The sequence below is a fragment of the Pinus tabuliformis genome, chromosome 5_2 (genome assembly GCF_031772625.1).
Source record: "Pinus tabuliformis cultivar Carrire ecotype Pingquan chromosome 5_2, CPIR1, whole genome shotgun sequence".
NCBI lineage: Eukaryota > Viridiplantae > Streptophyta > Pinopsida > Pinales > Pinaceae > Pinus > Pinus tabuliformis.
This window is the reverse complement of record NC_142306.1, coordinates 802,291-874,379: the sequence shown is the minus strand read 5'-3', so window position 1 is coordinate 874,379 and position 72,089 is coordinate 802,291. Positions and strand designations below refer to the sequence as shown.

Here is a 72,089-nt window from a genome sequence, read left to right as displayed (position 1 = left end):
AAAGAAATCAGGCATGATAATGCAATTGGACATTGCCAAAGCTTATGATAAAGTAAGTTGGACATATATCAAGAAAGTACTTGGTGCGTTTGGATTTGACCATAATTGGATCAGATGGGTCATGGCCTTGGTGACTTCCTTCGGCTTTTCAATTTTAATTAATGGATCTCCCTCTGAACTTTTTATGCCTTCTCGAGGCCTCAGATAGGGAGACCCACTCACGACTTTTCTCTTCATCCTCATGATGGAAGGGCTGGGGCAGTCCATCAAAAATGCTAGAGCCACCGGAAAAATTCAAGGACTACAACTTTCAGAGAAGGGAGAAGCACTGACGCATCAACAATTTGTAGATGACACCATGTTACAAGGGATTCCCACGGTCAAAGAAGCACTAGCTTACAAACAAATTTTGAAAGACTTTGCTTTGGCTTCAGGTATGGAAGTTAATCTTTCGAAATCATTTTTTTTTTCTTTAATACACATATAGCCATCCAGAGAAATGTCTCTTGAATCCTTGGATTTCAAAGAGACTCTCTTCCCTCTAAGTATTTGGGAGTTCCTCTAACAGTTAAACCTATGCTCAAAAGCATATGGGAACCGTTAATCATAAAGATGCAAGACAAGGTCAGTAAATGGGCAAACAGGTCCCTAAATCTGGCGGGTAGACTGGTTCTCACAAAGGCAGTGCTACAAGCTATCCCTGTCTTCATGTTATCAGCTCTCCCAACGCCAAAAGGAGTTTTAGAGGAATTTAGAAACATCCAAAGATATTTTCTCTAGGGCAAAGAGGAAACAAGGAAAAAATGGGCTTTAGTCTCATGGGATAAGATTTGTAAACCCAAGAAACAAGGCAACCTCGGATTGGATGATATAGAGATTCTAAGTAGGGTTCTAGGGGCCAAACTTTGGTGGCGATGGGTTAAGGATCCTAAGGCTCAATGGCCAAGCATCTGGAAGGAAAAATATGCTAGTGCCTGCCTTTCTCATGATATCATAAGAATGTCTCGACATATAAAGGGCTCACCCATATGGAATAAGGCCTAGGAGAACAGAGAGGTTGTCCAAAAAAATTGTTTCTGGGAAATCAGAGATGGAGATCTGGCACTATTTTGGGAGGAGAAATGGCAACAAGAACCAGCTCTTTTGATAGAATATTTTACGGGCCTAAAACAAGAGACAGAAAACCAAAGATTAAGGAAAGTTAAGGACTTTTGGGAGCATTCTCACAACACAGAAAATTGGAGAACATGGAAGGAAATAGAAGTTAGAGATAATAGGACCCTGAACAGTAAAGCAGAGACCCTTAAGAGGTTGTTGGATCAGAGGATGATACTAGTTACTGAAGGGCAGGATCAACTAAGATGGGGCATTAACAATGAAGGCAACTTTAACATTAAGGAAGCAAAAGGGATTCTCCTTGGGATGGAATCCCAAGCTACGGACAGAACTTGGCAGAAGCTATGGAGGCACAAGGGTTGGATGAAGATCAAACTCTTTATGTGGCTGGTTCACCATAGAAAAATCTTAACCTGGGATAATATCAGGAAGAAAGGTATTCTGGGACCCTCTAGATGCCAGCTCTGTGAAGTCCAAGAGGAGACCTTCGAACATCTTCTCAATAGCTGCATTTTCACCTCCACGTTATGGGATTTATTTGCCACCATCTTCATGCAGTCGGATAGAGAAAAAGACAGCCTCACTAATACCTTGACCAATTGCAGGAATAATTTCTTTGATTATGAAGTTCTTAACTCTGCTTGGGCTCTGTTACCAAGTTTCATCATATGGGATGTGTGGAAAGAGCGAAACAGAAGAATATTCAAAGAAGAGAAGAGGTCCGCTCTTCGAGTGTTGGAGAAAATATCAAAATAGCTTAAGGAGACAGTGAGCACTACAGTTAGGGATCTCCCTAAAAATCCTCCCTCAGATGTAGAGTTTTCAATTCTGAGGTAGTTAGGCATGAGGGGCTGAGTCTGCAAGGTATAAACAGGAAAGTAAACATGAGGGAACTAGGTAAGGAGTTCTGGAATCCTCCCCGGGAAGGCTTTTTAAAGTATAATATTGACGGTGATTCAAAGGGAAACCCGGGCATAGCACGCTTTGGAGGGGCTCTTAGGGATGAAAACGGAAGCATTATCTCCCTCTTCTATGGGCATCTAGGAAAAGCCACCAACAACATGGCTGAATTAATGGCATTGGAACAAGGCCTGGAATTTCTGAAATAGAACAATTTCCAAAATGTAATAATAGAAGCGGATTCAGTATTAGTCATCAAAGCAGCCAAAAGAATTAGTCATGGAATAGGGCCGAAGAAAGTTTCAAAACATTGGAGGCTAATATAAGTTCTCCAGAGAATTCAGAGACATCTTCAGGGACTGTGCACTCTTAGATTCATCCATGTGCATCGAAATTCCAACAAGTTGGCTCATATTCTGGCCAGCCAAGGTGTGAGGTGTAAGGATAGCAGAGTATGGATGGATTGGCTTGCAATGCCGCCAACCAACCTAAAAGAGCTCTGCCATAACCAGGAGGAAGAGGAAAAAGAGGTGTATAGGAACAAAACTCAGGAAGCTAATTTGCTATGATCCATTTTTGGTACGCTTCTCTTTCCGGGTCTGACAAGCCAATGGAGGAAGATTGGTTAGGGTCGGCCTCTGCTACTGGGGGAATCTCTTCCCTGCACAGTCCCGTGGTCAGGTGCAGGGTTATCTATTTTAGCAGGGAGGTAGATTGGAACAATAGTTGGCGGGAAACTTTTCACAAGTTTTAGTGGCGGGTCACAAAACTGCTTCCAAAGCGGTTTAGGTGTGATCACACCGCTTATGCTAGGGAGGCAGTTTTGAACTTCGAGCAGCGATTCCATACAACTCTCGATGCGTGGATGAGGACAGGGCCTGAAAACCACCATCATTGCACGCTAAAGAGCGATCACTTCGGCTGTATCGTTGAGCCATCCGATGGGATCAAGCACATCAATGGTTGGAATTAATCGAAAGGTTTTGTGAGGTCCGAGGGTTATCCTTTGGGTTTCTTCTTGATGTGATGTGTATGTGAGGGGTTTTATCTCATGAGAAGTTTAGATGGTGGAGATTTCAAGGTAGGATTAGGTTGTTCATGTCGTGGATCCTAAGGTAGGGTCCGCGGAACCTGTGGGTCCCATGGTTTATTTTTGTGAGTTCCCATTGGAGGGGAAGGTATTTTTGGGGGGTATGACGTCCTAGGTTCTGTCGAGTCCAATCCTTGCAAGGCCTTTACCACTATGTTCGGTGGCTTGGTGTAAATTTTGCAAATTATACTTGTTGTAATGAAATAGAAGGCACTACTCTTGCTTAAGTACAAAAAAAACAATGTTGACCATCATAAATACCAAAAATGTGTTTGATTATTAAAGTGATTTGTGGTAAAAATATTTCACTTTTAGTCTCATCCATAAATAAAATATTTGGATGTCCATGTAAAATAACATAATTACGCCCATATTCATGTCTATTTTTGAAAATTGCTTTCAAATATTTAATTTAATTATTAATAATTATTCGCTAGATGTTATAAAAATATTTCACTTTCAGTGTCATCTATAAATTAAATATTTGGATGTCTATGTAAAATAACTATTTTGGGATATGTTTTCTAGAAATTTAATTTAAGTATTAGTAATGATTAGGTGGACTATAGGGATTTCACCTCCATTTTAGTAGTACTCAAAAATGAGAAGAGGGGATTCATCACAAAAGTAGTTATGATATTTTTGACATTTTAACTAAATTGGTTAATTGAAAATAAAAATATCATACGAGTGTGTTATATGAACATCATTTATGGGTTTTTTGACATGTAGTATTAGTAATATTTGGTATTGCAATAATTTTATTTGAAGGTTAAGAATTTCCATGGTAAGGTTGGGGTGAAGGCCTGTCTAATTTGGAACAAAACTTCCAAACTTTTAGTTTAATCTTTGCTTTTGCAATAAATCTTATTTGCAGGTTAAAAATTTCCATGGTAACGGTAATGTTGGGGGTGAAGGTCTATCTATTTTGGAATAGGACTTCCAAAATTTAAGTTTAATTATCAATAACTAGTGCAACCATCTAAATTAATCCATGATATGAAGAGTATGATATCAGAGTAACTAGAATAAAAAAAATCATAAAAATTAACTAAATTACACTACTACATAAAGGAAGGTCTAATGACAATGTTTGAGAAAAGTTTTGGGTAAATTGTCTTATCTAAAGGCAACAAAAACTAGTGTATTGTCTTAAATATAGTCTTTAAGTGGGTGTCTAAAAAATTATTGTCTTAAAAATTATTGTCTTAAACATTATTGTCTTAAAGAATATTATCATAAAGATTATTGTCTAAAAAAATATTGTCATTATAAAGACAATATATAACACAAGCATTATTGTCTCTTAGCACACATTTTCATTTTTGTATTTCTAGATGTTATAGACATTTTTGTGCCTTACAACATTGAGCATGAAATGTCCATAATATAAGCGATCCAAAGTCCCTAAACATGTTGTTCCTACCCCTAGAGGAACAAGGCTAACTAACCACAACAATTCACAGAAGTTCTCCACCTGAAACCACTCAAAAACAAGTCAATTCAGGATCATGTCAACTGCTCCACTGAGCATCTGCGCTGAACGTCAACTGCTACACTGGCTACCTGCGTTGAATGTCAACTCCAACACTAGCTACCTACGCTGAGTGAGTTTGGACAAGTGGCAGGCTCATTCCTCAATGTGTCAATGCTCAGGAAGCTTCCAAAATGACACTTGCCTCAAGGAATTCGACTGGTGATGAGTAAGAGGTTCCAAATCTCCAAGTGGAAGCAAGAACCTCCAAGTGGACTCAAGAACTGAGAGAGGGAGAGGACACTAGTCAGATCTTAAGCTAACTCATCCTCTCTCCAAAATAACTATATATAGATCTCTCCTCCATGAGATCTAGAGGCTGGAATTTTGTTATTGCAAAGAATTGTTGTTGGTTTGAGACTGGAAACATTGGGTGCTTAATGCTTTGAAGGGAGCTAAAGAAGGAATTCCATTCTGCTGGGAAGGAGATGCTGGATTGGAACCCTCTGGGTTGTATCTCTTCCTGAACCTTGTTATCAATCAATAAAGCTATCTTGGTTTTCTCCTATATACTGGTGTATTTGTATGATTGCATTAGTGTATTTGATTTACTTCTAATCCTGAATCATTTGTGAATATGAATATCTACCTTTGTGTTGTGTTCTTCTCTTGTCGCAAGTAGCTGTTCTCTTGTCACAGGTAGCTTTTCTCTTGTGATCTCGTGGGAATCAAGTAGCTGTTCTCTTGAGCAAGCGAGGAGGCAAGTAGCTGTGAACACCCAAAGAGAAGAGGATCTAGATCGGGGGACAAACGGAAGACAACGGTAAGTCTATCGATCTCCCCTCTTTCACATTTCATAAAGGAAGAAACCAGAATAGCTGTATCTGTTTGCTGTTAAGGCACTGTTATAGAGCTATAACTAGGGTCTCTCGCACAGCTAATTATCCTACATTAATAAGTCAATCCGGGAACGTTTTGTTATTGCAAGGAGTAACTCAATCCGAGGCTGTTTGTCCGAGTAATGCTCAGTAGTATAATGTCCTAATGGTCTGAAAGGAAACAGATGCTAAGCTGTAACGAAACTAACCCAAAAGATAAAATCACGCAAGGCAGTTAATCAGTCAAGGGTATGGAAACAATAACCTATCCCTTTAGAAACTGATAAAGAAAGGAAATCAGAGCATGGACTTATAGGTCTGGGGCTAAGCAGCGTCTTGCTGAGGCTCACGATAGCCTTAGGCCTGCTCTCACACTAAAACAACAAAGGTAGGTAAATCAAGCAGCGAAAAGTAAAATGGAACAGCAATCTAGAAATGGAACAACAGTAAAGAAAATGGAACAGCAAGAATAAATGGAACAGCAATAATAAATGGAACAGCAATAATGGAACAACAATAATGGAACAACACTAATGGAATAGCAATAATGGAACAGCACTAATGGAACAGCAATAATGGAACAGCAATAATGGAACAACAATCCTCAACCATATGTACACGTTCTCTACTACTACAGCAATCTGAGAATAATGGATGATACGACTATGTTCCTGAACAAGATAATATTGCTTTCGAGTCTTGCAAATACTATTTCACATGGATCTGATAACAATAATATTCATTCCAACATTCCGCTACAGAAATAGCTGAAAGATGTAATTCGAATAGATCCACTTATACAATGCAGAGACATGAGATAAAAGAACTCATTCAGATGTCAGTTATACCGAAACATAGCATATGATATAGAAGATGTATCAGATTACTGAAATAATGGAAATAAACAAACCACACAGTATAATAGTACAAAAGCAAGTGTCCGTCGGAGCTGGGCCCTTGGCTACCAATGGAACACCGCCTGAAGTTACTCCAGATGCAGAGACGAAATGAACACCAAGTCTTTTATATTAATTGCATCAACAAAAGTATAACAAATTCAGGTCTCAGAGAGACTCAATAATTACAGTTGGTTCTGGAATTGAAAATTACCAAGACAGTCCTCCCCCGTTCAATGGCGTGATGCCTTTATATAACAGAAATGACGGAGGTATCTAGATAATCAAAAGATAACTTAAAGCAGCGATCCCTCAGGATCAAAGATCCTGAGGGATTCGCTAATCGTTCGATTCTTCTCTTTCCCTTCTTGCGTTCTCCGTCTTAGTATCCCGCCTTCTTTCTTTGGGCTATTCGGCTCTAATTTTACTTGATCTTGTCCGCATCCGGTTCCCTGTTGGCGGGACAGTAGTTATTTTCCCTTTGCTTCTTGCTTTCAATCGCCGATCCTTTGTTTTCGCGTCTTCCTGCATGGAAAACGTCAATCATTAGCACTTAAGCTTCCTTTATCGATTGTTGCACATTTTATCAAAACCCTTTATCTTCTTTGAACTCATAATGCAGAAAAGGTTACAACTATTATTGAAAAACCACTATATTGCTAGTCAAAAGCATACCTTCCAGGTGCTCCACACACCCCCGTGCTTACCCTGTTTCATGGCCTCATGAAAACATTGTATTTGAGGTGCAAGGCGGTGAGAGAATAGGCCGGAGAAGGGATCTCGTGAGGAGGCCGGCAATCGTGATGAGCAACTAGATGGTCAAAGAACTGGTCTATTTGATCTGCAGGCATCTCTTATAAGGCCTGATATCCGGGTGCAGGGTGCCAAATAATTGGACTGCGACATCGATACCCTAACCAGGATGGTCCTGCTTGCAGAATCCGTTCCCCATAAAGGTTCAACCGGCTGGCAGCCAGCTCAAAATTCTCATATTTGAATGGTTCCCTGAGCTGGATGCTTGGACTAGAAGTCCGGTATCGAAATTTTGCAGCATCGAGGGCAAGATCTTTAATAGTCAGGAAATATTCCAGACCATTTCGGATCAAGTCTTCATGCATGGGCCCTATTATCTCAATGACTCCTGGGGTCCTTATGAGACTCCTATGCTTTCTCCATAGCGTCACTGGGTCTCTAGGTTCAGCTCGTATCCACAAGTCTAGGCTATTTTCTTGTCTCTGAAAGGTGTTATAAGCTCTGAGCCATTTCACCTGATTAACCCCAAATGAGATGAATGCTTGGAATTGTACATCACCAACAAAAGGGCCAGGATTTAAATCAGTTTCCTGGTCTAGCACAAGATTGTGCAGGTAAAACTCGCATAATAACCTCTGAACTCTAACTCCATAGTGCTTGCAACAATCTATAAAATCGTTAACAGTGTTGATGTGGATAGGTGCTCCTGCCCTAACGGCTTTTATTTTTAATCTCAGGTATCGTTCAAGCAAAAATAAAGCATAATTTTTAGCAGGGGCCCTACAAGTCAAAACATCATTATATAAGGAACACACAGTGTCCATCTGCTTAACAACACTATCTAATCGACGAGTTACCTTAGCAACCTTTTCCTGCTCCTTCTGCCATCCTTCAAAGGCCTGGCTCTTGGACTGACTGATGTCTCGAAGTTGCTGTTGGAGATCTTCGTATCTTTCCTTGGGGACTGTCTGTTCTCGCAATTGCTTCGGCTTCCTGCTGGGCTTCCTTCATCATTTTATGCAAGGTTCTGGTTTTTGGGTCCTTCTTCCACACAGCCGTAGAAGCTGGGAGTTTAACCTGGACCTTCTTATTATGTTGCTTTGAGTTTCGGACCCGAATTACGCCCGAGGGTGGTGCTTCTGTTTGGACTTCTTTGTTTTTGTTTCCTTCTTAATGCGAACAAAGGGTTGCTGTGGTTTTTCTGCCATCAGAGCCTCTTGCTGTTCCATTGGAACATCCATTCGTTCTTCAAGGCCAGATGGAACAGCAGTCTATCCCTCCCCACTATTTGGAACAGCAATTTGTTCCTCCATATCATTTGGAACAACACCCTGTTCCTCATTATTATTTGGAACAGCAGACTGTTCCTCGGTAGTAGGTCTCCTGATGGGGTTTCGTCCATCAAAGCGAATTCTTGTCCTTGGGGTTCTTGCTACCGTGGTCCTCTTCCTTTTCCCTGCAGTCTTTTGTATCCTCAGACTGGCTTTTAGCATTCGAATCTGCTGCTGGAGTCTGGCTATAGTGCCCAGCAACCTCTGCTGCTTCTTTCTTAATTTCACAATTTCCCTTGTTTTGGCAGAGGGTTTGGTTCTGAGGCTTGCATCTTCTGTGATATCTTCCGGCATCCTGGGGACAGATTGTCCCATACTATTATCTTCCATTTCATTATCATGGCCAGGCAGGTTTTCTGCCCCTGCCTCTTCTGCATGCATTTCCTCGGGTAATTCTCTTTCTGTGGGACCGTCAGGGACACCTCCTGTGTTGGAGTCCTGGCCATATTCTCCCATATTGGCCAGAAATGCTGCCAATTCCTCCTCACTTGGAGGGTCTTGCAACGGGCTACCCCCTGGCTGTGCAATTTCTTCTTCCCGATTGCCCTATTTAGTGGCCTCTTCTTCCTCCGAGGGTTCATGTCCTTTTTCAATTTCTCCTTCCGGCTGGTCAGTCTCGGCCTCCGATTGCTCAGCATTTCCTTCGGAGGGTCTTCCCTCTGATTCTGGAGGTTCATCCGCAATTTCAATTGGCTGGGCCGTTGTTCCTTGAATTCTTTCCAACCTTCCTCGTATCTGGGCCAGCCGAGCTGACTTCCTTGGCCTCTCAAGTTGGTCGGGAGTATCAGTAGGTTCTGCAGGTTTCTCTGGTTGCTCTGGCGTATCGGGAGGTTGCTTCCGTTTTGAAGCGACATGTCTCTCTGCTGCTGACTTCTTGCATTTCTCTAATCATTCCGGCGTGCCAGAGGATTGTTCAGGATTTGGGGGTGGTACAGCCGATCCCCCTTCGACTATTGCGACCAATTCCTCCCAAGTGCTCTGCTGTTGAGTGAGATCATGGCTCACTATCAACCGAATCAGCCGATGGTGGCTAACGACTGTGTCTATGCGCTGGGCCTTTTTCAGGCTTTGGGACGCTCCATGCAGTAACGAATTTAAAAGCGCCGGAAGATTTACAGAACATTTTCCTTTTAAAACAGCTAAGAGTTTCAGGTGACGAGGTCTTACCACGTCTTTTCTCCCTTCGCAGGTGATATAGCTTTGTATTGTCTTTGTTATCTCGGTCCAGGGTTCCCCTAATGCTGCCGGCAGAACTCCTTTCCCTTTGACTGTCAAGCTTTGGCCTTCGTCCTGGAAAGTTTCCATAGATTTTTGTAATCTCTCCTTCTTTGGCCCCCATTTGGGTCCAACAGCTGGTAATCCTGAGACTTCCGCGATGATATCCTCTGTAACCTCTATCCACTTTCCTCCTACTACGGAGTAGTTTTCCTGCAAATTCTGCAGAAATTCCAATGCTACTGCTTCGTTTGATTCTTGCAGGCGGTTGAAGTAATTCAACCATCCTGCATTTTCCAGGATTTTGCGAGCAGCATCGGAGACTGTCAGCTTGTGAGGTTCGCTCCGGACCGTCCTTCCGCCCATGATTCAACTCAGAAATGGACTCAGAAATGGAACAACAACTGTTTGCGGTATTTACGACGCAAAAAGGATGATCGATGCCAATTTAGGAAAGGGCTTCACAGGGCATGCAACAAAAAGAAGAGATCGTGGACGGCAGTCTCCGTGAGATGGAAGCATCATACCGTTAAATCATGCCATTTCCTTGTACATTATTTTGCCCGAATGGTATGCAGCCACGTAATCCATGGAGTAATGAGGTTACTTCCCCCCCCCCCCCCCCCCGCGATCTGATAGGCTGCCCACAGCCGTCAAAGAGAGGAGCAGCAGCCAGTCGGGAGCGCAATCATCAAGTACATCATATGAAAGTATGCCATGTTGTAAAAGAACAATGGAATGCCGAAACCAAGGCAAAAAGGTGGATCGCGTTTTATATAAGCCTGCGTGATATAATGAGGAACCGGGGGATTGGACGTCTGTAAACTGTACGAAGTCTCCAGTAGTCATTGTCAGTTCCGTTGCCATGATTGGTGGTAATGTTCATGCGATAAATATATCGGGGTGTGACATATGATACATGCGAAGGACATAAGAGACAGAAAGGTTTTAATATCATACCTGTTGGTGTAAATATTACGACTTCGATGCCATTAACAGAGCTCTGCTGCCAACAGGTGTTCATAACCTTGGCAGAGTTGTTTATCTCACCCTCCGGAACCATGATCCTTTGTGTATATTTTGAAGAGTGCTTTGTCAAAATGCAGGCCATTATGCTGGCTTGGTGACCAGATAGTCATAATGCCATTCACAAGGTAGGTGCGAAACGTGGTCAGGCCGGCTCACGATGAGACCTCCTGTTCCAAGATTTGCTTGTTAATTTATTTTTGGACCATATCCCTGGTGTGGTGGCCATTATGGGAATGCCACTTCGCTTCCACCCTTATGATCATGATAGGCCGGCTCTGAATGAGACCTCCTATCCTGCATTTGACAATTTTCATATTTTGTTTTTGTTTTCTTTTGCAGAGCATCTCTCTTGTTTATTTTCACATCAGGGTGGTTCCGCACTCCTTAAGAGCGGGGAATGGTGGAAGAAGTCTTACGATCCCAACAGATAGATATAAATCATTCGTTCTTACTCCCAAGTAGTGATCAAAAAAAGATTTTAGGGAAATAAAGATCACCAATAACAATGGTACCGGTAAATGACAATGACAATGAAGATTAAAAGTTCACGTCCCTCCTCCTGTTCTTTTATACATACTGGCCTCATAGTGATAACGATTTATGATGTGCTGATTTCGGTATCTCATGGTTTATGTTCACGGCATAAGTTCATTGCTGTATCTAAAAGATTGAGGAAACCATGGTCACAAAGCATCCTCCATAAGGACGAAAACATGACAATGGCATTCATAGGATACCATTTCTTTTGGGAGGAGGCACTGAAAATCGCAAATGCTGTTCCTTTTGAGAAAGGAATAGCAAAGTCACTCAAATGTTGTTCCTTTTGACAAGGAACAACAGACACGCTCAAGTGCTGTTCCTTTTCGCAAAGGAATAGCAAAACATCCAAGTGCTGTTCCTTTTCGCAAAGGAACAGCAAAACACACAGGTGTTGTTCCTTTTTGCAAAGGAACAGCAAGACACACAAGTGTTGTTCCTTTTCGCAAAGGAACAACAAGACACACAAATGTTGTTCCTTTTCGCAAAGGAACAACAAAACACACAAGTGTTGTTCCTTTTCGCAAAGGAACAGCAAAACACACAAGTGCTGTTCCTTTTCGCAAAGGAACAGCAAAACACGCAAGTGTTGTTCCTTTTCGCAAAGGAACAACAAGACACACAAGTGCTGTTCCTTTTCGCAAATGAACAACAAGACACACAAGTGCTGTTCCTTTTCGCAAAGGAACAACAAAACACGCAAGTGCTGTTCCTTTTCACAACTGTTCCTTTTCGCAAATGAACAACAAGACACACAAGTGCTATTCCTTTTCGCAAAGGAACAACAAAACACGCAAGTGCTGTTCCTTTTCGCAAAGGAACAACAAAACACGCAAATGTTGTTCCTTTTCGCAAAGGAACAACAAAACACACCAATGCTGTTCCTTTTCGCAAAGGAACAGCAAAACACGCAAGTGTTGTTCCTTTTCGCAAAGGAACAACAAAAACACACCAGTGCTGTTCCTTTTCGCAAAGGAACAGCAAAAACACACCAGTGCCGTTCCTTTTCGCAAAGGAACAACAAAAACACACCAGTGTTGTTCCTTTTCTCAAAGGAACAGCAAAAACACACCAGTTCTGTTCCTTTTCGCAAAGGAATAGCAAAAACACACCAGTGCTGTTCCTTTTCGTAAAGGAACAGCAAAAACACACCAGTGCTATTCCTTTTCGTAAAGGAACAGCAAAAAACACACCGGTGCTGTTCCTTTTCGCAAAGGAACAGCAAGAACACTTGGAAACAAAAAATCAAGGAAACATATATACAAGATGCTATGTACAAGTTATAAAATGAATTTCTTAAGCTATAGGTGAGGAAGATTGCACTTCCTCTCCTAAAATTTTCATATCAGTATCTTGTCGCAGCTGTTGACAGAAGGATTCCCGAGTGAGTGGCTTTCGATAAAGGCGAACATGGTGGCCATTTACTTTGAATGCATATCCAGAACCGTCAGTTGTGACCAAGGTAAGGGTCCCATTCTCGTGTACCTTCTGGATTTCGTATGGTCCTAGCCATCGAGTCTAGAGTTTCCCCGGGAAATCCTGAAACCGAGAGTCGTATAACAAAGCCCAGTCTCCTTCATGAAAGACTTTATTCTTGATCAGTGCATCGTGCCATTTAGCCCGCTGCTGTTGAATCAATGCTGTATTTTGTAATGCAGAGAGCCTGATCTCGTCTAATTCATTAATCTGCTGTAATCGATTGATTTGTGCCTCACTCAGATCTAGGCCGACTTCCTGTGCAGTTCGTAGCGTTCGGATTTCGAATTCTATGGGGAAAATTGGCTGCTTTCCAAACACTAATTGATAGGGTGAATAGCCTGTAGTGCTTCTCCATGTGGTTCTGTAGGCCCACAGCGCCTCAGGTAGTCGAGCGGCCCAATCTCGCCGATGCGATGCAATGGTTTTTGTTAAAATTGATTCTATTACCTTATTACTACTTTCTACTTGCCCATTTGCCTGCGGATGGTATGGGGTAGTAATCTTATGTTGGACATGGTAATTGTTGAGTGTTGCAGCTAATTTATTTCCAACAAATTGTGGTCCACCATCGGTGATTACGTCTCTCGGAAGTCCATAACGTACAAACAAATGGAACAAGAATTGTATCACAGAGTCTTCTGTAGCCCTAGGTAACGATTCGGCCTCGACCCATTTAGTAACATAGTCTGTCGCCACCAGAATGTATGTCCTATGATTTGATGATGGATTGATGGGCCCAACGAAGTCCAAAGCCCATCGTTTGAATGGTTCAATGACCAATTGTGGTTTCAGAGGCATTTCATCGGCTTGGCCAGGTTTTCCTGCTCGCTGGCAGCTGTCACAGGCTTGTGCAAACTTTTTCGCATCCTTGAAGATTGTAGGCCAATAGTATCCAGTCTGCAATACTTTATGTGCTGTTCTTTTTTCAGCAAAATGTCCCCCGCATGGCCCGTCATGGCAAGCTTTTAGAATGTCGAAGATTTCGTCTTCTCGAATACACCTTCTGATTTGCATGTCTGCCCCTGTATGGAACAAATGGCCTCCAATCCATGAAAAGCGAGTGCTTTTCTGAACAATCTGCTTGCGTTCCTGAGGGGTTAAGTGTTTTGGTAACTTACCGACTACGAGGTAATTGGCGACATCGGCATACCAGGGTGTTCGAACAGCAACAGCAAAAAGGTGCTCGTCAGGGAATTGATCGTCTACTGCTGCTGTTTCGACTGCTTTCGGCATCCGTGAGAGGAAATCAGCTACAGGGTTCTCTTTGCGAGGTCGATCCTTAATTGTTATGTCGAACTCTTGCAATAAGATCAACCACCTGGTTATTCTAGCATTCGTAACAGGTTTATTTGCCAAATATTTGATAGCAGAATGATCTGTATATAACACAACATGATAGCCTGTAATATAATGTCTAAATTTGTTAACAACATGTATTACAGCCAGGAATTCCTTTTCAGTAACAGTATAATTAAGTTCGGCAGAGGATAAATTTTTGCTGATATAGTAAATAGCATATGGCTTCTTATCCTCTTCTTGTCCCAGGACTGCACCGATTGCTGTGTCTGAGGCATCAGTTGAGATTTGAAATGGCAAATTCCAGTTGGGTCCTTGAAGGACTGGAGCTGTTGATAACAGGTTCTTCAATTCCTTAAAAGCCTGGTCGCATTTTTCTGTCCACAAGAAATCAACATTTCCAGTTAAAGCATATAGAGGTGCAACAATACGTGAGTAATGTTCTATAAATCGTCTGTAATACCCAGAAAATCCAAGGAAACTGCGTACCTCTGTTTGAGTAGTGGGAGTAGGGATGAGTAAAAGAATCTGAATTTTAGCCGGGTCTACCTGGATGCCAGCTGCTGAGATGTAGTGCCCTAGAATGAGCCCTTCTGTCATCATCATGTAACACTTTTCGTGGCTCAGGCAAAGTCTGGTAGCGATACAACGTTGTAGGACTTTCTCCAGGGTATCGAGAGCTGGGTCAAAATCATCTCCATACGGTGTAAAGTCATCCATATACACCTCAAGTTCGTCATTTATTAGGTCTGCAAAGATGCTGAGAACAGCCCTTTGGAATGTAGCAGGGGCATTGCATAGGCCGAAGGGTAGTACTCGACACGAAAACGTTCCCCAAGGGCAAGTAAAGGTAGTTTTATCCTGATCTTCAGGGGCGATTTGGATTTGGTTATATCCGCTGAAGCCATCCAGGAAAGAGAAAAATTTCTTCCCTGCTAAAGTGTCCAGTACTTGATCTATAAATGGGAGGGGAAAGTGATCCTTCTGTGTGGCCTTATTTCACTCCCTGTAATCCACGCAAATCCTCCATTTCCCGTTTTTCTTGGGTACCACCACTAGGGGAGAGACCCACTTACTGTTGGAGATGGGGTAAATAAAATTAACATCTAAAAGTTTCTGAAGTTCTGCTTTTACTATTTCTTTTAGATGGGGGTTGAGTCTTCTTTGTGGCTGGCGAACAGGTCTTGCATCCTTCTCTATATAGATGTGGTGGGTGCATAATTGAGGATCAATCCCCTTCATGTCAGGGTAATCCCACGCAAATGCTCCCTTATATTTTTGTAACAGACTAACAAGCTTCATTTCTTGATCTGGTGTCAGGTTGACGTTAATATTTAGAGTCTTACCAGGTTCGATTTCCACTACTTTACTATTGGCAACAACAGTTACTGGTATTGTTTGGTCATGCAGATTTTTTAAGGGGTCTTCTTCTAGCTCACTATCAAATGCTGCCTCTATCATAAAACACTGTGTGTGAGAGCTAGATTCGGTTTGACTGATGAAGTTATTGATAGCATCATCTTCTATCTGATCTTTAAAATCTAAAGCCTTCTGTACAGTTAATGGGGCTCTGATATTGTTAGTAAGGTATGACACAGGATACTGATTGGTTTTGATCATTGGCAGGCTTGGCTGTGCTGGAGGATATAGAACGAGATTTTTAACATCTGGTCCTTTAGTTATAGTCATGTTTCCCTGCCGGCAACCAATGTAGGCATCGACAGTAGCAAGCCAAGGTCTTCCTAATATTAGCGGATGTCCATCTAGTCGGGCTTTTGGATTAATTACCAGGAAATCGGTTGGATACTCCCAGGAATCTACGGAAACCATGACATCATATAGAGTACCTTCGGGTCGAACTACAGATCGATCTGCCAATTCTAACAAGGTAGAAGTAGGTTCTACCGATGTGATGCCAAGCTTTTGGCAGGTGGAAGTTGTCAAAATATTGATTGCAGCTCCCAAGTCGACTAAAGCATTAGGCAGGGTTTTACCATAGATTTGGACAGTTACAATTGGGTTCCCGGGATCTTCGTATTTGATAGGTGTCTCTTTTCCTGATAACAGGTAGGATAAAGTTCCAACTATTTGGACTCTAGGGTTAGTAGTTATATTCCTCCTTGATTTTTTTATGCACAGTTCTTTTATAGTCTTTGCGTATATGGGAATATCTTGAATGGCCTGGAGGAATGGAATTTTTATATACAAATTTTGTAACTCTCCCAGAATGTCAAAGTCTGGATGTTGCAGTGGTCGCGGTATGACTAATCGTTCCGGGAAAGGAGGAGAGGATGTATTTATTTGTTGAGGGGTCTGTTCCTTATTTACATCCTTTTGTTGTAGCAGTTGTTCTATTGGTAACTGATCTTCAATGTGACCTATTTTGTCTCCCTCTGTTTCTATGATACGTCTAGATCGTAACTAAAGGTCATTACACTCCCTTAAGTCAAGTCCAGTTTCTGATGTGTCTATGATTTGGATGGATTGGACTGGTCGATTATTAGGATTAGGGTTGGGTTGGGCTGGGAGTTGTGGCCTTAAATTAGACTGGGGGATTTGTTGTAAGGCTGGCAGAGTTAGTTGAGGGAGTGGAATAGTTCCTGTTGACTGATATGTCGATCTTGGCCAATTGGTCTGCCAGGGTGAACCTTGTGATGTGGGGGGAATCCATTGCGGAGGGTATGAATTGTTCTGCCAATATGGTGGGGTGTAGGGAAAATTTGGCCATCCGAATTGGTTTGTCTGATTCATCCATGGATTTGGAGAAGGAAATGGCTGTGATGACCAATTCGGGACTGGGGGTGTAGGTTGATTTTGCCACATACCATATTGCTGAGCATTGTATTGTGGAGGTTGAAAAGAAGAAGCTGGATCTGAAAACATACCTAATTGCCTCGGTTGCCATTGGCGACGTTGGTTAACAAAGTATTCTGGTTTTGATTCTTCTTCTGCTTCTTTGTATACAGCCTTCAATCCAGGAAGTGAGGGGCAGCTTTCAGTAAGGTGGTCTTTCGTACAGATAGCACAGCCTTGAACTGTATCTAGCGGACATTCTTTGTGGCTGTGTTTCTTTCTGCATCGGGGGCAAAAAATTGCCAGATTTTGCTCTGCCTCCATTTGCTTTTGTTTAGCCTGCACAATATCAAGCTGAGTAGTTAATGTCCCTAGAATATCAGTTTTAAAATTTTCTAGTAAATTCCCAAGTTCTACCCGTGTTACCCCTTCTGTTGATATTTTGTTATCTCTAACAAACCTATCATATTCTGTTGGTTTTATCCTTGTGCTACCCCTTGAACTCCTAATACATAAATTAATGATATCGGGAAAATTCTCTTGGTAAATATCTACTTTTCCCATGATATTCAACGTTTCGATCCACTGTTCTTTCATACCTCTAATTAATGCAGTTTTCAACACATTGTGAGGCAGAGGTAATGATGCATAAGGGGATCTCTGTAATTTATACTCGAAGCGTTCTACATATTCCTCTAGAGTTTCATTTGGTCTGGCCGTCATTTGGAAGATTTCATCTTTCAGTTCCCTTGACCTACAGTAATCCTGATATTTCTTGAGAAAGGACTCTTTCATTTGCTCCCAATTGTTTATGACTCCACCGCCTAGACCCATAAACCATCTCAGAGCTGCTCCCTTCAAGGTAGAGGGAAACAACTTTAATTTCTGAGGATCAGTGGTGTAATCATACCCTCTACATAACACATCGAATTCAAATAAGAACGCATCAGGGTCCTCTGATGTCAGTCCATGAAACATTGGGATGTGTTGAAGAGGAATTGCCTTCATGGGGGCATTCGCAGAAGAATCTACTATCGGATATTGCAATGTGGAAGTTTGGGTATTTGGCTGATTCTGCGCCATGGGATCGAAGATGTGCCAGTAACCTTCCAGGATTTCTATGAGGGTGTTCCTAGGTTGAGAAGGGGCGGCCTTGGCAGGGGCTGTCTTGATGACACTTCCCTTATCAGGGATTTCTATCTGAAGGAATGGGGTGCTTTCAGTATTAATTCTGGCTGCGCTTCCCTTATCTGGGCTATTTAATAGCTGGATTATCCTGAAGGGATATTTCGGTTCCTCTATTTCCCCTGTTTCCCCCTCTCCTTCACAAAGGTTGCTTAAGTTCCCTTCTTGCAGCCGTTCAGACACAGGATTTTCAATTTCTTGGAAGTCCTGTTCAACAGTCTGACTCTGCACCTCAGCGTAGGCTCCAAATGGTGATGTTGTAGCCTGAAGGGAATTGGTAGGCTGCTTAGAATAAGTCTTTCTGAGGCCTACTGACGGCTAAGATTCAGTTTTCTTGTAGATTTCGTCTATAAAGGTCATTCGGCCAAGGGTCACCGGTCCTTTGGCTTTCTCAGGTTTGGCTGGGGTTTTGGTATTATTTTCTAACTTTTTCTGCTTAGTCATGCACTCTAAGAACTACTAAATCCTATCAACCAACAATTCTACTAAGAGAACGGACGGTGGAGCAGGGCTTTTACGTGCTCCGTACGCAGGTTCTTACCTTCCATTTTTAAAATCCAACTCCCTCCTAGCAGATTTGCGCACTACTCTGTAAAGGGCAAATGGCTATTACTCCTCCCCGGCAACGGCGCCAAAATGTAGAGATGTAACTAGGGTCTCTCACACCGCTAATTATCCTACATTAATAAGTCAATCCGGGAACGTTTTGTTATTGCAAGGAGTAACTCAATCCGAGGCTGTTTGTCCGAGTAATGCTCAGTAGTATAGTGTCCTAATGGTCTGAAAGGAAACAGATGCTAAGCTGTAACGAAACTAACCCAAAAGATAAAATCACGCAAGGCAGTTAATCAGTCAAGGGTATGGACACAATAACCTATCCCTTTAGAAACTGATAAAGAAAGGAAATCGGAGCATGGACTTATAGGTCTGGGGCTAAGCAGCGTCTTGCTGAGGCTCACGACAGCCTTAGGCCTGCTCTCACACTAAAACAACAAACGCAGGTAAATCAAGCAGCGAAAAGTAAAATGGAACAGCAATCTGGAAATGGAACAGCAGTAAAGAAAATGGAACAACAAGAATAAATGGAACAACAATAATAAATGGAACAGCAATAATGGAACAACAATAATGGAACAGCACTAATGGAACATCAATAATGGAACAGCACTAATGGAACAACAATAATGGAACAGCAATAATGGAACAACAATCCTCAACCATATGTACACGTTCTCTACTACTACAGCAATCTGAGAATAATGGATGATACGACTATGTTCCTGAACAAGATAATATTGCTTTCGAGTCTTGCAAATACTATTTCACATGGATCTGATAACAATAATATTCATACCAACATTTCGCTACAGAAATAGCTGAAAGATGTAATTCAAATAGATCCACTTATACAATGCAGAGACATGAGATAAAAGAACTCATTCAGATGTCAGTTATACCGAAACATAGCATATGATATAGAAGATGTATCAGATTACTGAAATAATGGAAATAAACAAACCACACAGTATAATAGTACAAAAGCAAGTGTCCGTCGGAGCTGGGCCCTTGGCTACCAATGGAACACCGCCTGAAGTTACTCCAGATGCAGAGACGAAATGAACACCAAGTCTTTTATATTAATTGCATCAACAAAAGTATAACAAAGTTAGGTCTCAGAGAGACTCAATAATTACAGTTGGTTCTGGAATTGAAAATTACCAAGACAGTCCTCCCCGGTTCAATGGCGTGATGCCTTTATATAACAGAAATGACGGAGGTATCTAGATAATCAAAATATAACTTAAAGCAGCGATCCCTCACGATCAAAGATCCTGAGGGATTCGCTAATCGTTCGATTCTTCTCTTTCCCTTCTTGCGTTCTCTGTCTCAGTATCCCACCTTCTTTCTTTGGGCTATTCGGCTCTAATTTTACTTGATCTTGTCTGCATCCGGTTCCCTGTTGGCGGGACAGTAGTTATTTTCCCTTTGCTTCTTGCTTTCAATCGCCGATCCTTTGTTTTCGCGTCTTCGTGCATGGAAAACGTCAATCATTAGCACTTAAGCTTCCTTTATCGATTGTTGCACATTTTATCAAAACCCTTTATCTTCTTTGAACTCATAATGCAGAAAAGGTTACAACTATTATTGAAAAACCACTAGATTGCTAGTCAAAAGCATACCTTCCAGGTGCTCCACAACTGTCACACCTTAGGTGGATAGGATCGTCCTGCATAGGCATTTTTCCCCACAACACTAGAGACAATTTCATTTTTGTCTCTCTAGAGACAATATGTCTTTAATACTAGCTATTGTCTCTTTAGAGACAATATAAAACAATGAATCCATAAATATCTCACCATTGAAACAAATAGATATAAAAAACATTTAATTAAAAATAAACTACAAAATAGTTGATTAATTTATGTTAGGGCACAGTGGAATGGAACCACCAATCACATGCAGACTCTCTTCCATTGAGCTAGCATACCTTAAAGAATTATATGAAGAGTTATGACAATCCTTAAAATTACATTTATAGCCATTGATTTAAAAAAAAAAGCAGCTACACCATGAGTTTCAAACAAAAGAAATTTCATATTTCAATAGAGTTGATGTTGTTACACCCAGCCTCAAGGGTTAAATTTGATGGGTCCCCTTGCCCATCATGCAATTTTTTTATGATAGTTTTATTTTAAAATTGCCCTTCATATGAATTTTAAAATGATCTAACATGTGCAAATTATATTTATAATTGCTCTTTCGTGAAAATTTTGAATATAAATATTGTTTCTGATTCATAAATTATTGCTCCAAATTTATTACATTGCACGTAGTGGCATTAATACTTTCACTAAGCTTTAGAAGGCATGGACACAAATTTCTCTAACCTAAAAACATATATAGCCACATGCTTGGGAAAATCAAACACAATATAAATTTAACTATGTTAATATTCCAGCATGTAAAAGATAATAACAGAGCATGTTCTCAATTATTTTTTAAAATAGAAAAGCCATAACTGATATTGATGAATTGCAACTATAATATATGATCATTTCCACAAAATCGAAACAAATTATACTTGTCACTACATTAACTATATTCGCTGAATAATAATCATATCATGCAATTCCAATGGTATTTGCGGAAAGCTCTATTATATCATAGTGATATCATGAAATGGTAGTGGTATTCAAGTAAAACGCTATCATATAAAAACATATCATCCACAAAGCACTGTAAGACCATCTCAGATGAGTGAAATAATGAACAACGGGCTAGTATGCAATTTTGTCTCATCCGGACACAAATTGACAACGGGCTAGTATTGCAATTTTGTCTCATCACCAATTCCAAATCAGACGGGTACTTCGAAATTGGACGGGTGATAGAATAAACAAGAAGAACAGGCAACATGTTGAGTATCTTATCAAATTAAGATATCATCACACCAATAGAGGATTGGCACTGGAATAAATGACACAAAATATCTTCATAAACGGCTACTCTATAGGGTTCGTCAACAAAGGGATTTGCTATTCATAAGGATGCAGTGCTTATTCAAACACTCGATGGCCATTGAGCCTATCATAAAATATCAGAGAAACTGGAAAATATTATAGGGTGTATGCTGGAATGTTCAAATGGAACCTTTATTTATTTGTGTGGGGACAATATAAAATAATTTTATTCAACCTGCCCTGAACATATTCTAATCAGTTATGTTGTAAGAAATCTAAATGTAATTGGTTTTGTAAATATTGAAAGGACAAGGAATAATATATTGAAAGGAACTAAACTGAGGGTTACATTAGGAATATTTTTTCATAACAACGACATTCACTCTGTCCTTTGCACTACACACTATATTCTACCAAAGACCCTTGAACTTACGAGAGGCCACCCTTTGGACCTGACAAGAGTTGGGACCTGCTACTCTCTTAGCCCTCGGGTGTTTTAAAAAACTGAAACACAGTTATGAGTGAGTTAGGACTCGCAACATTTGAATTTTCAAATAAATTGAGGGCTAGGTAGCGTACATATTGAGCCTTGCAAAAGCCCTCGAGGAAAAAATTGACATATAAAAAAAAAATATGAGAAAATCCGTGTAAGTTGAGTGATATCAGTTTTAACATAAAGTGAGAAGCTGACACAAAAAATGAAAAGTCAAATCTCCAAGGCACATTGCTTTTGTTGAAATCTGTAATGTATTATGTTTAGATTCTTCTATACGTTTACATAAACAAGGGAATATTTTGTTAAATACAAGCATGACCATACTTTTCCAAAGTAAGATCTACCTAGCCCCCAAATGATTTCTAAGAGACCATACTTCTACAAAGTATTTGAATGCTTCAACTTAACTTTTTACGAAGAGTTCTTTGTTATTTTTTTTAAGAGGTTTCACCCACTTGTAATTCATTTGAAAGGTGTAAAAGCTAGACTTACTTCGCTTTATAACTCATAATGAGTAACTAAGCCATAATAAAATTATTCTTTGTTCCTAAAGACTCAATCATATGATATGGAAAAAATGGTTAGACACACTTAATTTATGACTCAGCTACGATAAAACACGTAAACTTCCTCTATCATAATCATATGTTCCAAAAGATCCATTCAATAATGTGATATGAAATAAAATCTAGAGTAAAGAATGGTTGTGGCTTACAAAGATAATCCAAAGTTAAACAATGATATTTGTATGTAACCATGAGTTCAAAGTTTTCATTGATGATAGAACGTGGAAGAAGGCACGCTTAGGAAATGGGAACATGCCATGTTCTTCCCATATTTAGCATTCAACAAAACACAAGCTTGCCTAATGCCAACATTACATGGAAAATACAAATTTATTAATATTTTATTATCCTTTAAATTATTCTCTAACAAAGGTTGGTATTAATATTCTAAGAAAGTCCCTCAAAATAGTAACAGATTTTTTTGAAATATGAAAGGTGTATGCCTGAAATCCTAAATTTTTTAAGATGTGGCCGATCTTAATTATTACAAACTTTCAATTTCTATCTTGTACAACATTATGATAAAATTTATGTCCTATACTTCAGAATTTTCCAAAAAACTTTAAACACAACAGTTAGGGTAGTATAGGTGAGAACTTGAATACTTCCACTTCTCCCAAAAAAATCTATTATGTGAAATTTTGAGGACCAAAGGTAATGTCAAGTTTGTCTATATAATCATCGTGCGAGGAAAATCATTTGAAAGGCTGTATGTATGTCAACAAAGGTTTTCTCGGTATAAAGTTTTCTTCCTAGTTGTTTCAGAGGGCTGAGGCAGAAAAAACTGCTAGGCAACTAGTTACCCACCACAAAAAATGTTTTGGACTATGCATTGACATGTGCTTCATATAAGGAGAAAATGATCATGCACAGCCATGATACAGAGTCCCTTCTATCTTTCCTGCCTTTCCCTTGGGGTTAGAATATGACACCCGAAAGTTTGCAATATAGGTGAGTCCTCGACAATTAGAAGGCGAGGTCCCATGATCATCAGATTCCATGATAATATATGGAGCTAGCTTCCTTTACATTATGAAGGAAGAAGCCATTTCTCTGATGAACTGAATCATCGGTCTTGGAGTTCTTGCCTTCTTTATATCTTTGTGGCACTGAGTGCTCCGGTGAATTGTTCTTAAATATGTTCAAAATTTTGGTCTCGTGCTTGCATAAAATATCAGAGTTCAAAAGATAATTGGGTTCTGGCTTGACAATAATATGACATAATTATTCTAGCAGGGAACTATTAAATTATGTTGTATGGGTCTAGGGAGTCGAAGACTGGAACATTGGATTATGGGACTATTGCCATTTTTTACTGGCTCGTGGCGTATTGAATCCAGTGTAATGAAGATCTACTTAGTGGTACTGAAGATCTCCTCAGGGTACCCGTAGCACTGAGGACCTCGTCAATTTATCCCGCAAATACATATACATATATATATATGTCCCATTGCCATTATATATATATATATATATATATGTCCCATTGCCATATATATATATATATATATATATATATATGTCCCATTGCCATTTTTTTTTTTACTGAAGATCTACTTAGTGGTACTGAAGATCTCCTCACGGTACCCGTAGCAGTGAGGACCTCGTCAATTTGTCCCGCAAATAAATATATATATATATATATATATATATATATATATATTTATTGAAAACTTGTAATTTTTTGATAGCCCACTCGTTATGACAGTTTTTTAAATTATTAACAAGTCAATCCTGATGTGTTTATTTTGAAATAACCTGTATTTAACGACTAAAAACAATGAAAATATTTAAACCGGAGTCAATTTTAAAACTTTCCCCTCCTAATGAATTTTGATAAGTAGAAGTGGCCATTGAAAAGAGTCAATTCCCAATGCACCATTTTGGGAATGGGATCTAAATGTCTCTTTTTTACTTGCCAAAATTTGAAACCCTCGCCCTAATTACCAACAACATAAAGCTCAACTGATGCACCATCTGATAAAGACTTCTTTTTGGTATCTGCTAGACTGTTCTATTTCTAAGAAGAAAATTTGACTGTGTTGTTTTAGTTCTCATGTCATTAGAGTACATAATAACAAGCAACCAATTCACGATATCATGTGAGGCATAATGACATAAAAACAATACTCACAGTAAAATAAAAAGTTTCACTCAAGTTCAGAAATCTTATTCCAAATTATGAAATCCCTCCCCATGCAATTCAAAAAAGGAATCTCAGGCAATACAATTTGCCCTAATGATCTCTTAAAACTATAAACTTTTCATTGCCTAAACCTATCGAATAACCAAAAAGATGTAGGACATGAGCTCAAGGTGGAGTTGCTGCTATGGGTACTGCTTTTGATTGAACATTGGGACCTTTGGGAGGTGAAACATTGATTTATGTCTTAGTGGCTGATAATCTTCATATCGAAGGTAATAATTTACTTGCAAGTTTGGGAGGTAACAAGGTACATATGGACCACACCTAGTATATACCCTAGTCCTCAGAATGGAGTCCCCATCTAGGACATGTTCCAAAGGCTTAGGTACACATACCAATTTTACATTGGTCTTTCCTATTCTAATATGGGGATTTTCTTAGAGACTTTGATTTATTTTCTCTTCTCAACCCACATTCATGCCACCACAAGGGAAACAAGAAACCTTTAATCAATTACATTTCATAGTTGTCGATAACCTAACTTAAAATTCTATTTTGGCAACCAATAACTCTTTTAATAGATTTTTCTTTGGAATAGTAGGGGATTTGTGAAGCTATAAATAGATTGCCTGATGCACAATGAAATTCTCCATATATATATGTCCACAAGAAATATAAGTAAGATGTACAAGAATGAATTAAATGAAAAACAACGACTTAAATGACACCATAGGTTGACGTAGATAAGATTCAATAACAATAATATTAAAAATAAAAAGGGGTGTGTTGCGATTTTCTCTTGAACAATATGCTCGAAACATCCTCTTGCATTCAATAATGAGCCTAAACCCTCTCTATCTTGTTTCAATAATCCTCTAACAAACTAGGTCCTCAAATGTCAAAACTCTAAAAAATCGTGGACTTGATGACTTTATCCAAAAGGTCCATCTTGGGAAAAATGTCCAAAAAATGGTGTTGAAAGCAATAATGCTCAAAAAGGGAAAGGGAAGCATAGCCCTTATTGATCCAAGGATAGAGAACCAATCTCAATCCAAATTGAGAGGTTGAAAAATCAAACACCTAGGTTCGTATAAGCTATGGTGATCTCAATCTCCACCTATGAGAAATGGCATCCAAGGCAGATGCCAAGAGGACCACAACATCAATAAGAGGAGAATGGAGACCAAGACATGTTGAAAGAAGCAAGGATTGAATATGTTCCTACAAAAATAAATCTTGCTCATTGATATATATCGCAAACAACGTGGGTGAGAGAGGATGCTCGTGCTTCATCCAAATGGTATTCTTGATAAAACTAGACAATCAAGTCATTATTTGGAGGCACCCAAGAAAAAACTAATAGACATATAATAGCATTAAAAAAAATCTTTGAAATTCCAATTTCATCCATGGTACAATGCCTCTCTCAAGATAACATCCAAAAAATTTGAAAAAACTACAAAGTAGAAGAGTTTTGAAGAGAAATGTCTCCGTTCCTCCATGATGCAGCAAAGCTTGAGGATATGGTTGATGGTTCGATATTGAAGTCAAAATCCTTCCTTAACCCTTGAGCCAAAGAGGTCTCTCCTCAAGTATCTCTAATAATATCCTGTGAAGAGTCATAGCATTTGGCTTAGAAAGTATGACCCACCATGATCATCTAATAATTAATTGAAATAGTAGTAGACCCCAATTTAGGTTGTAACAAACCCCTTTATCAATATTTATTTATTTATTATATATATATATATATATATTTTTTTTTTTTTTTGTCAACCAAAATAACCCTTTACTTCCTAGTTAGAGCTATGGACCTAAAAGCATAATTTTGTGGATCTAAAATCATACCTTTCAACTACTATTTTGATGATGAGAAAATTTATAGGATCTCCCCACAAATTGATCTGCAAATTGTAGACACGTCATCATATCTCTGTAGTCTCTTGCATGCTGGATTTAATGTTGTCTCAATAAATTGTTGTTGTTACATGTCTCCCATTGATGCCATAGGTATAATCCCCATAGAAAATTTATGGTTTTTCTACTGCAAAATTTGGCCTATAAATAACTAAAAGATTGTTCTATGGTAATACAGTTACTATCTATGCCCTTTTATGCTACCAAAGAGTCAAAACAACTCGAGTCCCCCCTAGTGGAAATAAGTATGCAATAGATGACACTACAGAAATAAGAGATATGAATCTGATAAGGGTTGAATTCCTGCCACATGTTCCTACAAGAATAAGGGTTTACCCACTGTGCCTCCTATGCAAATTCCATGAAGAAATACTTGACAATGTCATTGCAAATTCAGTCCTACCATAACGCTTCTAGAGCTAACGCCTATTGATGATTTCTCCTTACTTTATTATAGGATAAATATGAGCAGATTAGCCACATATCATTAGATGCCACTAAAGTGCAGCTGACATGGCCACCTTTTGAGAGTCTGGATTCATCACACAGATATTGCATTTTCAGACTTGTTTCTAGAAATAGGGTATAATTCAAACCTCTCTAATGCTATACTTTGGCATAAGGTCAATTAGAGTACCATCTTACAGAGGTGTAAGTAAGGAATTAAAGGTTTATGAATATGATGCAATGGAAGGATGTACAAACACCAATTAGCATATATATATATATATATATATATTCTCAGGCTTCATCCATCCTTTTGGTCTGTGCACCCCTGTTATAATGGGTGTCCATAAATTCTGTTGATTTGTGCTACTTGATTGCTTCTATATCGAAAATTCTTAGCTAGGACCTACAAAGACAAATAATATTACCTTACTCTGTGGTAACATCACTTGAAATATCTAGTGAACATTAGTGGATCTACTTACACCATTAAGAGATGGAGTATATTGATGCATTGAAGACCATATCAACATATCCTGCTCAATGAGGCAATAAAAAGAAATGGCTCATATTAAATATGGCTTGTGGTGTGTTGATCACCTTAAGAAACAATGTCCAAGGAGAAGTAATCACATGTATGCTCAGGCTTAGAGGTGCTGTTAGATCTAAGACTTTTGTGATCCATAATGTAGATATGAGTCTCTCAGATTAATCACATCATTAGGATTTGGTCGACATTTCGAACCAACGAATGTGGTTCATCCTAAGGACAAGGTGAGAAATCGATCGATTAGAGTTAATAAATAGTAGGGATGTATCATTGCCCAGAGTTATCCGTTGAAAAAATATAGCCGTTAAAAAATAGCCATTAATTAGTTGAATTGTTTAATAATTTAGTTAGAAACTAGATGTTATATAGTAGTTAAATATTTATTATTATATATTGATAATGTAAATTTATTATTAAATAATATCAAATTTTATATTTTCTAGAATAATTAATTTCTATTTCTTGTTAGGGTTTGACTAATCTAATGGAGAGATACTAGTTGTTATGTAGTAATGATAATAATATTCTCTGTATATAATTAGTTTTGATATCCTAAATTAATTATCTAATAACACAAATATTATTAATAAATAATTAATTTATGAGGTGTAACTCACTTAATTCAAGTTAAATTAGGTTAAATGTAAAATGAATGGAATAATTTAGATTAAAATATTTTAATACTATTAGAATTTAATAATAAAATGTTTGATGAAAGCATATCTACCTTAAACAATTCAACTAATTAACAACTATTTTTTTATGGCTATATTTTTCTCAACGACTAACTGTGGGTAGTGATACATCCGTGCTATTTATTCACTTTGATCACTGGATTTCTCATCTTGTACTAAGGATGAACCACATTAGTTGGTTCAAAACATCGATCAAATCCTAATGATGTGATTAATCCGAAACACCGATGTCTTCTTAGAGGTATTATTACTCTTACATATTGCACTTACATACTCTTGGTTAAAATCAACACACAATGACTAATGAAGTCATTTTGAAGGGTTGAAGCAATTACGACACTAGATTCTCAAGATCAAGCATACTAAATTTATGTAGACTCAATTTGAGAAAATTCCTATCAATTTCTCAAATAACTTCACTCGAATCTAGACCATCCTACCTTGGTTACGTTAAATATTATATAAATTGAATGTTATAGAGTTATAACGTCTAGAATTATTGTCATGGATGAAATAAGTGAGCTATATAGTAGCTCCAACCAAGTAGTATGCTCCATGCACAGGCCTTAATAGGTATTACTAACAAAAAAGTAACTTGCTGTATACCAACAGTAGAACTGTACTCAAAGAGGTCCACAACTAGATACTAGGGTCAACACAGTGATCTATTCCACATGAATGCCTTAATAATTACTAGTGACAACAAAGTCCCTTAGTAGTTGTGTAGACCTTGATGAGGCATAGAATATCTATTGTAGCATTGATGCTAATAGCACGCATCGTAGGAGTATATTTGTAGTCATTCTTGATTATTACATATGTTAGCGGAAGTGTTATAGGCCGCACTATTTGTTCTAAGTCTACTTTGTGCATAAAATAGATAATTCATTTATGATGGTTTCAAATCAGTAGGCTTGCTTAATACAAGGGTATATTCACATCCTGTCTTCACAAGATCCTTTAAGTATCAAATTATAGTGTCTCATGATCGAGGCTTCAGAAGATATGAACTTTAAGTCATGTAACTATTTCCGTGAGAATGGATAATAACCATACCTGCATTATGATTTAAGGAGGTACCTTTGGCCTGTAAGTTAATAACAATACTTAAGGTATTGGGCCCCTCCTACTGTAATTCATAGCCTTGATATATGGACTATTCAGACAATTCAATAAGATTATGATATATGGACTGTTCTAATTCAAGGTCTTGCATAAATAAATTCACTGACGAGCTTATATTATGCTCACTCTAAAAAAGACTCCATGCACAAAAGCTAAATCCTCAAAATTAGCAGAAGCTATATTTTTATACAAAATATTGAAAATCAGAAAATTGTATTACTTCACTTAACTCCCAAACTGTACAATTCCTTTTAAATGGTTAATCTTCAACCATACAAAATTGTACTTCATATCATTGGCACTAAGCCTCTTTATAATAGAAAAATATGAAAATGACATAAAATAGTAGAGACAAATGAATTGAACAAAAGTAATAATTAAATTCCCCATAATATTTTGTAATTTTTGTAAGTCTAAGAGTAGCTCACAATTACAAATCACAAGTAATCACACCACAAAATAATAGAAAGCATGAAACGAAAGTAGGAATTAAATCCCATCACTTGTTGTAAAACTCTCAAAGTAGTTAGCCTTTCTAAAGAAGGAATGTGTTGCTCCAATTGCACTTATGGGAGTAGAGAAGATGAAGAAAATTTGTCACTAAGCTTGGAGATCTTGCCTAGCAATGATTGAACTCTATCAGCAATACCTAAAGGGTGGAAATCATTTTCCAATAGATGATATACATTTTTCACTTCTTTCAGAACACATGTCATGAAACCTTTGGAAACCTAAAACATAATAAAGACACAAGTTACCCACATAAGTAGATGTTGCCAATTTCTTTTCATGAACCCAAAGAGCCTTTAAATTTGGTACAATTAACTTATATTCACATATTCTCAAATGTTAACTTTTATTTTAAGGTAAGATTTAACATAAACCATATTTTTATAAATAATAATGGAGATTCATAAAAACAAATAGTTTGAAGTGAAGACGCTTCTGAATTATTAAAAAATGAAGTGCATTATGATTATATGGTATAGAACTTTAGTATAAGTTATAAATATAAGTATATATAGTAAAATTTGTCCTAATATTGCACCACATTCTATCCCGTTATAATTGAAACTATGTAGCTGGCTAAAACAAAAACCTGTACAAGCATAAAAACTGCGTAGATGAATCTATGTGTGATCTGACTTCTCATCAACATCAATGAAATACTTAATTTCAAAAATAAATGCTTTAATGAGCTCTATACCTATTACTTACCACTTCAAATAGAAGTGTTGAGCATGACAACTACCAAAAAAACATATTATTATTAGACATATTGGAAGAAAACTCCTTGAACTAAGCATACTATATAATACTTATACCCGAAACGTATACAAATGCAAACATCTCAAACAGTGACAGATGAACTTAAGCCTTTTCATTGAAATAACTTACCACTTCTCTAGTATCCATTTGAGAATCCAAACTAAATTCCAAAACTTAAAAGACTGGCCATTCTTGAACTTCTTTCCTTCTCATTCTCCAACTCAAAATAGTTAGCCCCATGCTTGTGATCGTAGAGCATAATAGAAATGGCATCCAACAATCCAGATGATGCCATCAACTGCAAATCCTTCTATGCTAAGTATTTATTGTAGATTTTCTAGAGGATATAGAGCTTGTACAATGCATAAGCATGATAAAAATGAATTTCTAATATCCAAAATATCTTTGTTAACTTTGAATAGTAGATTGTCATCATTTGAGGTTTAGGAATATTCTTGACCATACACAAGGCCATGAATATATTCTATAGAGTGAATATCTTACTACATATCAATGTATCATATGCCATATGTCATAAGAAATAGTATAAGGCAAAAATATATTAAAAATAAAAAATTTAACTCACCAACTTGCCAGAGCTCAAGCTCAGTTGCAACCTTTAGTTGCTCAAACCTTGTATCAAGGTAAAGCTACAAACTCTCACGGAGATTCAGGTCAGGCCTGTCTCTTTGATCCCTATACTTATTGAAATTCACAAGATGTTTGTGTATTATTTCAATAAGCCAATGGAACTTTGTTGTCCATTTATATTACAAACAGAACTGAAAGGCTCAATGTGCAGTCATCTATCAATCCAATTAGGATTGTAGTTAGCCATACTAGAATAAAGACCTTATTCAAAACACTCTTTAACAGGAAACTAAAAAACAACACAATATTTTTCCTTTATGTAATCATTAGATGTTATATCCACTGCACATGCTAGAAGGAGTGCAACATGTGTCTCTGTCATTGAAACATAATATATACTTTGTCGTTGAAACAGAATATATAGAACAAACTCTGCCATACTTGCCATAGACAAACATTTAAAGCTCCTAAAACAAGATAGCTCAGGATCAATCAATGTCAGTGCATCCACTGTTGGGATTGGGGTAGGCTGTTTGGAGTTGTTAGTGAAAGAATTAAGTGGAATACATGTTAACAACCATTACTATAAAATTATCCAAATTAAGCAATTGTTCCATCTATTCCAACACTAGTTAATATGCACTCACCACATATGATGCTTCTAGCTTTGAATTGTTACGATTCATGAAGTATTTATGTATGGTCCTATAGGTTTCCCAAAGAAACTTAAACCATGGGGTAACCAATTCCCGATCAGACTTGTATTTCCTTTTCTCTCCACTAACATAACTGAGCATAAAGTCCTTTGGCATCTTCTCTACCTCTAAGTCCTCAACATCAAGAGCAATCTCAGATGCCTATGCTTGAGCTTGAGCCTGTTCAGCCTTCTCACTAGAGAGATGGAGGAAATACTTGATAACTCCTCCAAGGAACTGACATTCATTTGCAGGCATACAATGTGATATTGAATAAGTCCATCCTTTGCAAACCTGCCACGCCTCATATCCACACAAAGTTCCACATATTTGAACATTATCTTTTCTAGTGTCTTTTGACATGCTCTGTACCATTTTGATGTTATCAAGTTGTGAAGTGCCTGTAATGTTGCCTACTTCTCGCCAACATTCATCAACTCTGCATACAGTTTACAAGAAAGCTCATTAATATTTTATATCATTACTAAAAGAGTTAGGCACATATTTCTACTTTTGAAAATAGATTACCATGGTTTCATGTGTTCACATCTAGGCACTAAGCACATGCCATTTATTTTTTATAATTATTTCTCTAAAATATTTCAACTCAGACCTGAGATAATGAGACAAGCTCTTCTTATGTATTGTTCCTTATGTCAAAGCACAAAAGTGTCAACATTGATAATTTATTATTATTCTCCATAATTGCTGAAATAATACAAGATAAAAAATATTCAGGCACTCTCAAGACATAAATAATCATGACAAATCACCTAAGAATTCTTAATTTTCTATGTAAAATAATAAAAGTTCAAAGACCCTCTCATCAGTTAATGTGAGAGGAATCATAAGAGTACATCCCTAACAGGAAGTGTATCCTTTCCCTAAGTCACACACTTCAAGTTGAAGTTCAGGTTCAACAATGATTAGGTTCAATTCGAGTTCAATTTTTTTGATGAGGTTCAGATGAGGTTTCCCATTAGGTTCATTTATATAGTATATACATTTTCTATATATATGATACTATGGACTTGGAAACTACCAGGATAGACTACAAGCTTGAGCTGTGACATGATGTTATTTATGAGCTTGAGCTATGGACTTGGTGAATGACCATAAGGTTCGTCGAACCTCAATTTTTTTTAAGTTCTCCAAATTTCAAATCTTAATGTTGAAGTTCAGAAAAACCTTGTAACATAGTCCTTGCCTAAGTGGTTTTGAAGTGAAAATACAAAACAATTGTAAAGCAATAAAGAGAAAATGTACTAGACTTGTTATAATTCTATTGTAACAATCAAAACTATAACCAAATAATGATGGCATATCCCTATCTTATTTCTATAATAAAAAATACCATTGATCAAAATAGTCATATCAACCATTAAAAATAGCATAAATTAAAATTTATTTTCGGCAATCCAGCATAAAAAGGAGAAAACCATTTTAAACAATGGGAACATCAGACACACAAATCAAGAAGTGGAGAGTAATGGTAAAAACAAGTAAAATGATTAAATTTCATGCCAACACCATTAAATTTGATTCAAAAGCTAATTTTTTAGTATAAAAGGGAAAAATAAACTTGATATGTCCTTCATGTCCTAAATACACATGATTTTTAGTATGTTGAAATTGACATGACTTAAAAAAGTGGCCTCAAAGATATAGAAAAGGCTACAGAAAATGAATGCCTATACATACTATCCTAAAATGGTCCTTACAAAAATTCAAGGTACAAAAAATCTGGCAACAAGGGCCTCCTACAAATATTATGGGTTTAAAGCAACTTCTACAGTGAAAACTTTAAAATACCAAAAATACAAGATCGAGTGTAAAGACAAAAATGAAAACAATGCAATGGAAAACCTTTGCAAAAGATACTCTGAATCTTTAGTGCCCATTAGAATATCTATTACATCCACATCTTAAACATGGATTAGATGTGCGGTTTTTGGAGAAAATAATCAGAATTTTAGAAATAAAGATAGGCAATTTCAAAACCAAACCCAGCTAACAAACCCTTCTTAATCTCAGGACCTTGTCTAGATGCAAATTTCCTATAATTTCAAAACTACAAGAAAATTCATAAATTTAACAAATAATATAAAATAACATAAATTTAACAAATGTTTGCAAAAAGATCCATGTAACGAGAAATTTTTGTGAATGATACATACCTTCGACCCAATTCACAACATTTTCTGACTTGGAAAAGGTTGTTATGATGATGAAACCCCGTAGAATTAAAAACATCACGAACCCACCAATGTTATAGATAACTGTTGGGCTATTAGAAACATATAGGGGATTTATGCAAACCCTAAGTCCCAAAGCCCGAAAAAGGCACTAACACAGACTAGATAGCACATCCTAAGATGATCTAGAGGCCTCACCAAAGAAAACACATGTGATTTATTTTTTTAGTTCATGTTCCATTTGGAACTTAAACAAATCTGTGACGATTTAGGAGCACAACTCAGACCTAGTGCCTTGCGTTTGTGAAGCTCAAGATTTTATCAAAGATGTCTTACTTTGGGATCGAATCAGAGAGATATTTTTCATTGGATAGTAGAATTGAAGAAGTAAACTTGTGAATATATTTGTGTGTCTTTGATAGCTTATTAGAAGGAAATATACACTTTCATTTTTTTATCAAATCTTACCTATATGCTTGTCGTTTTGACATTAATGGAGGGATAGAAAATGGAGAGTTCCAAATTTCATTAGAAATTGAATCTTAAATTGTGTTGTGCTATTATGTTGTTTTATTTTAATCTTTATTATAAATACATAAATTATACTTTTATTAATAAAAAAATACACGGTACAAATTTTCAAAATGAATATTTAATCTCAAATTATCAATTTGGCTATGAATTTTATTATGCATTAATATTATTCATATACTTATATGAAAATATCAATGTTAAATTGAAGAGCTTGTAGACTTAGGGTTTGGCTTAATTTGAGATGTTGTGGAATTATTTTTTGAAGAAGTTTGATGATATAAATTTGTATGATATTGGACTCACTAATTAAAAATTTATTTAGAAGAACAAGAGGGTGTATCAAGAGAAAATAGCAAAAGGATTGGATAGATTTATAGTGTCAAATGCTTGGCTTTACGATCCTATCAAAATTAGACAATGGGTAAGCGCTTAAGGTGAATTCAAACACTTTTAAATTTTAATTGAAGTAGCTTCTACTAGGACTAAAAATCCTAGTCGATATAAATTTAACTTCAGTGGATAGTAAAGGAGAACTGTGACATATTGATAAAAGATTTTAGGATTCCCTTGGATTCACTAGAGAACAAACTAGAAAAAGAAAAGCAAGCTTCTATTACTTTGGGACATGCTAATAAGATTAAACATGAGAACCATAAATAAGTGGTTGCTTACCTTTCTGAAGAACCATAAGCTAAAGGCATCCTTTTTAAAGAAAATACAAGAAAGTTGTTGTTGGAAAAGGAAGAACCTCATAAACTTGAGAGTAGGGTTGTTTGGCTATTAATTTGGGATGAAAGTACTAAACTTTTCCATTGTTATGCAAGCTAGAAGAGAAATATCTTTACTATTTGGAGGGTGGTGAGAAGAGATGGGTTAGTGTCTTCTAGTTTGCCAATATTTCTTATAGATGGGGATATACTATTTTACAAACATCTATAATGTTGAGAGAAAAGCTATTATAGAAAAGGTAATCAAGAAAAAATAATTTTCCCTAGCTTCATAAGTGCAATAAAAATGACTTATCTAAAGGAAGAGGTGCCAAAGGAAAATTTGAATTTTCTGCTACAAAGTTCCCAGAAACACATAGGTCTGAATCTAGATGGGTAGACAATTGGGAATTACATTGGAGAATTACTAAATAGGAGTGGCATGACTGAATGTATCCCTCATTCTACTCTAATGGAAAAAAATTGAAGTTCACATCAAAAAAAGGAAATGAATTTAAGGATGAAACCAAGTACATACAACTTCTTAGAAGTCTTATTTGCCTCAGCACCACCAAATTATACATTTCATTTGTTGTTGGGATTATTTCTAGGTTTATGAAAAATCCTTGTGAATGACATTGGTTTGTTGCAAAAAAAGTTTTGAAATTCTTAAAGGGATCTCAATATTTTGGACTAAAGTATACCAAGATCCACTCTAAAAGCATCAATATGGATGAAAAATAAGATAATGATCCAATCCAGATCATTGCATTTGTGAAAGACATGGAAAAATTATCTACAATTATGCATAATCTTTAGAGCAACCAAACACACTAAATGTAGATTTTGTGTGGTCACAATCGTAGCCCTAGATCCTTATAGGTTGGTGATAAGGTATGGATATATCCTTAGAAACAACACTTTCATTGTGCTAAACATCATAGTTTCATCCAATCCCATGGGGCCTTCATCTAATGAACTTGTGACATAGCACCTGTGTTAATGGAATATTAAATAATACCTCTAATTTCACTAGGTGTTGATAAATACCTTCAAATAACATTTTCTTAAACCTACCTCCCAATAGATATTTCTAATAAAAACTCCTTGTTTTTATTGGATATCCTTTAATTCCCCTTAGTACCTATAAACGCGATGGTACACTATACCTCCCCACAAAACCTATAATACATTGACTTTATTCTTTTCAATTTTGAAAGTCCCTTTATGAATGAACATGGTAATATATTGGTCAACAAGGAAAATTCCCTTTGTCCACTCCATTATTGTAATATTAGATTCTATAGTAGGTTCATGAAATTTCACTCAACCCAAAGCTTCCTCCGCAATATGATATTATCCAATAATTATTTCATACAAGCTCAAACTATATCAACCTTCCCATCTAGACAAATATAATCTTATATCTAATTCAATGGATAACATTTTAGATTTCTAGCCCACATTCGATAATGGTACCTTCTTAAAGGTGTGCCAAAAATCTACTCAACATGATATTATAACTACTTAGATCATGGTAAATATGGGTAAACTCCCAACCAAAGATAAATGGTTTCTAGAATATGATTTTGCTACACATTTCCCTCATCCCATTTCACGAGTACAGACAGTTGCATCTTCAAATAACGAGGAAATAGCATCTATTTCAAGAGAGGAAGAAATTGGAGGATATAATAGTATTTATATGGCGATAACATGGATCCACTTTAACTTTGAATATATAGATGCCATTTTTCATCTCTATTTTTAACAAGGAAGGAATTATCAACCAATGCCTATAAGTTTCTTGTTGTATTTATGACACATATGGCCCATATAATCTACAATTATGCTCTTTAGTGTAATCTAACACATCCATATTTTTTTTTATCACTGTCGTAGCCCTAGATCCTTATAGGCTAGTCATAAAGTATGACTATATCCTTAGAAACAATACTTTCATTGCGTTAAACATCGTAAGCTTCATCCACTCCGTTGGGGCCTTCACTTAATGCATTGTGACATATCACTTGCATTATGGAATATTAAAGAATACCTTTAATTTCACTAGGTATTGATAAATACCTCCAAATCCTTTTTTCAAACCACCCTCCCAATACATATTGCCAATGAATCAAGCCTTTATTTTTACTAGATATCCTTTCAATTCCCCTCAATACCTATAAACCATTTCATACCCTACAACTCCCCATGCTACTTATAACGCATTGACTTTATTCTTTACAATTTTAAAAGTCCCTTTATGAATGAACATGGTAAGATATTGGTCAATGTGGTGAAGCCCCTCTACCCACTCCTTTATTGAAAATCTTAGATTCTACAGTAGATTGGTGAGAATTCCTCCAAATTAGAGCTTGCTCTACAATAGGGTACTCTCTGATAATTAATGCCTACAAGCTCAAGTTATATCAACCTTCCCATATAGAAAAATATAATCCTATATTTCATTCAAATGGATAACTTTTTAGATTTCTGTCCCTCATTTGATAACAATACCTTGTCCCTCATTTGATAACAATACCTTCTTAAAGGTCTGCCCTAGATCAACTCATCATGGTGTTATCACTATTTACATAATGGAAAACAAGGGTAAAATCCCCACCCAATATAATAGGTTTCTAGAATATGAATTTGATACTCATTTACCTCATCTCATTTCAAACGTGGGGACACATGCATCTTCAAATGAGGAAATAATATGAATTTTAGGAGGGGAAGACATTGGAGGATATAGTACTGCTATGGAACTAGCACACATCCATATTAACTCTCTCTCTCTCTCTCTCTCTCTCTCTCTCTCTCTCTCTATATATATATATCTATATATATATATATATATATATATATATATATATATATATATATATATATATATATATATATATATATATATATATATATATATATATATATATATATATATATATATGTGTGTGTGTGTGTGTGTGTGTGTGTGTGTGTCCCACTCCATTCCATCATTATATCACATGATGGATATAATTTGAAGTATGAGTTAGTAGCTTAAGTTTTGTAGTCAGACAAGATGGAGACTCTCAACCTTGCTTGGTTGCATGGCTCTTGGCCACTTCTCAGTATGTATCCCAGGGCCTTTGGTATGATATATTCATAATTTTCATGTGCTCTTTTTGCTTTCTTCAAGAAATGTTAGTTATGGCTCAGCATCCCCTAGACCCCAAACCCCAAACTCTAGCATCATCTTTTATCCATCTCCAATCATTGCTTAACTTTTTCAACAATATTTGGCTGACTTTACTTTATATTTCTAAAGAATTTAAGATATATAAGCTCTATTATTTCCAAAATATGGTTTTATAATCATAGAATACATAAATTTCATTGTGTTGTAGATATAGGAATTGGGTTTTAATAGTTATATAATGTTTTTGAGGTGCATAAATGCAGTTCATGGGACGAAGGAGACTTAGGTTCACCATCCACTACATGTGCACATGATGTTTACTATTTTGTAAAAGTCCTACTGCAGATCATTTCAGGGAACATTACCAACATTGAATGCAATGACATGTGAGTTGGTGACTCTTCGTGGCTAGATCATGCCTTGCCACTGATCGACATTTATGACAAGGATAATCTTCCGCGAATCATTGATTCTTATCTTATTTTAGGTGAGGATATGTTAGAGGAAGTCTCGGTTGTGGCTGTAATATCCAAGGCTTGTGTCAATCCTCGACAATCCAAGAGGCCAACCATGCACCATGACTTGAAATCTCTTGAAAATCCCCACAAGATTGTTCATCCTGGTATGCTAAATGACAATGTTGCATTGAGAAAATCATCACATATCTCATGGAACGAGGCTTTTGGCAGTTGGAGAAGTTCCAACACATCTTAGCAACAACAATCCAGGGATAATTCTAGGAACTTTGAGGAAAAATTACTTGTCTAGTGGAAATTCTTGGGGTAGAAGTTGTATAAGAAGTAAAGTGAGACATGGATCCAATGACATTGTTTCTCATCATACACAAGAAGGGGCTCCTTGAAATAGCAATTGCAGAGTAATGAATTGGACAACATTTGTAGGAGAAACACCTTCTTGCACTTTATTGTTCCATGTCATTCAATTAAGGGAGAATCCCACACAAGAAGCATGTATTTGGTTGTTGTCTATAAAAATGAATTGTGCTTGAAACACAGCCTACAATTTGAGGGGTCAACCTAAGGACTATCTACTAGAATGTCAGGTAAAATTTTGATTAGTTAGAAGATTGTCTTGACTCATTGTTGTCTCTGGAACTGAATCTAATTTCTATAGCTAATCACTCAGTATATAAATTTATAACTTCTAATACCTTAAAGGTCATTGCATATACCTATGGCCAAGTTGCATCTTCTCTAAAATTCACTGAGATCTCTCATGTCATTTCTTTAGCGATCTAGTTGACCATTGTATGAACTTAAAAACATTGTGAGTAGGAATTATTCCAAAATCTTCAACACGTTCCTAATATGCATACCCCCATATAAAAAAAACACAGACGCACTCTCATATATATGCTACCAATTAATATCATATGTGCTAGAAAACAAGACAACCCAACCTTCAACTTTCATTGAATAGCATATACGAGATTCAACTCAACCAAGCTCTCTCTCAAATAAACCTTTCTCATTAAGATGATATGCTAATGTTACACATCAGATATCATCACTGGTGGTCCAAGTCCAGGATAGCCTAGCCTCAGCTAGGAAAATAATAGGAAGAAAATGTAGAAGCAACTTGGATTCAAAATATATTTGCTCACACTTCAAACAAAATTGGAGGTTTTTAGGTTATAGCTTTTTGCAGGAGTCTAGGAGTGGGAAACCAAGGAAACAATTCACATAGCTCAGAATGACTTTGTGCTAAATGTGGGTGGATCTCTCTGGGAATTGGATTGGTGCCCTAAAGGAAATCAAGGTGATGGAAACCAAATTCTCTGTGAGCACCTTGCAGCTGGAGCACATCAACCTGCTATTCATATCACACACTTCGTTCACCTATAGCTGCGAGAGGAAATTTTCAAATATGGTCCATTTTCAACGCTAATGTGAATGTAAAAGTTCCACCTTCCAAATGACAAAATCTAGCGAGATACTTTATTCCAGAATAGGTAGAATTTATAGAAAATAAAAAGTTTTCATGCAGGATCTAGTCAGATAAAATGGGTTGAAAAGATAGAGGAAAAAGGGAATTTAATAAATATACCCACCACATTATAAATTGATCCCTTAACTGCCCAACCCTAGCAATCTCTCGGTGCATATCAAATATTTTCACGGGCTTGTATATATTACTTTAATCAATTGTAAGCACAAGAAAGAAACTAATTTTCCTCACCTTGTTCTGTTGTTTAGGCCTTGAATGAAGGTAGCACCTTCAGATCCTCCTGTGTTTCCGGGCTCTCACTCTCTCCACTCGTAAACCATGACCTATTCCTTTCAACCATTTGATATGAGTTTCTAAAATACCAACATCAAAAGGTCATGTACAGGCATCTCATTATCAATTAGGTAAAAGAGATGCAATAATCCATTCTCTAAGGCCAAAAGTTCCCAAGGGAACAACTCTCATATGAAGGAACTCCTGGAAACATGTGACATTAGTAACAAATCCAATTTTCACTTGAGAGAGAGAGAGAGAGCATATGTTTAGGCCTATCTTTTAGAATATTGTCTATATATATATATATATATATATATATAGATATATATAGATATATATATATATATATATATATATATATATAGATATGAGAATAAAGCATAAACAAAAACAAATAACTAATGGAAGAAGATAAAAAAAATGAAAAACAAATAGCAATTTAACAATAAATAACTAAAACAAATAAATTACACATAACACCCCTAATACATAATAACATTATCCATTGTATAGATACCAATCTCAAAGAAAAAATGAGATTTTAAAAACAACAACATCAAAACATGCTTATAAAATGAGGAATGGTATGGACTAGCAAAGCTCTAAGATAAACATTTTTTACTTTTATCATTATGTTTATTTCTCAAGAATTCTCCTTGCTCTTTTCCAGAAAATTTTAGAGGTTTATTCTAACTGGTTTGGCTGCTCCAAAAGGTTTGGGGTCCAACCACACCTGAACCAAGTTTGACTGAGAGTATAAAATAGATAAAAAAGGCAATATTTATTTTTAAATAGTGGTCCTACTTTTCAAATAGGAAGTTGACTGTCTGGAAAGATATTTATTATTTTAACTAGTAAACTAGGTTTACCATTTCATAAAAAGTAATATCAATTTTACATCACAATAATTTTTTTTTGATCAAAATTGTTTAAAATGAAAACACAAGGCGGGGTAAATACGAGATAAAAAGGATAATGTGACGGAAATGGTCAGAGCGTGATAATGTGTTATTTATAGTATATTTGATGGAAAGTGTACCACTCCAACTAATTAAGCTCAAGTTTCAGATGAACCTAACACTCTATGTCACCTTGCATTTCAAAGTCCAAATCGCATACCAATAATATACCTCAAGTAAATTAGGGGTGGCATGTGTGGGGGATCACACTGGATCCCAATGGAGAGCTTGAAATATCATTCCTTAGGGTTTAAGAAATCCACAAACAATCAAACTAAGGCTAATGCTCGTTATCAAAATCTTCTCCTCGAAAAGAAAATTAAAATAGAGCCTTTGATAGTCAATGATCATAGGAGACTCAAGCATAATTATCAAATTGATAGTCTTGAAATCAACCCCACTCAATAGAAAACTTGCTTCAATTATAGCCCAAATCCCAAAGGAGGTCTGCAACCTTCACCATGTCTAGAAAGAACACAACTACCAGGCTCATTCTTTGGGAAGTGAGGCCATCACACTTAAAATAAGTGCACTTTGAAAAAATAGGTAATTTCATTTTCATGCAATACCTTAAGCCTCTTGGGTTATGGGTATACAAATTTTAGTAACATAAGGACAAGTAATCACAATTTATCACATAGCCACTATCAAGAAAGGAGCTCAGACTTTATAGGACTAGCCCACCCCTCTCTCACATGCTTCAAATTAACCCTAGTTTGTCTCTTGAATTCCTCTACAAGGGTCTTCATTGGCAAGGAGTGATAACGAGTCACTAAGAGGGCGAAGCTAGCAACATCACATGGAGAAAGGTTATTCAACCAATAATTATCCCAGGAAGAGCCCCTCTTGGTGTCTAGATGGTATCCTAGAATTTTTATTTGGTGGGCCTAGTAACAAGGCATGTTCAATGCACATTCCTTTGTTTTGGCCCCCAAAATCCAAGAGTGCATAGTGTATGTTTCCACCATTCTAGTTGTTCATCTATTTTTCAATACCTCTCCACTCATGGATTTTTATTTCACACGTATCCTTTTGGTTCTCTAGATTTTACTTCTTACTGGTGGTTAACTATGGGTGTCTTGGACTCTCTGCATGATTCAAATGGAAAATGGCATCAACCCATGGTATTCATCCACCCATTGAATTTACCCATGGTATTGAAAGTGGAATCCACCCATGGTATTTTCCCATGGTATTGTGACATCCACCCATGGTATTCATTCACTAATGGAATGGACCCGTGGTATTGTGTAATCCACCCATGGTATTCATTCACCCATGGAATTGAACCATGGTATTGTGACATCCACCCATGGTATTCATTCACCCATGGAATTGCCCTATGGTATTGTAGCTGAAAAATACTATATGTAACAAGTCGCATTTTGTAAAATGATAGATTGTCCACCACAATATAGTCCTTACAATTATTATCTTTTTTGATAAAAAAATTCTTTGTGTTTTTGTTTATTGGGCAATGTTCTAATCTTTTTTTTCTAGAAATTTCATTTTTTCAGATCTTGGGGGCCTCCCCCGAAGATTCATTTCAATCTTTTAGATCCTGAGGGCCTCCAACCAAGATCCGAATCAATGGTATTAGAGTAGGTTATGATTCCATGGGAATGAGGGTTTCATGAATATTTCAGTTTCAATTATTTGTGGATATATTCAACAAACTTCAGGCATGCGCTGCAACCTCTAGAGAGCACTTTCTTGGGCCAAGAAGGAAGAATTTTTCTTTTTCATTTTTTTGTAAGAATTTGTTTTTTGGGCGGTGAGTTTGCACATCATATCTAAAAAATTCGGTTCAATATTTACAAAAAAAAAATAATAGATCTAGATTCCTTGCGAAAAAATACCAAAATTCAAAAAAAAATGGACGAATCAAAGTCTAGATGAGGGAGATATCGTTGATTTAAAATCAGCTATGTTGTAGAATTTTTTTCTTCTGACGACAACTAGTGGAAGGTGACTCTCCTATCATTTTTTTAAGTTTTTTTACAGAATTTCAAAAAAGAGGATTGTAGATATGATCTCCTCTTGAAAATTCACCCAATTTAAGAAAAACAATGGGTCGAATCATAGTTCCGATGTGGGAGATATCGCTAATTTAAAATCAACTAATTTTTGAGAACTTTTTTTACAGCGGAAAAATTGCAGCGCGAATATGAGATTCTAGAGTGTCCAGATAAGGATTTCGAACACATGGAAAGATGTAAAATGGTTCTTCTTCTTCCAAAAATAGGTTATAATAAATATTCTGAGTTATGTTGACCGAGTTATGTCCATTTTAATTCTGGAGCAACATCCGGAGTGGGTTCCCGTTGGAGACGTGCCCTCCCACCCCACTTTAGTAGGCACCTACTTCACATTCATCAGTTTCAGCATAGCAGCATTTGGCTTAGGTTATTTGGAGATGTGCCCTTCCACCCCAAGATATGTAGGCACTTGCTACTTCATCAACAATCAACATCACGGTTATGGGTCAACTGCATAAAATCCTTGTCATCGAAGTCCATTTGCTAGGCCACACACTGTTAGTATCACAGTTGATCACAAGAATTACAAGTTATTTCTATCTTCGTATCTTCATTTTTCATGGTTATGGGTCATCCACAAACCCACACTTGAACGAAGTCCATTTGCTAGGATGTACACTCTTAGTATCACAATTCGTCACAAGCATTAACGGGTATATCTATCCTCAGATCTTCATTCATCATGGTTATGGGTCATCCACAAACCCACACTTCATCGAAGTCCATTTTCTATGACACACACTATTAGTATCACAGTTGGTCACAAGCATTATAAGGTATCTCTATCCTCGGATTTTTTTTCATCATGGTTATGGGTTAACCACATAAAACCCTTCTCTTCAGTGGGTGTTCATATTCAACAAGGCCTTCGCAGGAGGGAACTTCATGCAATGGGGTCCATTGATTCTTAAAGAGGGAGCAATGATCCGAATGGAAAATGGCATCAACCTATGGTATTCATCCAGTCATGTTATTCATCCAGCCATGGAATTTACCCATGGTATTGTAAGTGACATCGACCCATGGTATTGTAACTGACATCCACCCATGGTATTCATTCACCCATCGTATTTTCCCATTGTATTGTGACATACACCCATGGTATTCATTCACCCATGGAATGGACCCATGGTATTGTGAAATCCACCCATGGTATTCATTCACCCATGGAATTGACCCATGGTATTGTGACATCCACCTATGGTATTAATTCACCTATGGCATTGACCCGTGGTATTGTAACTGAAAAATACCATAAGTAACAAGTCGCATTTTGTAAATGGATAGATTGTCCACCACAATGTATTCCTTACAGTTATTATCTGTTTTAATAAAAAATTCTTTGTGGTTTTGTTTATTGGGCATTCTACTCTTTTTCTTCTGGCAATTTCAATTTTTCAGATATTGGGGGCCTCCCCCCCAAGATCCATTTCAATATTTTATATATTGAGGGCCTTGCCACAAGATCTTGATCACTCCATTGGGGGTATAGTTCTCCACTTCTTAGTGGGAACTGCTCACTCTGATATTCTCAATTTTGGCTTCAGAAACCTCTATTCTCCTGACAACTTAAGTGTTTTGTTATGTGATTTGCAAAGCAGGGAGCTCTATTTTAGGTGTTTGAATAAAGGTTACATCTGGACAATTTGTGTGCAACAACTTGAGCTATAAAAACCACTGTTAGGGGTCAGCATCAAAGTTTCTTTATTGAGTGCCACAGTAATGGATTATACTGAAGCCTAGGAGTTTAAGAGGGTTCTTCAAAGACATGAAAAGTCCATATAATGCAACATATCTTTCCTTTTTTAGTTACTTCTAGAGTACATGAAAATGAACACCAAATCACTACACAAAATATTATACTTATGAATATTGTGGCCCATCAAACATAGAAAATCAATGTCTTTGAGGCAGAATTTAATATCTTGAAGAATATGGTAATCAGTCTTAGTAAAGGCTCTCACTTTTCATATTCCAACCATAGGATGTCAACAAATTTAGTGCAAACACATTTTAAGAGGAAGAAACAGACCACTAAATGATGGAAGACAATGATTCTGGAAAACCAAACTCCTGTCCTTCCAACAATGGGCAGGTAGAAGTCAACAATCATAATGACTTTCACTAAATATCTATGTTTAGTAAAGTAATTAGGAGATTAGGTGGTTTTAGGTTTTATACCCAAGGAATTCTGGGATGTACAACTTTGAATCTTTGCATTTCTTTCTTTGCAACATATGAGGCCTGCATATTTCGGTTGAATACATTGGACAACAATATTTTGTACTTTTGCGACAACATTTATGATATAAAGTTCCCAGTTTTGGTTTTTCAACAAAAAACGAAATCATGCTTCAAGTAAATTCTCTGGCATAGGTGCATTTCAAGGCCTAAATAATAAAATAATATTTTAGTTGAGGAAGTTTCAGGACAATTTAACATAACCCAATGGACTATAATAAATAAAAAAAAAACATCGGTAAAATGTATAAACAAAGTTCCAATCAAATGCAAATTCTCATAAGATATTATCCTTTTTGGCCAGGTAAAATACTTCCTTCAAATAACTTTAGCCCCAATTCACTTTCTTTTAGGGATTCCCATATTAAATGTGATGTTACGTATCTAGTTAGAAGAGAACAAAGAACGAGACTGAAATTTTTGAATTCAGAGGATCCTAGGAGAAAGAATGTGTTAGAAAAAATTATTGCCAACAAAGTTATTTTCTCCTGTAAATCTTGGAAAATTGTCACTGGTGAGCATAAATTACAAATATGCTTAACATGTGAATGATTGTTGTCTTCAACATTTTAAGTAGAAAATGATTCCAGCAAAAAGAACTCAAGTTTCAGGTTAAGATAGATTTTTCCAAGTGAAGCAATATATCAATGTAATGCATAATATCGGACAAGTAACATACATAATGTAACATACCTTGTTCATACACATTTCAAAGCTTTCACGAGAAAAATATCATCTTAATTAGGGTAATTCAGAGATAGCTAAACAAAATAACTTCAAACAAACCGTGGCATGGATCTCATTACACAAAAATTAGCAAGAAGATAATTTCTAATAGAAAAAGTCTTCTTTGAAAGTACGTCATTACATGGTAAGCTTCATTTAAGTATTTTTGGGGTTGTGAAGAAATCTAGGTCATAAGGCAAACATGAATAAGGACTAGAAATGCATAATACAAAGGCTTCAGACATAGATTAATTGCAATTGTTTTTTGTTAATGTTATCACCTGGATTGAACCTCAGGCTGAAAGAAGGCAATGCCAGCGTAACAAAAAACCACGCTTATACAAGTAGCTAGCCATACTAGGCCAGGAGACATCTCTCTCCATAAGGATCTCAATCAAGATGATTGGATTATTAAGGGGTTTTGCCAGATCAGGAGGTGCTGGACAATTTACGTCTAGGGAACTAGGTCAGAATGCAGCGTGTTCAATGGGGCAAGGTAGGCATAGGCTCTAGCACTTTAGGGCTTGATGGGGTGAGATGTTTTAGACTGGTGAGAAGCTAAGAATGGCATGTAACAATCATGGATTCTTCCTGGACTGTAGAAAACATGAAATGGTTAATGGTTTCCCAAGGCAGAGCACTAATGCAATGAATTTTTCCTATCAAACTTGAAAACATTCAACTAGAATAAATGAAATGATCAATCGCATAAACAAAACATATAAACATATAATCATAGAATAAGAAACTATACTAAAACTCCATACCTCAGGGATCCCATAAAAATAGCTGCAATTCTTATTAATCTCTTGCCTAACTTCTTACAAAGGTGTACAATAAAGCTCTGAGCATCCAACTGAGTCCAACCCCTTACAAACAGATAGAAGAAGAAGATATAGACATGATTTCAACCTCCTCCCATCCTCAGGGGTCGAATCCCCAAGATGAGGAGCTAATCTAACTAATATTGAACAAGAAATAGGAATATACGCATCATCAACAACTTGCCTCTAAAAGTGAAAAACGGATTCATTTGCGCTCAAACTAACTTCTAAAGCAATGAATCTACCCTCTATCACTTTTTATCTATCATAATTACATAACAAGTCATCATTTACAATGGTAAATCATCCACTATGAGAGAGAATCCATGATTACAGTAAAAAAAACTGGAAAAATAGCAACCCTGAGCAAAACTGCCAAAAGCGCAGCGCCACTGGGCAAAAGTGCATTGCCACTTTCAGGTCTCTTTTGGAGGCCTTCCTGACATCCAAATTGAGCCCATGGTAGCTCATTGGAAATTTCTTGTAGTCTAATTTCCAAAACACCTATAATTTTGACATTTGAATCTCATTTGACCTTTCAAAACTTGATTAGCCCAAGACTATTTCTGTGTGTCGAAAAAGTGGTAGAAAGGTCATTTTTAGGGTGTTTTTTGACCTTTTGGTGGACCAGCTCTGCCCAAAAAACTTTGAAACTTGATAGGGTGCATGTCCTCATCTCTCTGAATCCAAAAATCCAAACCATTTCTTCATTAGGTTACCCTAGGAAAAGCGCAGTGCCGGTGGCGCTCCGCTTCTAGGTAGTTTTTCTGTGTATTAAATTTCAAAAGTTGCAAATGAAAAACTTTTCTCCAAATTTGCACAAAATTGGTGAGAAGAACCATCATCATGTTCTATGATGAGCCAAGGGAGGCTCATCTAGCATCCTATGTCTATCCTCCTCTTTCTTTCCTTTCAAGGCCCGCCTTAGCCTAACTTTCATCTCCTTGACCCTCCTGTTGCAAATCTTGTTGCGGGTCTTGTAATGGTAGGCCATGTGTCTGCTCATCTGATTTTATCTGTTGGCCTTCTCTAGTAGCTTCTCAAGGTGTAGGTTGACTCTCTCAAACAAAGTCTCCCTTGTGTGGTTTTCTCGGTTGCATGGCTCTATCTATTGAAGTGTCACTACCTGTGATCTCCTCCTCAGAGTCTTGGTCTTCCAGGTCCATGTCTTGCGAGGTTGAGATGTATGGAAATGAGGAATGAGGGGATGGAAGATGAGCTTGTGGCTAGGAAATGAATGGAGGAGTAGGAAATGAGAAGGAGGGCTTGTTTTCTTGAGATGTGCTCTTGGGGAAGAGGGACAAAGGGGAATGTGAATGATATGGGATAGGGGTAAAGGAAAAAGGAATAAGGTGATAGGGAAATAGAGATAGGGGGATTTAGAACTATAGGGCTAGGTGCTAGGATGAATAGTGAGGATTTTATGGTCTAAGCATCATTAGGGATATTTTAGGGTTTCATATTAAACATGGCAAATTATGCTTATAATTTAGATTTGCAAATCAAAACCAAGGTGAGGGATGTCCACTTACTTGTAATGATGGAGAGCAAGAGCTATTTTGGAGTTTGTTTGAGGGTTTGAAGGTTTTTGTGCTCTCCTACCAAAAGCACAATGCCAATGCTCAGAAGCATATTGTGAGGCCAAAATCATAGTGCCTTCGTTAATTTGCACTGGGAAAATCGGCCAAAAGAGCAGCACCAGGTTAAAAGTGCATCGCCGGTCTCCAAAAGTGAGATGACATTTCCGGCTCACTTTTGGCTACCTTCTTGACGTCCAAATTGGGCATGGGATAGCACGTTGGAAAGCTTATCGGGTCTACTTTCCAGAAAATTTTGAATTTTTTAATTTGGAGCTCATTTGCCTTGTCAAAATCTCAATATCCCAAGACTGGTCAAACTGTGCATAATGAGGCTGCCAAAATGCAGTGTTATTTCAGTCAACGTTTGGAGGTCTTCCTCAACTCCAAATTGAGATCACGATGTCTCATTGGAAATATCTCTATGTCTAGTTATCATTTGACTCATCAAGAAAGTCATTTAGTCACTCCAGCTACGAGAAATATTTATTTTCCCAATGTCACTCCATAAATGGATCAACTCTGGTGAGGCAACTGTATTTTTGACAATTCTCTAAAACCATGACACATGTGTAAAAAGTGAAGGAGGTTTTTCTTCCTTGGCCTATTGTGGACAAAAATCTCTCTCACATTTTCCAAATTCTTCCCTGTTTGGTATAAAACATAGTTTGAAGAAAAACCAGCCCTATGTGTGGTAAATGACTTGTCCCTTGGAATGACATTGAAAAATGATGGAGACATGATGTGTATGAGTTGGAATTGCCTCAGACTCGCTAGAATGACATCCCTTATGCCTGATATACTCAGATGTCTCTAATTCCATAGCCAACCCTCGCTCAATGGGTGAGGAAATTAGGGTTTAGTGCTTGTGGAAAATGATGATTTGGACACCCTTGGGAAAAAACAACTCCCTTTGGCATGCACTTAACCCTTAAAAAATTTACCCTTTCACATGACTATTTCCTTTGAAAAATTGAGCTTTTGATGGTCTAGCATCTTTGGAACGCTGAGTTAACATCTTGGGATGGTGAAATTATTACATTTGAAAGATATAAAATTACATAATGAAATAAGCATTTCTCTTTACAAATCATCTTCACATGGTGAAGGGATGTTATTTGATCACCCTTTACTTGCTAGTCTTATGCAATGGAATGTAACCTTGGAAACCCTAATGACCTAATGAAACCTTGAAAAACCCTAAAAACCTAATGAGACCTTGAAGGACTAAATTTCAAGATGACATAATGACCTGATGACTGATACAAATGGCATGATAAAAATAACTGTATGGATGATGTACAGTCAAGAAGATATGAAACTATGCCAGCAAGTAATCACATTTAGGGAAGAGTGATGTTTTTGGACTAGGACTACCATGAGTAACTAATTTTTTGCATGACCTAGTGGAATGATAAAAAAATTCTGAACTGGACCCTTAAAATGATATGAAAAGAGGATTTTTGATCACTCATGGTAGGATTCAAGTACCGACACTAACATTTACAAGGCACGCATACACACAGAAACCTAAAAAACACATAAATATAAAAAATCATCATTTAAAACCTAGTGAACTTGCAAGCAGGTCGTGAATCAAGATAATGTACAATAACAATTCACGATATTATTATCATTATCATGTGTTCATAGTAGGGCAGGTCAATGGAAGAGATGGAGGAAGGGCAGTGAGGTTTTCACCAAAGTGATGAAGCATAAAAGGGCAAATATTTGCTTCCATGGCTGCATCAATACTCCTCTCCCTCAAAGGGATCAAATATATGGTCGAAACCATTCATTCTACCAATGTGGCATTAAATATTTGTAACCCTATAAAGGCCACATACTATGCCTCCGTGATGGATTTATTTCCAGCATGAAGGCCATGGTTTTCAGCCAATGTGACCAAGATTTGAGTATAAAGAGAATCATTTCCTTTTCCCCATTTTCGAGCTCTTTACTCCAGTAGGTTAACATTGAAGAATGGGAAATGTTATTGCCAACACTAAGGCCATGATTTTTAGCCAAATTGGCAAGGATTTGAGTATAAAGACAATCATTTCCTTTTTCCCCTTTTTGAGCTCTTTTCTCTAATAACTTAGTTCTGTAAAAGATCGGTTAGTGGCAACTGAAAGAAGGTGCAAAAAGAGCAACAACATGAGATGCTTTTCCCAACCACATTAGTTCTTTCCATTGCGAGACTGGCTAAAAGGACATGTGAGGGCCTTGGTCTGAAGGCGCGTTTGGACAATCTCAGTTTTACTAAGACTTCGGCACACATAAAGGTTGTTGTTGGCACAGATAGTGTGGGGAACAAATGTTCTAGCTATCTCTTTAATGAATGTAAGGTTGTTTCTTGGCATCAACTTAAGTTATAGAGGTGGTCATTCAGATGCATTACATTGTTCGTTGGAGGTGGGAGTATAATATACATTACGTTTTGTTATCATCGTGAGATTTTGGAGATTGGAAAGACAAAGTCACAAGAGATACATCAAACCGCTTAGGAGCCTAAGATCTAGCCCTCCTAGACTCAGAGAGGGCTCTCTCTGTATTTTAAGATTTAGCTTTATTTTCAGTGTTCTAATATGTTAGGCTAGATATAAAAATGAAGGAAATTTAATACTTAATTGCTTGGTTGTTTGTTTGTTTGGTTGGGATAGATCATATTTGAATCCTTTCCATTGGGCTATGGAGTCTAAGGTTGGGTGGTAGCATCAATTTTCTAGAGAATTTAAAAGGAGAGCTAACTGTCTTTAATGGATCTAAAATAAAAGTGGAAAGTGAAATGATAGAAAAGTGATGTTAGGAATGATTAAAAAGTAGTTAAGTATTTTTTAATCATACCTCAGAGGAAAACACTCAGATTTCAAATACTGATAGTAATAAGGTGCTCCAACAACATATCTTAAACTAGAATTTTTGCTTTGCAATAAGACTCAAATATGCATAGATTAATAAACAAAGATACATTCAGTAGAGAAAGGAAGACATCACCAGGTAAAAACAGATCAAGTATCTTGCAAAGTGTCCTTTTATTGATGCTCCAGCTCGAAATTACAATGCTCCGAATAGAAAAGATAGCTCAAATGACTTGGGTCCCACCCATAATACTTCCAATGCATGAGGTATTTAAAAAAACCTACAAAGATTTGCTTATACACATGGCAATCTATTACTAATTACAATGAAAGGAAAAATGACTAATGTAACCACGAAGTGGCCATAATGAGAAAACCGAGAGATGTAGTCCTCTTGTTTAGGGATGTTGTTTCTTGATACATTAATTTAACTGTAGTGGTTTTGTTGATGTGGCTGGTGCTGTCTCAGGTCTGTGCTGTCACTTTAATCATCTTTCTCTCATTCCTCCCGATAATCATACAAGTCACTCCAGGCTTCTTTATCTGGAATCTTGATCTTCATTATCCTCTTGTATATTTCTTCAGCTTTAGTGTATTTTGCAAAAGTGGGTTTAACCACAAAAACATGTTTCAACTCATGTTCAATGTAAATTTGATTGTTGATAGCTTCCAACAATGCCTTTCCTGTTATGTTTCCTTTGGTGTTGGAAATATTTGCAACATTTGTGGCTATGCCCTGGAGTCTCTTGGCATAATCCTCTCTGGCCATGAGTTTTTCATTTATGACAAGCAGAGAGGGAAGATCTTTCTGATGTAAATGTTGCATTCTGTTGAAGAACCTGTTGACTGTCAGCTCCAAATTTTGACATTTCTCTTATATTTTTCAATTCAAGCTCTCATAGTCAACACCTTCTTCACTTGAGGTATAGTATATGTTCTATCTATTACTCCCGAATCTTCCAGCTCATAGTTGTTTCTTGAATTTAAAAATTTGATTATCCTATTGGTTGTTGCTGGCATGTCTGCCAGCTCTTCATTAGTAGCTAAAATAGCTTCTCTAGCCTTTTCAATTAATTCTTTCTGCTCAAAGATAATTTGGATGTTGGGCCAAATTTCATTCATTCCATCAATTATATTATTCCAAATAATCTCCTTCACTCTTCCTAGAGTGTTCCCAATAGATGATTCTTTCTCTGATTTTTGTAGTGCTTCAATCAATGTTTTTGCCCTTTGCATCTCCACCAAATGGTTACCATTTCCCCTTTTGATTTGATCTTGTAGCACATTAACTTGAGTTTCCAGTCTTTTAATCTCCTCAGTCTGTAGATTCATGCCTTCCATTGATCTGGCCAGTTGTTCTGTGCTACTTCCTACTCCTATGGTAGCACTTTCTAGAGTGGTTATGGGAAGAGTTGTTAGAGGAAGGGCCTCTATTTTTTTGTTGGCCATCTGTGTTGCCTTTTCTTTCTCTTGCACCAATTTTTCCGTCTCTAATTCCATTCTTTTAATATGAAGAGTTTCTCCACTATTAATTTCATCATATCATCCTTTTGGCCCTATGTTTCCTCTATTTGCATGGTCAGTGAGTCATGTGTAGCAGGCATCTTGAGTTGCTTCTTCATAGCTACTATATCCAACTCTTTTTTCTTTATTATTTCTTCAGCTGCTTTCACATCTGAAGGATCATATCCAATCTTCACTACTAAGTCTTCTAAAGACTTAATTTTAGTGTCATTTGATTGTGATGAAACCCTTTCCATATTTAACTAGGATTGAGCATTTGATAGGGCTACGTGCATTTTAAAAAATTTCATGGAAGTTTTTGTTAGAGTAGATGAAATCATTTCACCTGTTTGTTTGTGCATTTCCAGATGATCATTTGGATGAAAACTTCTTGCATCAAACTTAAAATAAGTTTTCTTGTAATCTGTTGGAGTTTTGGGCTCTGTTGTCTGTGCTTCTAAATATGCCATATGCCTTTTGCCCTTTTCTGAATCAAAGGCCTAAAGAAGTTTGCCTTGTGCAGTTGCACTCTCTTTCCAAGATTGATAATAAGTGCTCTTTTTCAATATTTCATTCCTGATTTTGATCTCCCTGAATGTGTTGAAGATTGTCTCTTCCTTTTCTTTAGTCATATTTGTAGATGAGGACACTTCAAGGGATTGTTGCCTTTCTGAAATCAGAGTGGCAGGAAAGGATTCCCCCCTAGTTGGGAATGAATATGGAATATCAATGATATTGGTGACTATTTGTTGTGGCGATCCTTTGTCTATGTCCATGTGATTTCTGGGCTTCTTCCTGTATTTCAACTTGAATTCCCTCATAGAAGTATCGGTCCCTAGTGACTAATCTTCTCTAGGTCGTTTTCGTCTTACTCCATGCTCTTGTTCTTTTCCCTTTTCTATTATGTCTTCAGTGGTTTTATTTTCCTGTTGTCTTGGAGTCTGTGCACTAGAAGAAGAGATCAAGTTTTCCTTAGCCTCCTACAATGTGTCAGGAATCCACTCAAACTTGTTCATGTATTTTTAAATTTCAGGCCTTTGAGTGTGAATATAGGATGTTGACTTGTTCTCCACCCTCTTCTTGGAGATGATACCCCATGGGTCATAGGACCATGTAAAACTATAGGTGAAATTTATTTCTTTCAGTATTTTATCTTCCCCGCTGTTACAAATTAAGGGACCAATATGAGATTTGATCCTGAATTAGGACTTTTTCTTAGCTGCTACAAAATGCACGTCATCTGCATTAATAATTTATCTAATGTATTCAAGTGCAAATATCCTCATGGGGAGGAGCTTTGGTAGCTTATAAGGGGCCAACTCACAGCCATATACTCTTAATTCAATGTAATTTTGGTACAAGCACCAATCACCTGTTCTTGCTTGTTCTGTCAACTGCATAATTATTCTTATTTCTTCACTAATCTTGGGTTCTGCAGTCCAATTGAGGAGGCTCATTAATGGGTTAGAACATATTTGGTAGCTGAAGTCTTTTGAGTCCTTCATCACTAATGTTGTCCAGAAAATAACAGATTGGGGTTCACCTTCCTCATTCAACTTGCTCATTGAAAATTGGAACATGTCTTCCTGAAAATATACCAACATATACACAAAAACTAAGGAGTAATGAAACACTTCTTTAGTGAATAAATTGAAAAGCTACTCATGAATGGAATCTACTAAAAATTGGATAAAATTGAAGAGAATAGAGGGCTTGGATTTTGTTGACAGAATAGACAAGAAAGCTATGAGAGCTTCATCAAGCCATTGATCTCAACAATAGTCAAGTAAATAAGAGAGAACAGTGACAATGTGCCTAGTTCTCCTGTGAGGGAAAATAAAGGAGGAATAAGGAGGATTATTGCTTGGAAGAGGTGCGTTCTCAGTTATAAAGAGTTCTAGGGTTTTAGCTCTTTTAGAAAAATCAAGTTTCTGATACATTTGAGTGAGAATCTCATGGGAAAAGGGAGTAGTTATTTCAATAATAGGGTCCTGCATCATCTGCGTAATGGACTTGACATCAATGGTAAACAAAATATTTCCGATTTGGGCCATCACTACCCTTGGTTGCGGATTGTAGCATGAGTGGCATTTCTTGATCACTTCTACGCTACTGTGTGTTTTAGGAAAAATGTAGAAAGGTAGATTAATGTCTAAGAGGTTGATGCCATCCATCTCCTCCACAAATTTCTCCTCCCACTAGCTGTATATGTCGAACAAATTAATCTCTGACAGTGTTTCATGTATCTTAAAATCCCTGTCCGCAAGTGGTATGTGATCCAAATGCAATGGTGGGTCTGCCATTGGATTGAATATTTTTTGTTCATTTTTCTTTGGTGCCATGGTTGTCTTCTCTAAAAACCTCTGATAATGTCTTGAGTTGAATTTGTAACAGAAAAGGAATAGACAGAAATGGGAATAGTGAGGGAGGAAGAAAAGGGATTAACCATAAGTGGGATTCGAGAATGGGAACATTCGATCACTGCAGAAAAATGGATCTATTTTGTGATTGCACTGCTGCTTTTGTATGCACTGTGCACTCTATGTGTATGTCTGGAGGGAAATGAAATGCACCTGATAGTAGAAATAGCTATTAAAATTTGAAAATGGCGTGACATGATGCTTTTATAGATTTGGAGTGATGTCATTGGATTGGACTTACTTGGTGTGGATCCATTGGCTAATGGCCTAGCGAATTAAATGCATAACAGTGGGAATAGAAGTGATAGGATAGATGGGACGAGTTGGCGTCCTGAGGTGGTGGGAGTGATCAAACGGTCATAATGGTAGAGCAGTTTAAGTAATGAAATAAACCACTTTTCAGGGGCCTAGGAGTGGTAAGCGATATGGGGGGGTGTGAAATTAAGAGGGTAGCGATACGTTAGTGGTTGGAAACCACTAATTTTGGACCCCCCTCCGGGATTAACTTTTAGAGGGGAAGGGGGGAACAGAAAATCACACGAGCCATTGGATCATAAGGGGTGAGTTGGGATTTGGTGAGAGATGGGGAATAGATAAGATAGAATGTGACAGATGAATTCGTGGTGCGGTAGGGAAATAAATGAGGGGTGGCGGACTATAGCGATAGAGAGTATAGCATAAGGTTAGGGGAAGTAATATTGAAAACCGATATGAGACCTCTTCCCCTTTTTATTTCTCCTCCCGACCTTAGGAAAAACAATAGGATGCGTCTTCCAACCTTAAAACAACATTAATGTCTTTCTTTCCTTGGATTTTCCTCCATCTACCTACCCTTATTTTTCTAATATAGAATTTTTTCTTTTTGCATTTGCAAGGTGCACTTGGACTATCAAACCCTTTCATTTTTTATTTTATTTCTAGCCTACTTTATCACTTATTTCTCCCATTGGTCTAGATTAAACAGTTGAACCAATTTTATTTCTACCTAGCTATTGATTTTCCAAGATTAAACTGTTTGGCATATCTTTATTTTATACCCTATAAACAAAATTTGATATTTGTTCAATCATGCTTAGACTGTGTGATTTGAACAACATTTGTGGTTTTCTTTTTCTTCATATTTTTTCCTCTTTTGTTATTTTTCTTCTTTTTATATACCCTCTTTTCATTTTTTTTTTTTTTTTGTGAAATGAATTGAATATTGGAATCTATGAACAATTTGAAATCTAAAAATTATGAAATACTCAATCACCTTTAGATCTTATAAATTATAGGACCCTAACAGTGGCTCCAGCTGGGAATGGCACTTGTTAGCTTGAAGTGTCAAGAACACATGACTAGTAGCCTTGAATCCTTCAAATCTCCATTAATTTCAATCTAATTTCTTTTTGTCAAATGAATAATCAATGTAAAAACATGAAGAACTGTGATATTTACAATGGAGTGGGGAAATCTGTGTACTCAAGAAATTTAATTCTTCAACATCCTGCCATTGACAGGACCTCATGACAATTCTGTTCCATCTAACTCCTTGAGGAAAAATGCATTGTTTCCTCTGAAAGAAAAAATGATATATGGGCCTTTCAAAAGATTTTCAAATTTACCATGTTTCCATTTGTCTTCTCTTCTTGAGTCCCATTTCAGTACTTTATCTCCCAGGTTGAAATCATCAGTTTTGGTTTTTTATCAAAAAATTTCTTTATGTTTTCCTGGATAACCTGAGTTTTATTGTATACCTCTTCTCCGGACTACTGCAATTGATTTGTCTGATATATATTTCTTTGTATATCATTTGGCTCGCTTTGTACCTCCTAAATGATATTCATAACTGGTACCCCCATGGAAGAAGGTAAAACTGCATCTATTCCATAAACCAGTTGAAATGGGGACATGCCAATGGATTTATTTGTAGCCAATCTATCGGCCCATAATGCATAGATCAATTTGTTATGCCATGACTTTCTATTGTCCTCCAGAATCTTCTTAGTTATGTTTACCAAGCTCTTGTTGGAAGATTCAGCCAACCCATTACGTTGATGGTAATAAGTTTTTGAGTGACCCAAAGAAATATGGTGCTTATGACAGAATTCCACCATCTTTTGTGATTTGAAAGCTGCAGTATTATCAGTGATCAGTTTCGTAGGACAACAAAATCTTGAAAGGATATTGGTTTCAAGGAAATTATAATAACATAATCAGTAGCATCTCTCGAATGGATGGCTTCTATCCATTTGGTGAAGTAGTATCTGGCCATCAGGATCCATTTGTGTTGGGCAGAGGATGAAGGAAGAATTTCACCAATGAAATCCAATCCCCATTGTTGTAAATGGCTTTCAACAGAGATGGTTGTTAGGGGAAAAGGTAGTAATTTTACATTTCCTTCAAATATTTAGCATTTATGGTAGGTAGTCACCATTTTATGGATGTCTGTGAAAAGTGTAGGGCAATAGTAACCAGCTCTAAGGATTTAATTTCAAGTTGTCTTCCAATAAATATGGCCTCCACACTCACCTTCATGGAAATCCTGCATAACTTTGTCACCGTCATCTTTTAACAAACATTTCAGTAAGATGCCTCCAGCATATTTCCAATACAATGTATTATCAATAATGCAAAATATGACTTCTTTTAATTTAAGAAATATAGCCTTTGTTTTGGATAATCCAGGAGGAGCATTTGAATTGCACAGAACATATAAAATATTTGCATACCAGGGGTAATTTAGATATGCCTCGTCTATTGGTGGAGTGGCCAGTTCATCAAGATCATCCAAAGAAAATAATTTTGATGTCTAATACATTGAAATTTGATTCATCCATCAATTTGGCTAATCCCTGTCCTTTGATCAACTTGGTGGGCTTGATTTCTATATCATATTCTAGAATCACAACTATCCATTTGCCTCCCTTCCCATCAGGTCCATTTTGGGTGAGAATATCTTTGACAATTACATTAGGCACATAAGCAATGATATCAGAATGTAAAATGTAAACCCTGAAATCTTTTATTGCTTTAACTAGAGCAAATTCTTGTTTTTCCATGATATTTTATTTTAAAGAATCATCTCTCAGAGCTTTTCTAAAGAAAGCTATTGGTTGTTCATGTCCTTCATTATTTTTCTGTAATAGCACAACATCAATAGTATGTTTAGATGCAAAAGGAAAGATAATAAATTCTTTAGTGAAATCTGGGTTGATCAAAACTGGAGCTTCTATTAATGCATACTTGACTAGATCATAAGATTGTTTGGCTTCAACATTCAATTTAATTTATGTATCTTTCTTAAGCATGTTTGTTATATTTCTAAGTAGTTCAACAATATTTGGTATAAATCTTCTCAAAAATTTTAATTTTCCAATAAAAGATTGAATTTCCTTCATGTTTCTTGGATGACTGATTTCCACGATACCTTCACTCCTAGTGGAGTCAATTATGATATGGCCTAAAAGTTTTCCTTCTTCAAGACCAAAAAAGGTATTCTTGGGATTAATGGATATACCTAACTTTCTTCATTTTCCAAATACCTTTCTTAGATTTTCTACGTGTTCTTCATTAGTGTTTGAAAATATGGTGATGTCATCAAGATAAATCACGATGAAATCTCCAATTTCATCTAAAAAAGCAGTGTCCATTGGTCTTTGGAAAGTAGCACCTGCATTCATCAATCCAAATGGCATTTTGACGTACATGAAAGTTCCCCAAGGAGTATTAAAGGAAGTATCTTGATCATCACGATGTACCAAAACTTGATTATACCCTGAAAAACCATCTAACAAGGAAATCCTACTAGAACCCACTACCCTTTGTAGTATGTGATCTATCTTTGGTAAGGGATAGCTGTATTTCACGGAAACCTTGTTTAAATTCCTAAAGTTAGTGCACAATCTTATTTGACCAGTTTTCTTCCTTGTAGGTAAAAATATTGGATACCCATTTAGAATATCTAATTGGGACTATGATCTTAGCCTCATACATTTTCTTGATTTCCTTTTCCACCAAAGGCATTAGGACAAGGTTTATCCTACACAATTTTTGTCTCGATGGTTTTTTATCTTCTTAGATTTGAATTTTGTGTTGTATAATGCTAGTGTCATAAGCTTTTAAATCCTCATAGCTCCAGACAAACACATCTACAAATTCTTTGAACATAGCTATATACTTTTGTTTAGCCATAAGAGGCAGTGATTTTGACAATTTTATGATTTTGGAGTTTAGTTCACTTCCTATGTTGCATTCCTCAATGTTTTTTCCTGTTGGTTCCATTTTTTTCTTTCTAGCAACATCATTAAAGTCAAACAACTCTTCCAAAGGAGCAAGTCCTCTAGGTAAGACATTATCTTTGAGTTGTAGTACTTTGAATTGTTCCTTTTCTGGATCTTTATGTATTTCAGTTTTATGTACAGTCTTATTTACATAATTTTTTTCATCAGAAACATCAGGTTTATTTATACCAATATGTACATCAGTTTGACTGTCTAGTTCATCCTCCAAATCTATGCTGTTGTCTTGAAATTCATCCTTTTATTGCAAAAAACTCTCAATTTTTTCATCACTTCCAAAAACATGCCAGTATCTCATGTTATTAGGCACTGCAGGATGGTGTTTCACTTCAACTGTGTATTGCTTATTTGGATGAGGTAATTTGCAAGTGATAGGTGAAAAAGCTAATTCATTTGCCGGGGAATTATGGAGCTTAGGGATGACAGTAAGGTCATACTCTTCAAAGGTTTTAAGAAAATCAATCACAAAATTTCAGTATTCTCTCAATCTAGGATGTTTTGCAGAGTATTGACCCTTAATTTGTTTCTTGATGAGTTCAAAGTCTCCCTGGAGAAATATTTTTAGCACCTTTCCTTTTAAGCAATTTCAAGCCTAAGATTAATGCCTTGTATTCTGCTATGTTTTTTTTTTCTGAATAAGACTAATTCTATTAAGAAAAGAGATATGGTACAGTCAGAGCTTTCAGAGAAGCGAAGCTAAAGAGCAAGAGAGACGGAAATGATATAATATCAACCTCGGTCCCAAGGAGCAACCACGGCATAAGAAAAAGATGATAGAGAGGACAGAAGGAACGAGCTGGTCTAGGGAGTCTACCGAGCATGGGCAGAATCTTCCAATCTACATTTTTTACCTTTCCTTTTACTGACTTTGACCCAACCATTTTGATCTGGCTGGACCGAAACTACTTGCAGATTGTTCTGTGCTAAAGGAGGAGACTCCTTGTCTGGATCAGAAGGCGAAGACTCATGAGAACTGTTATCACTTAAGAATTCTAATTTCAAAACCGCTCACATTAGTTTGATGGTAAAAAATTCAGTGCTAGTCTAGTTTTGAGTTTTTGTTTGCCTTAGAGTCTGAGTCTAAGGAGTCCACTATGCATCCTCATTCACCACTAGTCTCATAATTTACACAATTTCCATGTGTCAACTTTGTTCAAAGGTTATTATGTGTTACAAAGCTCTTTAGGTGATTTCGTAGCGCATAAGTCAGTTTTAGGTGTTTTTGCAGCGCAACATGTTTCTGGTGATTTCGTAGCAAAACACGGTCTAAGTGATTTTGTGCTGATCCATAGCAAATCTCACCCAGCTGTCATACTTATCAGAATCCACTGTGTTTTAGATCGTTAGGTGTCGTGGTACTGGCACATGTTACAGTTGTTGTTGAGAAGGAGACAAAGGGTTCTGTTTACTATTTGAATTCATTTAATGGAAATTTGCTTGCTGGCATCAATCAAAAGATTCAGTTATACAAATGGGAGCTCCGTGATGATGGTTCAAGAGAATTGCAGTCTAAATGTGGCCATCATGGGTACCATCATGGGTACACTGCAGCAGCAGAGGCCATAATATTATTAATGTTAACAATACCTGGATTGGACCGCCTGGGAATAACTGCATCAGGCTTGCGTGCCTCAGGATACAGTTATCTTGACACGAAACAGCCTTCACATAAAGAACGGTTATTTCCTAGCATTGCTCGAAATCAAGGCACAGGACTTCGCAACCGACAAAGCATCATATCAGAAAGTCCACCTAGTAATTCTGTTGGGTTTTTCTTTGGATCAACACCACCAGACAACCATGGGGGAACAATGGCATCCTCAAAGCTTGCATCTTCTCCTCATGGATCATGTCTTGGCAGTGGCAGTTTTGCTGGAAGTAGTTCGCCAGTTGGTTCCATGCCAAAGTCTTTTCCTCCTTTTCAGCATCCAAGTCATGAACTTTTGGAAGATCATGGTTTTAAACAACAGAAATATTTGAAATACTACAAGCGTTGCCTGGCAGAGCGCAAGAGAGTTGGTACTGGTTGCAGTGAGGAAATGAATACTCTCTACAGATTTTGGTCATTTTTCCTCAGAAATAATTTCAACTGCTCCATGTATAATGAGTTCCGAAGATTAGCACTGGAAGATGCAACAGCAAAGTATAATTACGGCATGGAGTGCCTTTTTAGGTTCTACAGCTATGGATTGGAGAAGAAATTTAAGGAAAGTCTCTATGAGGATTTTGAACAGTTAACCATTGAATTCTACAAGAAGGGGAATCTCTATGGTCTTGAAAAATATTGGGCATTTCATCATTATCGCAAGAAGGATGCCAAGCATTTGAAAAAGCATCAAGAATTGGAAAGGTTACCTACAGAGGAGTTCCGAACAATACACGACTCTCCACCAAAAGATAAATTACCCAAAGATGTTAATGCAAATGAGAAAGCGAGCAATGGTTTATCCTCTATGGATGATGTGAAGACTGGGATATCCATCTGTTGAACAAATCTTGTTGATATTTGAGCCATCGGTTGCATATCTTATCATATATCAGGATTTTTGCTGTGTTATTCAGTGTTCCAGTCTCATTTTCAAGGGTATGGCTAAATTAGCTGATACACGTCGAGATGTTCTTTACATTACAACCCTGTATTTAGTTTTATCACACGGCCCTGATTTTTTTTTTCCCAAGGCTTCTCCAGGCGTATTTCTTGTCAAGAGAAACTCCATTAACCTCAATGTAATTGAAGAATTACCATCACTACATTGACATTTGTTGTTCTGCCTCTTGAAAGGTCGATAATTGGGGTCAAATCTCTGGTTGTGAAGCTATACATCCACTAGGCTCATGGCCGTTGGAATTTCTTTTTGATACGAGTAATGGCTAGTTAAGGTGGATGCAAAGTTTGTTATCTAAGTCTCGTAATTTGTTGCTAGCGGCTGTGGCAATTAATATTGGCAGGAATCATTTCATAGCTGCCAGCCCTGTTTTTGGCTGCAATCAAGAGGGAACTATATTAGCACATCCCCTTACACCTGAAGAGAAGATTCCTATACAATTTGCACGTGAGGTACTAGCCAGATCCATACAGTTATATTTGGAACAGTGAATGGTGTTATTGGTGTCATTGCATCTTTTCCTCAGGAGAAATATCTGTTTCTTGAAAAGTTGCAAGCAAATCTTGTCAAAATGATCAAGGGAGTAAGGTGCTTAAGCCATGAATAGTGGCGATCATTTAGCTATGAAAGGAAGACTGTGTTTTTGAAATTACACAACAGTTTCGTAGCGCGCTACGAAACTGCTGTAGCTACATGTTACAATTGAGTTGATCAATTATGATTGACAAAGCAGAAAATCTTTTTGAAAGGTTTTGTCATCACACAGGTACATGGGAAAGGCTTACAGCACATCAAGGACGTGGCAGTCTGCTCCATTTTGGGTAATTAAAGGATAAAGGACATGCTTCTTTGAATTCGAATATTTTGAGGAAAACTAAAGACCAGTAAACAGGGGTAGATTCCTATGTTTCAGGGCATTGGAAAACATGTGACATTGAAGACAAACATGGAACCTTGAAGACTCATCACAGCTAAACTAGAAGGGAACCAGATGTCAAAGAATGAGGATGATTATAGACCAAGGCTGTTATGGAATTAGAGTCCTACTTGATTTAGATGTCTAGAAAGGTCTAGTGGAAGTTTGTTACATTAAATAGGCAATATAGGCAGTTGAAAGCTAAACAGATGTCAGTAATAGAAGTAGTTTTCGAATTCCCCTCATGCTGGAGGAGGAATCTCGATCAGTTAGAATAAGAGCTCTATATATAGCTGAAACAACAATGTAATCGAGGTTGGAAATTTTATGCAAAAGCTTGTATTTGGCCTATGTAAGACTCATTTTCAGTAATACATGCTTGACTTTACTTCTCAGGATTCATGAAGGATTTTTTATGTTCAGAATATCTGATGTTGTCCTTTTCTTAATTCTTACAGTGGTATGGATGTATAATCACTTAGAATTCACTGAATGTGCTCTGACTTCCTGTATACATTTATAAATTGTGTGGTCCCATATGAGTTTATGTTCTGAATGTTTAAATGCTGAATGCCCTGACTTCCATGTAAGGTTGAGTTCATTGTTATATTGAGGTGTTGTTGACTCCATAAGCCCAATGGATAGTTGTTTAATGTGTTTGCACCATTAATATTTTTCACAGTTGTTCTATAAGAGTTAGCCATCTTATCTTTAATCAAAATCATTAATCCATCAAGAGAGAGCCCTCTCAGGTTGAGGAGGCTAAGCCTCAGCCTAAAGTAGGTTGAAATAGTTACTTAGAGTCAACCCGACCAGCAGCCTATCAAGATCTGATTTTGAGATAACAAGAACGTTTCTGCGAGAACAGAGGCGCAGAAGGATCCTCGGCGCGGGCTGAGGGTGCATCCTTCGGTTGCTCCAAATTCTCCTCTTCCACTTCAATGTCCTCCTCATCAGAGCTAGAGGAATCTATGTCATCCATAGGGGGTATATCACAAGGTTTCCAACTCTTGGATTTGGATTTGCGAGTGATATTCTTCTTTTTGTCAAAGAACGATGCACATGAGTTCTGGAGATGCCCCGTCTGATGGAAATGGCGACACCTGAAGGCTGTGTTCTCATAGTCCAAAGTTTGTGTCCAATGGAAGTCCCCGACTTTGAGGATGATCTGATCTAGAAACCCTTTACTAATGTCTATTTCTGCACAAATTCTGCCAAAGGTATATATTCCTTTCTCCGCCCTTGAGGTATCTGTAGCCAGGAAGCGGCCTAGGGTGTTCCCGATTCCTTGAAAGATAGCAAAATGCCGTAGATGCGCAGGGAGGTTTGGAAGCCGGACCCAGATAGGAAGCTTTGTGATGACCGCAGTGGAGGGGTCAAAGTCTGGGAACTAGGGGGAGAGGAAGAGTCTAGCTGATCCCTAGAACCAGGGGCCTCCCGTTAACGCTTTCTGGTAATCTCCGTTGATTTTAAGGCTACAATAAAGAAGCCTTTCGAGCAGAGGAATACTTTGCAGTTTTCGGTAAAATTGGAATGGATCCACTGGAATAGATCAATAGTGCGGGGCCATAGGCCATTAAATCTGTAGATGAGGGTTGTTTCTGCAAATGTTTGGTATTGATCATACAGAGATGGATGAGAGATTTCAATGGCAGCGGTTTCCTCCATTTTGTCCAACAAGAAAGGTTTGGGAGCCTCAGCAAATTGGGCAGACTTCTTGGTAGGTTGTGCATGCACTGCGTCTTTGTAGGAAAAACCTTTGGAGGCCAAGGATTGCCCCACTGCACCTCCCCTTAGTCGAAGTGATAGGATCACTGTGGCATTTCTTTCAATATTATAAAAGGAAAGAGGCAGATTGTTATCAAGCTGCTTACCTACAAAGAGGAGCCACAGAAGGGAGGAAGGGATCCCCAACCTCTGTTCGAGTATCTTTAAGAGATGGCTCACTGTGAAAGATGGCTGGACCCCAAGGAGCAGGGTTTTGCCTGTCAGAAGAATTATTTGAATCTGAAAATTCGCTTGCTGGAGATGAATAGGATCTCGGCTGCCTGAATGAGGAATCGAGGTTGAAACAGTGAGATTGCGGGACTGCAGAGCCAGCTCCAGATCCTGGCAATACTGCTACTGCATGTGGAAGAGTGCGGTGGTTGCCAGGGGTATTTCGTCAAACACTTGCCGCGCATCCTCCGTGCTTTGGCTTTTTGCATACATGTTAAAAGCAAGGTTACCCAGGGCTTTGAGGGCACCGTCAATGTGAGTAAAGGTGACGAAGCCGTAGCCTTTGCTCTTCCGAGTTCTCTTGTCAAGGATCACAAATCCTTCCTCCAGTTCCCTCAACTGCGAGAAGAATGCCATAAGCGACTTTGTATTCGTATCCCAGTGGAGAACTGCTCGGGGTTCTCGTCGGCTATTGATCGCACCAAGTCGAGAACATTACTGTGCTTCGTTGCCGCCTCCTGCACAACCTCCATCATTTGCTCGTGGCTGAAGGCTTCCTGATAGTCTCTGCCATCGAGCTTCTTGATGTCGTAACCCAAATACACCTTTCCGAGTGACTTGATATCTGTCACGACTCCGTTCAATGAATAAACGCGCCTTCCCAAACGAGAGAGAAGCTCGACAATGGCCACCCTCTCCACCTGGGGTTTCAGCAGCAGCAGGAAATCAAACAACGGCATTCTTGCACATCTGGGTTTCGAACTTGCCTCTGAACTCATCGGCTTTCTTTGTTGTATTATGTTATGTTGTTTGTGCATAGAAAATTCAATTTGTAAGAATGACCTTGAGCCTGATTAGTTTTTGAATTATAAAACCAGACTCCTACTCCTGCCCCTATTTTACCACATGAGCCATCAAAAATCATATTCCAGAGGAATTTTGTTTAAGAGTCCTGTTGGATAATGCATGTTTGAGTGTCAAGTCTTCCACTGAGATCATTTTCTACCTTCTTGACCTATGTATCTATGTCTCCATCATTGTCATTGTACAGTATGAAGGAATCAAGATCAGTATGGACAGAGTAGAGGGGATATTTGTCTGGCCTTTCTTGGCAACTCATCATATATTTCATTAAGGTTTCTTTATAAAGTCTCCTTGGTTGGCCAAATACTGGTATTGTGGCATATTTCATATCCATTTGTAGTGTTCCTTGTAACTTAGCTCCCCAAGATCTTGATAATAGCATACCATACTTAGGAGGAATGTCATTTGCTACTATATCCATCACTAAAATTTTTATTGGTATTTGGGCTAGCGTGACACAAAGGTCCTTAATGATACCTAGACGCCTAACCTTGCTAGAATCAAATGAGTATAGATCTTTGTATGGTCTAGTGATTTCAAGTCCAAGTTTCTCCATAACATTCATTGGCATGAGATTATGTGATGCACCTGAATCCAACATTGCAATATGAAGGATCTTGTCATGAATACTAAAGATGACATAAAATGGAGGAACACCCCGTTCTTGAGGCTTACCATCAACTTCTAGTCCAAACAAAAGTTCAAGCTGGTCATCATTCAAATTCATTGTATCAGTGTTTTCTCCTATGTTGAGTAACTTTAGAACCTATGACCTATACATATTTTTGTTCACCAGTTCAGTAAGAGGAATAGAGATCTTGAGTTTAGCAATTTCATTCTCAATACTGAAGGGTGCTTGATTTTTAAGAAAAATTGATAAATCAGTCCTTTTGGACACAAACTTTGTTATGAGTTTTGTTTGCTGACTTGTAGTAGGCATTCGAGATTAGACAACTTTTTTTGAGACAACAATTGTTTTCTTAGCAACATTTTCTCTGTCTCTCCTTTCTGGATTGTTTTCATTTTTCTTAGAGCTTTCAACTGTCTTCTTGGGATGAGGCTCTAAATTTTTCTTTGCAAAGTTATTCTTTCTCCTGAGATTATATTGTATGTGTAATTCTAAGACAAAATTCTCAAATCCATGTTTGTAGTCATCACATTCTTCAAATTCTAGTTATGTTTGAGTTAATAAAAACTATCCCTCTTCTTCTTGTGTAATAAAAACAGAACGATCTTCATTGGTTCCCATTACAGCAATCTGATTTTCCTCAACTTCTTCAACTACACTTATACCTTCATCAACATATTTTTCTTGAAATGTGGCCTGATTTGTTGACGTGGGCCTCTTTGATATCTTTGTCTGATTTGTGGAATGTTTCTCCTAGGGTTTGGATTTCAATTCTGTTGGACACGTGGATTATCCCTAGGAAGATTCCTATCATTTATACTTATTCTCTCCATCATTATTTCCATGGTCCTTACTAAGGAATCAATTTTGGATTCCGCTTCAGACGTTGAAGCTTATTCCTTAAAAGTCACTTGTCTTTTAGTTCCCATCGTGACTCTTGTAGCTTGTAAATTGGCCTCTACACTCACAACATCTCTTTGCATTGCTTCTAGTGTTGGAGAATTTCTTTCCCTAAGCTGGTAAGACATGTCTGTATCAAAACCATCTTGGAACTTTATGAAGGCTAAATCATGGGGTGGTTTAAGATTTACAGGTATTGCATTACAGGTATTGTTGAATCTAGCACAATAATCCTTTACAGTTTCACCTATCTCCCTTTTAATATTTTAATATTCTGATAGAACCTGTAAATTATTCTTCTTGACATCCCATCTATTCAAAAAGGTTTGGTGGAATGTATGGAGATCATTTATACTATTTGCAAGCAAAGACTTAAACCATTTTCTGACTTCGGCTCCTAAACTTTGAGCAAACATTTTGAGCTTAATACTTTTGTCATCTACCTCTTGTAGGTCAAAACAATCATTCATTTTATGCACATGTTGTTCGGTTTTTAAAGTACTTGTCCCATCAAATAGGGTGATCTTGGATTGATAGTCTTGTGGCATATTAGCCAAGGTGGTTGCTAACACCAAAGGAGCATACCTGGCATCCACAATTGCTGGTGGTGGTGGAGGACCACTTAAAGGATGTTGAAAAGTGGATGAGGGAAGTTGAAAAATGGATAAGTTTATACTAGTACTAGGTGGAAATGAGAGTTAAGAAATTTGAGAAAATTTATGTTGAAGGATGAAAGAAGGTGTAGGAATTATGGAGGTGGTAGGTCTTGGTGATTGAATATATGCAAGTTGAGATGTGAAGGAGGAAGTTGTTAGGTTTAAAGAAATTAATTCTGTTGAATGTTGAAGGTAAGCACCATCAATTTCTGAGGTGAGATTGGTCGCTAGATATTGAAGAGTGTCAAAATGTTGTAAAAGCTAAAAAATTGATTCAATTTGTGAAGAAAGTTCTCTCACTGGGATTTTTGGTAAGATTGATGGATCAAAGATAATACGATCTTTCCAATTCTCTGATTTTGTCCTGAATAAGCCTTGTTCAAAGTGTAAATCAAATTGCATATCTTGGAAGGTAACAAAGTTTTCAAGAAGTGAGTTGGCTCTGTGAAGAAATCTACTGCTTGCCTCACTCTGAGTTCTAGGAGTTTTCCTTAAGATATTTTTAGGATTGTCCACTATAGTTGGAGGGTTTGGATCTGGATGGGATCTAGTAGAGATTATTTTGGGAGCCACTGTTCATATCTAAAACACAGACAAACTGAATACACAAAAATAGAAAAGTAACCAATCTTAGGATTAAAATTATCATACAAATCTTTTAACTGGGTACTCTAAATTCGAATGAAATGATAAATTTTCAATAAAGCCCCACTATGGTCGCAACTATGTTATCATCTTGTGATTATGAAGATTTGAAAGACAAAGTCACAAAAGATACATCAAACTACTTAGGAGCCTAGGGTCTAGTCCTAGACTCACAGAGGGCTCTCTCTGTATTTTAAGATTTAACTTTATTTTTAGTGTTCTAATGTGTTAGGCTAGATATAAAAATGAAGGAAATTTAATACGTAATTGCTTGGTTGTTTGTTTGTTTGGTTGGGGTAGGTCATATTTGAATCCTTTCCATTGGGCTATGGAGTCTAAGGATGGGTGGTAGCATCAATTTTCTAGAGAATTTACAAGGTGAGCTAACTTTGTTTATTGGATCTAAAAGAAAAGTGGAAAGTGAAATGACAGAAAAGTGATATTAGTAATGAGTAAAACACAATTAAGTATTTTTTAATCATACCTCGGAGGAAAATATTTAGATTGAAAATACAGATAGTAATAAGGTGCTCCAACAACATATCTTAAACTAGAATGTATGTTTTTCAGTAAGACTCCAAGATGCAGAAATGAATAAACAAAGATACATTAAGTACAGAAAGGAAGACATCACGAGGTCAAAACAGATCAAGTATCTTGCAAATTGTCCTTTTTATTGATGCTCCAACTCGAAATTACAATGCTCCAAAGAGAAAATATAGTTCAAATGACTTGGGTCCCACCCATAATACCTCCAATGCATGAATTATTTAACAAAAACCTACAATGATTTTCTTTATAAACATGGCAATCTATTATTAATTACAATGAAAGGAAAAATGACTAATGTAACCACGAAGTGGCCACACTATGAAAACTGGGACATATGGTCCTCTTTTTTATGGATGTTGTTGCTTGATACATTAATCTAACTGTAGTGGTTCTGCTAATGTGGTTGGTGGTGACTCAAACCTGTGTTGTCACTTTAATCATGTTTCTCTTGTTCCTCGTGATAATCACATAGCTCACTCCACACTTCTTCATCTGGAATCTTGATCTTCATCAGCCTTCTATATATTTCATCAGCTTCAGTGTATTTTTCGAAAGTGGGTTTAACCACAATAACATGTTTCAACTCATGCTCAATGTAGATTTGATTGTTGATAGCTTCGAGCAATTCTTTTCCTATTATGCTGCTTTTGATGTTGAAAATATTTGCAGCATCCGTGGCTATGCCCTAGAGTCTCTTGGCATAATCCTCTCTTGCCATGAGCTTCTCATTTATGACAAATAGAGAGGGGAGACCTTTCTAATGTAAAGGTTGCATTCTGTTGAAGAACCTATTCACTGTGAGCTCCGGATTTTGACATTTCTCTTCTAGCTATGCATTCAAGCTCTTCTTACTTAGCACCTTTTTCACTTGAGTATAGTCTCTATTCTATCTGCTACTCCCAAATCTTCTAGCTCATACCTTTTTCTTGAATTTAAAAATTTTATTATCCTGTTGGTGCCTATAGCTAGTTATGATTCAATTCAAATGATAATTCTTTATACTATTTTAAAACAATCGTTAAGGGATGGACTCCTTTACAAGCCATTAAGTGAGGGGTGAACGCCCTGAGGAGCATTTAATGATGAAAGTAAGTGGTTTTTGGTTTTCACCATATGGGGTTTCCAAGGGTATATCATTGTCTAATGGTGTGATTTCTTGTTGTGTCTTCCTTACATGACCTGATGATTATATTATCAAGAATGTGATAATTAACTGAGTTAAAATAATCATGGAATTGATTCAATGTTATATTCAGAAGTTTAAGTTAATATGTTACAATAATGGTAGTAAATGGTTGTGTAACTCACTATGTTTTTACTAAATATTCCTCTATGTAATGAGGAGGGAAAATTTTAAGGATTAAGTTTATCATAAAGTTTAGAAACCTTGGGGAATCTTAATATTCATTAATATGCAAATTGTAATTTTTTTGTAGAAATATTTAGATTTCCAAATATTTTATATTAGATGATATAATATTTTTGCGACTTTTAAGGTAAAATAGTGGTGTATTATTAAATTTGGGCTAATCATTTTAGAAAGAAATGGAAATTGGAGAATTTTTTTTGTTAAAAACATGGAAAATTAGCCCACCTACCAATATTATCCCCTAAAATTTTTCATGGTAATGAGGATGGTTATTGTAATGGTTATGAAGGGAATATAGAAAGTAATCTAGAAAGTTACACATTTACCAATGTTAAAACACAAATTCCTAACCCCATGCATTTTCTTGTTATGGGGGGATATTATAGAATTAAAACTTTGGAAGGTTTATTCTCAAATAGGCACACATATTGATGCAATTATTAGGTGTATGGTAGGGTTTAAACATTATGGAATATTATACATTTTTCTTACCAATAGTAAAAAATCAGAGATATGAGTTTTGTTTTCAACATTTTGGAATGACTCTCTCGGTCAATCATTTATCAAGACATGGGAAAAAATGTGGAAAGTGTCATCCTCTCTATAAATCATGTCACAACAAGGGGGATTTGAACCTTCAATATCTTAGTTTTCTTAGCACTCACATTATTTCAAACACCATTTGAGCTATCCTAGGATTTAATTATTTTTTTAATTAATTATAATAATAATTTAAAATAAATTTATAATTAGTTAATTTATATGATTTTCATAATCTTGGAAATGTGTGATGT

General features: G+C 37.0%; 1 pseudogene; it reads right to left on the bottom strand.

The window, feature by feature from the left end:
* Positions 1-29,600: 29,600 nt before the first annotated feature.
* On the bottom strand, positions 29,601-52,787 carry LOC149157206 (eukaryotic translation initiation factor 3 subunit A-like; annotated as a pseudogene).
* Positions 52,788-72,089: the final 19,302 nt, after the last annotated feature.